Below are 56468 nucleotides of genomic sequence, written 5' to 3'. Positions count from 1 at the left end.
TTTTCCTTTTCTTCACCTTTCCAACCTCCCTCTAGAAGCACACGACGAACGGAAAAGCACAATTCCCATATCGGACCCCACTCCTGGGAACGAGGCCAACCGGAAGTCGCGCGTACCCTAGTAATGAATTACGCTGTTATTTGTAAATTTCTAAGTGAGGTTAGGTTGGTTAAACCAACAGACGGCGAAGCCGTTGGTTAGGTCGGTGCGCCACGGCAGAAGCCTTGCGGCTGGCGAAACAACCGTTGCTGCATCAACTGCACTTCCGTCTAAGCCTCATTCCCAGTGCTAAATCTGAGCGTGTCCAATGTGGGATATATGTGTGTTGCTCACACGACGAAAGGGCTGCAAAAATGAGAGGGAGGGAAAGAAGAGGGACGTGAACCGCCAGGGGTATACAGGTTCCCACGGAGTGCAGGTTTCAGAGCGGAAACGAGAACGTGTTCCAATCCCTTTGTGGAGCTCGTTCTGCGTCGCTGCCGCGCAGAGAATATCGTGGATGCAGCTTCCTCCATGGTAAGTTCCTTTCTTCCATTCAGGACACGCAGAAGTGATAAAATTACCCGAGAAAAGAATAGCTCTCCGGATCGCGTATTCGTCACATTCCGGTTGCCTTTGTTCCGTATTTTCCCGTGTCTTATAATACATCTGCTACGACGTTATCAGCTGCAAAACGGCATGTCATATCCGAGCCGGAACGTCAGGTGAAGAACGCAGCCACGAGCCTATTTTGTTCCTTAATCTCCTGATGTGTATGTGTAGGCTTCGACGAGTGTGCAATGACGTTTTTCGTGCACAATTTGCATATACAGTCAAACCTCGCATTACGAACACCCTTCGTTTCTCAGAAAATCGTTCGTAAATCGAGGTATTCGTAAATCGAGGTCCGAGGTGTGCAGTGCACAAATACCTCACAAAACCACGGGAAATTGATTTGAATAAGTTTTATTTTTGAAAATACTGCGTAATTCTGCTTTGCACCATACTTTCGGCAGGGTCTATCCTGTTTAGAAGAGATGACAGAAGTCTGACACTTGACTCATCCACCCGGTCCTCAAAGTACCGTATCGCGCGCGGATGAGACTGTTTCCAACGGCAGATATCACGCTTGTCACCGGCTGTCAGGACTGAACGCCTTCTCTTGGAATGGCAAGATGTTTCCATAATGTAAAAAACCCCGAGACTAGGGAACACGAAGGGACAGACACAAACACGAACAGACACGAACAGACACAGACTTCGTGTTTGTGTCTGTCCCTTCGTGTTCCTTAGTCTCGGGGTTTTTTACATTATCCATCATCTTCACCAGCTCGCTTGCTTCCTAGCCATTTTTTCAAGATGTTTCCATCTCGGAGACCTGGTCCAAACTCACAACCGTTCGGCTGTAAACGCAGGAATTATTCTTTCAGGAAATGGTGAATCATGTTTGTGGAACGTAGTGGCATTGGGAGATTGTATGTTTGACCTTGGCAGCATGTACTGAGGAACTCATTATCCTCTGGCCCATTGGCCTGTCCTCTGTACGTTCATAACGCCCGTTCGTATATCGAGGTCAGAATGGCTTGGCTACTTTGGGTCCGTTCCCTAATAATCCGTTCATAGTTCGGATATCGAGGGTTCGTAAAACGAGGTCAAAATACACGGAAAAAGTTTGGTTCCCTGTGGAGCCGTTCGTAAGTTGAGGGAATTCGTATATCGAGGGTTCGTAAAACGAGGTCCGACTGTAGCTGATGTATGGGCATCGCTTGTATACGATGTATGTTTAGGCATCTGTAATAAAAATTATTGGTATGATATCTTTGGTGGCAGGGGCGGATCTAGAGGGGCGGTCGGATGTGCTGACCCCTCCTCAATTTCTCGCGTCACATACTGTTTAAGTGACCTTACATCGCTTGTCTAGCATGCTGACCATGCTGTCTTCAGTAAAATCCTGGATCTGCCCCAGATTGGGGGTTTAGCCGTGAACAGCACAAGCGACATCTCCCTGAGATACTCTCCACTTTATTGTACAGCTCCGGTCAACCTTAATAATAACGCTGGAAAAAAATTCAGTCTCATTTCCCAGCGCGATAACGGCCACCCTTTGGGGCACTGAGGGAACGTTAAGGGAACAAAATCCTCGAGTTAAACTAACAGAATAATTTTGTTCAATGAAGATTTCCTGAATGTCGCAAGGGATGCTGTAACCGCGCTCGGGAACGAGGCCACATTTTGTTCCAGTGTTATTATTAAGGTTGATCGGAGCTGCACGTGCTTACATTCCAAGTGCATGTTCTCACGCTGAGTCATTTCGTTTCCCGTGTATCGATGGCGTGCAGTCTCATCTTACTCGAGCTACACGCACTCTGACTACACGGAGACCCGTATCCTATCGATATACCACACTTTGCCGGCATCACCGCGCAGGTTTTCATTCTTTCACAGCAACACCTGTCAGCGTAATTCCGTAATCGTAATTTTATCGATAGGGAGCGAATATTTTGCCTCGTCACATGAACATCTCGTAACGCATAAAATGAACATCAGAGAACTGATGTTCTGAGGCTGGATCAACATAGAAAGGACAAATACATACAAAGGTACGCCGCTTTGTATGCATTTGTCCTTTCTATGTTGTTCCAGCCTCAGAACATCAGTTCTCTCATGCTCAACACTTGCCGCTTGCGTCGATCCCGCCGTATGATTGTGTGTATGAGTGAGAAAAATGTAAGAGTGAAAGGGGGATGAGTGAGAGAGTGGTTGGTTTGTCCCTTCAGCTGACGCACTCTTGGAAGTCGCTGGGGAGGTGTGTTAGCTTAGCTCAATTGGTAGAGCCCTAGACCGGCAATCCAGAAGATGTGGGTTCGAGTCCTACAGCTGGCTAATCTTTTCAGTGACTTCCATCTTTCAGCATAAAATGAGTTTTACGAAGTGACTCAGGCAGCATAGCAACGAAACATCGCAAGCAAATGACTGTCACGCTTCGTTGTGTCGAAAACGACGTCTTGTAGTAGAAGGGCGTTGAACGAATGATAATACAATTTTTTTCTCTCTCTCTCTCTTTCTCTTGATAGTGAAACATACCGCGATAAGGGTATGCCCACGATCTACTAGATTATTAATAGGACCATGTCATATATGGGTCCCGTCACAGCGCCGCATTTGGAGGCTAGCGGCGGCGCTACACATCGCCCCTGTTATTGCTTCCTTAATTTCTACAGCACTGTGTACTTCAGCTTACCTTAGTATTTTTGTACAAGCGGTAGACGTCCCTCGAGAGATTCTTCTCTCTAAAGTTTACCACCATCATCAGCCTACGCATTTTCATAGGAGCTGTTGCTGTCGTCTGCGGCGGTGGCTACGGTAGCTGTACGACAAGCGTTTGCCGGGAGGAATGCACCTCCTCCCGATTAGTACGATTCGTGACGTCATGCTCGAACCCCAATGGGTGCGTTGAGTCGCGACTCCTGCGCTCCCAAAGGGAGTGACTCTGAGTAGTACTGTGTCTGGCCGAGGGAGACCGGGGGCGAGTACGTTCCATGGAACCCTATAGGCACTGCCCTGAGTCCTTCGCGTATTTTTCCCTGCGCGGCCGTGTGCGGAGGGTTGTCAGCGCGCTTATCGGCGGGGGGAGGGCTGCGTGTCCGCTTACCCTCTCAAATTTTTCAGCCTGGGCCGACTTCGTTCGTGTACTTTTTCCCGTGCCCGGCTGGCGACGCTCGGGTGGAGGGCTGCTGTGGTGGGCGGAGCGTGGCCGGAGCGCTGCGTGCGCTTACCCGCTCACATTTTTCAGCATGGGCCAAATTTTCATGTAACAGGTGTGGAACCCACTCTCTATGGGCGACCGGAATGGCGATGTTGCAGTGAAAGGCTGAGAACCAACGTGCGGCGCATGGCCACACTACACTAGACCTGCTCCACTTGATAATTATATTTTCGATATTACATGCATTTTAAACATGTTTAACTGTTCCTAATTTACGATAACTTACATCTTACTTACTGAGTGGGTCGCATCAACATGATGATGTTTAATTTCATTATAGCGACGTGTTGCACGAGCTTTGTAATTGATGTGATTCAAGATCCGGATGACCGCGGACGCTCCCATTTTTCCTGCCCGTAATATTATCTGCAGGTGCACCACACACGTGATGTCAACCAGGCTCGCATATAACGCCCAGAGTGACAGTGAAAAATGTATCTATTAAATTCGTAGCCAATTGTTTGTAATTAAATTTTTTTGTCCAGTGCTGTCGTGTGGTCAGCGTTTCGTAACTTCCTGTTTCACTTCTGCCAAGCGATCGAGGACACCGATTCTTGCATGCACCAAAACTTGCTGATCTCGATGAAGATATAACAGGAGCAGGCCGGCTAGCTTGTGATGACTTGATGTAAACATTGCCTTGAGTTTGAGGGAAAAAACAGGACGAGAAGAACACACGACCGACTTTCCCCATTTAGCAAGGGTTTGTTTGTTGTGGCTATCTAGAAGCTGACTTGTGCGTAACGTGTTACTAGTAATTGCATTACTTGTAATCAATTACTTTTTTGAGTAATTTTTCGAGTAATCAGTTAAATTATTGTCAAAGTAATTTTTGGAGTAATCAATTACTTTTCCGAACAATCGATTACTCAGTAATTGATTACTTTTCTAGCAGAGATTAATTTATCTTTCAGATGTTCTGCCCAAGGTCAAGCCGGTCGTGCGGTCAGCCTTTGTTGGCCGTTCTGCTATAGCAAGCGGAGGTCATTGTAATAGCGTTCCGGACTTTCAGGGTCTCTCTCCCTAATCCCTTTCTACACCAGCGTGGTGGTAGTACCTGAAGCTTTAAAGGCTTAGTGAGTCATGGGGAAGTTCCATGCAATGTTCTTCCACAAACGAGTAAACTAGAGTCACTGAATATTATTTAGTGACTCTAGGGTCAACGTTTTCCCGAGCGATAAGTACAGTAGACGTACAGATCTACTGGTCTTATGCGTTTTTGTTTTTCGTGTTATTTCAGCTGTTCTGCTGTCGAAACTTTTTTTTTCTTCTTCTTTTCTGAGGCGCACGAAGACTGGTATAATTTGCGTGAATGCAGAGAAAGGACCTGAGTATACGCGTTACTTTTCTACTCGTTACTCAGATACATTTGGAGTGTAGTAATTGGTAAGGGTAATCGATTACTTTTTTCCGTAGAAGTAACGGTAATCGATTGCTTTTTTTTAGTAACGGGCACAAGTCTGTTAGAAGTGAGGGCTTGTGGAGTCCGCCAGTCGGTTATAGGTCAATTCCTGAAACCGAAATCGGATGCGAACGACCCGTCCGTTTGTCTTGGTCATCTAAAAAAACTATACGATGTTCCGCTTGGTGAAATTTATTGCCCTTGGCACACACTTAAATGAACGCATCGATTCATGAGCGGGAAGCTACATGGAAAAACTATCGTAAACCGAGGGTTCATGAATCGAGTGCTCACTGTAACTTCCAAATACAACTGTGTACAATCAAACGACATATCTGGACTTGCTGAGCTCAAGATCGCCGGTTCGATCCTGGCCGATGACGGCAGCAATGTTGGGGAGGTAAAACATTGCTTCCAGCACCATGTGTCGGAGATTTCCGGCGCACGTGAAAAAGAATCCCGGGCGGTCGAGATTATCCGCAGTCCTACCCCGCGGCACGTGCAGCTTGTCGCCACACAAATGGGCTGACTCACCTCCATGTACTCCCTTACATGTACCCCCTTATACTCCCTATTTGAAGAATGGCATGGGTAGCGGCGTTAGCAGGAGCGGGAATGCTGACATGAGGCTCTTACTGTGTCCACATTCTATGTTTTCACTCTCTTACAATCTGTTCTTTCAGCTGTCAACACTGCACCTGCTCAGCATCTGGCACACAAGACTATCATGACATCGAACACTGAAGGTGGACACACAAGCGGTCGCGATGGGCTGCAGGCTGCAAATCCTCACAGAGGCTCGACCTACGATTCCTGCTTACCAGATGTCGGTCAGCTGTTAGTCCACGATGTGGCCTCCCATAACGAAGCGGTAAGTTTTCCTCGCTGTTGACGCGGAATACTAGTAAAATGCGGTTACTTCGCTGTTATTGACATTGAACACAATGTACGCATTGCAGCACACAAGCAAGAGAGGCGTTACCTGCACTGGATACAGCACTGAAGCCTCTGTAGACACTGAATTGCGGGGCTTTCCTAGCGAATGCGTCGTGTGTGGACAAACATTCACACACTGGCGGGCACTCCGAAAGCATATGGCGTCACATGATCCCGTACGTGCATGCTTTCTTATAATTACTAGTCTAGTAATAAACTAATGTCTACACACACACATAAAGATACGATGATGAGATGGGGCTGATGCCGGCCAGCAGGCTGGGCGCTGCCCCAGTGCCATTTGTAGGTAAGTGAGAGATGATGATGAAGATGAGGATGTCTACATTATAGCACAGTTTATAGACAAAATGCATGTTCCAACCATGTCAATCAAGTGTACGGCTCGCACCAATGTTAGCTTGAACAGCTTCAAGTCGAAGCGGGAAGAGAGCCACCCTGGCAGCGCGTATATAGCAGAAAACAACGCCTTCACAACAGCGGTCACGTCTGTTTCACACTCCGCCGTTACTTGAGTTAAGCGCCACAAGGGCCTGCAGGCCGGAATGTCGTTCGAGTTAATTCTGATCTGAGCTGTACACTCTCAAGGTCCATGCCAAAGACCTGTAATGTCCATGCAGGGGCCAACCGACCCAGCCTTCTTCAGGAACTGCCGCACTGCTGACGGAAAAATGCAGTGCATGATCTGCGGCGTCGTCAAGAGAGACAAACGTTCCCTTCGCTACCACTTCGCGTCCCACACCACTGTGCACCAGTTCATCTGCCCAAAGTGTCCGGCCAGCTTTAAGGCATCTCACCGCTTCATCACCCACTTCACGCGAGCTCACACGTCGCTGGCCCGGATTTTTCGATGTGAACTGTGCGACTTCACCACCCTGTACAGAGAACGTCTGCACGCGCATAGGCTGAGACACGATGGAATCGTCGAGAAAGAACGTTGCGAGGTGTGCTTCCAGATGTTCGGAAAGGAGGGAATCAGGTACCATTACTTTCGCCACACGGGCGAGAAACCGCACGTTTGTAAGGTGTGCGGCAAAGGATACAGTATGAGAGGGCTCCTGAAAAAGCATATTGCTTCCATACATTTGGGCATAAAACGCGTGCGCGAACACAGAGACTGTCAGGTGTGTGGTGCGAACATAGATCTCCGAAACTTAGAGACGCACATGCGGCGTCACACCGACGAACCTACGAATACCTGTTGCATCTGCGGGAGGCACTTCTTCAGCCTCAGGGGATACGTCCTCCATATGGAGAGAATGCACGTCCGCAAGAAAGATCGGGAATGCCCGGTGTGCGAGAAATCCTTTCATGGTCTCTCACAGCTGCATCAACACATGCACGTGCATGTGGAGGAAAAGCTGTTCAAATGTGAAGTGTGCGGGAAGGCGTTCAGGTGGAAGCATAAGGTCGGCGACCACATGAAGACGCACAGCGAGGAACGGCCCTTTAAGTGCGAGCTCTGCGGAGAAGCGTTTAAGTGGAAGCATAATCTGGCCAACCACGTGCGAGCCAAGCACAAGTGAACGTTCCTTTCACACGAAGAAGTGCGTGATTGTAGGGTTTTGATTTCTCTGTTTTTAACTATTTAGTGTTTTCAAAGAAATGTAATATATGGAAATACATGAAATTGTGACGCGTCACCAAGGGATGAGATTGAGCTGTAGTATTGAGGTATGTTTTGAGATGTTGTAGCGGCTAAGGTAAAGACGTGCGCACCACGACTGCTGGATAAAAAATAATGGTACCGTGATGTTACAGGTAAGGTACGTTTGTCTGCACAGTGTGACGACGTATTGCGTCAGGTGCGTCAGGACTGAAGGTTTATTCTGCCAGGTAAGGCCCGTGCAAAAAGATGGAGCGTGGAAACGTGACACGAGAAGGTGTGGCGTAAACTTCGACGGGTGCGCTTGAAACGGTGTTCCTCACTTTGTACTCCACTTTGAAAAAGTAGTCCACAGTTTGCAAGATACTGTATCCGCATGGCATTTTCTCGGTGCCTACGCGATACGACAAATTTAAGATAAAAAAAAGAATCTCTGGAGGAACAGGAGCTATATACTACTGAAAGCTATACGGCTGTACGGCCGTTGAGACAACTCCTTCCAAATTTCTTCTGGGGTTGTTCTCGAAAATCATTGTGGCACTAGCACCTGCTCCACATTGTATATAGTTGGTTGCCAAGTATTGCAAAGCACTCAGGTCAGGTCGCCTAAGCGAATTGCACTACCTTCTTCTTCTTCAGCCACAAAGGAAATGGCCCTGTTGAGGACCGTTGTCGGTCGTGTTTTCGTTTTCTTTTTCTTTTTTTATACGGAGAAAAAGAGCGAAGTATAACAGAGTCACAGATAAAAGTACGTCTGCGAAAATGCATCGGTTATTTCACTCAAGATACAAGATAATAATCTAGATAATCTGTTAATATCTATTATCTAATCTAATCAGATTAGATAATTAATGTCAGATAATGCACGTACTCAGTTACTTATATTCGGTTGGAATATTCAACTGGTCGCGTAAAACTATAAGGATATAAGGCAAACTATAAGGCAAACTATAGAGGCTGCCAAAGGAAGAAAAACCTAACGATGGACCATAACATTTTCATTTACTTTTTCGCTGGAAGAGGATTTAAGACCGGTGTTTTCCAACTTGATCCACCAAAGTGCTGCGGGATATCTATCTACCTTGCACCTAGGCCAGAAGGCAACCGGACATTAAGGGGTTTCGGGCACCAACAGCCCTATGGTGTTACGCGCAAACCGACCTATACTTAGTACAGGCGTCGGACTTCTGGGCAAGAGGGAGTACGATCATCTACTATAGGTTTCTTAATAATAGTTTTACGTTGTATAGTTGTGAGAAGAAGTGATTGGTCGCTGCAGCGTCACGCGGTTCGTGCATGTGTTCGTGCAGCGTGAAGAAGACGACATCTCGAGACCTTGCTGTTCCAAGTCACTTTGAACCTCCAGGCCGATTTGAACACTTCCTCAGCTCAGCTAACCTGTTCTGTCTTCGTCTTTCGTCAGAAATCCTACAAGGCTTTCAACATCATACATCATCGTAATGTATGGTAAGCATCGTATTCAGCAGTAGAACTAACAACACGTGTATTCGCTGTATACGCTATACGTTTGGTGCAGTGGTTACGACACCCTGTACAATTCAGGAAAGGTTGAAGAGAGACGAAACGAACGAGCAGCGGTTGCTATTAGAGAATTCATTTGGCGCAGTTACGAATTAATTTTAGCTGAACCTGTTTACGGTTCGTTCCCCTGAGTTGACACCGATAGCGTTACTGCTGATTCTGACGACAATGTGCATCCGTTAACATTCGGAGCGGTTTGCGGACAATTTGCAGCGCAATGAGTGCTCGTTCGAATTTAAAAGCAGCACATTACTGGAGCAAGAAACATTGTTAGTGTTAAGGACGTAACGTCCGAGGAGTCCGAGGACGTAATTCATTGGTGTAATTCATTGGTGTAAGGACGTAATTCATTGATGGATAAGGGAGTGAAAGAGCGTCTTTTTGCGCTTCGCCGCGACCAGCCGCGACAAAAATACGTAAACCGAAACCAATTAATTACTGCAACAAATGACCCGCTTCGGTGGCAGATTTTTCTCTGAAAGGTGTCCACTGAAGGTCCCAAAAGGGGTAGTACCCATTTTAATACCGACAGCGCCCTGCTTTAGAAGTTACGCTTTTTTACGAAACTCATTTGCATTTTTATTTAAATAATGAGCGCCTCCCGCTCATTCACGCGGTGCGCATCTTGTAAGCGGTATTGGACAGATACTTGTAAAAAAGAAAGTTATTCGATTGGTGCACCGGTTCGCGAATTATTTAGCCCGGGGATTTAACTGAAACACCCTGTATATGTTGATCTATTTTCTAGTCTCATCCGATGTCTTGTCGTTCCCATCATTCATAGTCCAGGACTCCAGGGGCCCAATGGACGACGACCGCACGTTTACACCGTTTTGTTTGACCGGGATTTCAAATCAAGCTTAAAGGAGAACTACATTAATGGTCGTACGTTGTCTCAAAAACTACGCAGAGTGAAAGCAGGAGTTTCACACAACCTAAATACGTGGAAAAATCGAAAAAAAAAAGAGCGTTTTTACTATTTCAAAAGCAGATTAAAGAGCGAAATCTGCTACATGAAACGAATCACACACACAAAAAAAGGTGCCGACGCCAGGATGTTTGCATAGCTTGTTTGTAGCCTGCATCGGCCAACATCACCTACACTCTGAGAACTTCACCGCATAGGACGCTGTGCTCCAAGCAGTGCCGCGAATGATAGCGTTATAGAAGGGGGGCGAAGAGAGAGGGGGGCGTGCGCCTTTTTGTCGCAATTTTCGCATACCCAATTTGCCACAAAAAAGCGTACGCCTCCCTCTCTCTTCGAATCGGAAGCGATAACCATATCATTCGCGACAATGGTTGACGCACGCTCTAAAAACAGGAGTTCACCGCATAGCACGCTATGCGCCAACCATTGCAAAGAATGATAGGGTTATCGCTACTGATTCGAAGAGAGGTGGGCGTAGGTCTTTTTGTGGCAATTTGGATATGTGATGATTGCCACAAAAAGGCGTACGCCCAATCAGAAGATTTAACTCATTCATTCCTAGATCATTCTTGGCAATGGTTGGCGTACAGCGTGCTATGCGGTGAAGTTCTGTTTTTAGAGTGTAGATACAGGGTCCGTTTTTTATTCTACCCGGGTAACTCGGGGGTAACCCTTACTGGGCGAAAAATCGAGGGTGACGGAAGTGACGTCATAACCTGCCTGGGAAAATTCAACTCTCGTCGCTCGAGGGTGACTCCGGGTACCTACTCTCACTGACCCAAGTCAGCAGGTGGGTGGCAGAGGGTTATGACGTCACACGACGTCGAGTGAGAGTCCCGCGTCTTTTAACTTTCGGATTCCGAGCATATTTCGGTGGCTTTAGCACGACTGTTGTTTCGTTGGATGCATGCCTTTTTCTTCCTTCGTCATTGTCACGGGTTCGGGTGACGATACCGAGTAATGTCTGGAACTCCGTGACTAATTATGATTCGGACTCAGCGGGTCAAGCGGCTGCAGTCAGTGGCTGAACGATTGCACACGTACACAGAACTACAATCAACAACATATTTACTCATGCTACAATAATGTTGCAAAAACTGAGATTACACAGAGCCAGTACCACTTCAAACCAAACAGTCACACTTAGCTCAGTTCTGCGATGTCTTGGAGGGGGTCAATCGCTGCCTACTTCCGACGGTGGTTCTCGGTGGGTCCCTTGAGTCGTCGCTTCACTCACACGCGTCACAACACTTGCCGAACTCAGTCAGCTTTCACACACATTTCTAACTTGTATCATCGTCCACCTGCAGTACATTGCCGCCACTCCTCTAACTTCCCCACCACTCTCTCGCTGGGACTCTTAACTGACCACCTTGCGACGACTGCCCCACTTTCCCTCAGTTACCCCTTATATTACCTCAGGAAACGGGGTTCCCAAATGTCACTGCACGGAGCATCCCCCCTTTTTCTGAGAAAAGGTCACCACGCCTCTGTCACGAAACACAGCTGCCATTTTACGCAAAAACAATAATTTTCTTCTGTCAATGCATCAGTGTGAAGACGACTCCCAAGTCCCTGGCTTCAGCAAAACAACCAAACAAAATTAAAGACTACAACACGTGGCATCTGGTTAATGTACTCGGTCCGAACAACGCGAAAGCAGCAGCACTGATCGCACCGCGGGGTACCAAGAACAACCCGGAGGGCGCAAACACACTCGCGTCGAAGTGTCGGGTTTCTCAACGGGGTCTGTTCCTCTACGTGTCTGACCAAGCATCTGGACGCCATAAACCTGAGCATCCCGAAGATGTCATGGCCCACCGAACCAGAGTGTGTTCTTCTAAATTAACTTACCCAAAACTGTTAAACAACAAAAATCCACAAAACAAGCTTGTCGCCCTGTGACACGACCCCATCGCTAAGAATATTATAAAATAACATTGCAAAACCCACAAACAGGGCAAGACAAAAGTTTTCTGCATAATATCCGACACACTTTCACACACTACAAATATCCACACTCAGAGTACAACTAGCACGGGTACGTTCAAAACAAAATTACGTAACCTCTAATGCACGATATCTGTCAAGGTGACACGACGACCCTACACTATTGACACGACATTATTAAGAACATTATACAATACTATGCAAACGTCTCACAGCTACAAACCAATATTCAAAACATCTCTGAATGGTATACCGCATAGCACAACGAAACTTGTACAATTGATTGTTCAGGGCACGACGCACCATATTGTACAATCAAATCATAGCCTCAATGGTACATCATTAGATCTTATCACGTAGAACACTATGGCGAACACATACACATATGTCTATATAACACACAGACGTGTATAATACCAGCGTGACAGATCACTGCAAACTCACGCAAACAATACAGTAAAAGCACATTTCACATTCGGCTCAGATAATCGGCTCCGACATTATCACTTCCCCTTACGTATTCCACCCGGAAGTTGTATTCCTGGAGTTGGAGACTCCACCGCATCACTCGTGCGTTCGCGTGTCGCTTTCGGTTGATATGGAGAAGCGGCTCGTGATCGGTCTGTAGGACGAAGGACTTTCCATACAGATAGGTGTGGAACCGGCAAATGCCCCAGATGAGGGCAAGGCCTTCTCGTTCAATTGTGGCGTACGCCGCTTCCCTGGGTAAGAGCTTCCTACTAGCGTATGCCACCGGGTGTAACAAGCCATCGTGCTCCTGCAGAAGAATAGCCCCGATGCTCTGCTCAGATGCGTCGGTTCTTAACACGAAGTCTTTATTCAGATCGGGAAGTCTCAAAATTGGAGCTTCTGTCAGCAGTCGTTTCAGATTGTGGAACGCTTTCTCGTGAGCCTCTTCCCACACCACCTGGTTGCTCGTTCCCTTCTTCGTCAAGTTTGTGAGTGGCGCCGATACTTCCGCATACCCGGGAATAAAATCTCTATAATAGCCGGTTAGCCCAAGGAAAGATCTCACTTGCTTCTTCGTCCTTGGTCGCGTGGCGTTCTGAATCTTCTCGATCAACGTCGTCAGGGGGGCAACTCTTCCCTTTCCAACACAGTGTCCCAGGAAATTCACTTCCTCCTGTCCTATCTCACACTTGGCAGGGCGCACAGTCAGCCCGGCATCGCGGATTCGCCGAAACACTTCTCGAAGCGTCGCGATATGTTCGCTCCATGTGTCGTTCGCGACCAGGACATCATCATAGTAATAGCGAACATCTGGTAGATCATCGAAAAGTTTCCGCATAAGTCTCGTGAACACGGCAGAAGCAGTCTTCAGACCGAACGGCATGTACCGGAATTGGTACAAGCCCGATTCCGTCGCGAAAGCTGTTTTCACCTTTGATTCATCATCAAGCGGGACCTGCCAATATCCCTTTGTGAAATCGAGCTTCGTGAAGTACTTCTTTCTCCCGATGTCTGCGAACATGTGATCGGGCCGCGGGATCGGCTCTGCATCTGCTTTCAACATGGCGTTCAGCCTCCGAAAATCAATGCATAATCGGTGGCTGTTGTCTGCCTTCCGCACTACAAGCACCGGCGAATTGTATGGGGAGCTAGATTTCTCAACGATGCCCATGTTGAGCATTTTCTGCACTTCCTCCTCCACCGTCTTCCGCACCGCAAACGGCAGTGGGTACTGTTTCGTGTGCACCGGTCTGTGCGCGGTCATTTCCAGGCTGCATGTCGCCAACTCTGTGCGGCCGGGAACATCTGACAGGATCATTTCATACTCGAGCATCAGCTCACTCGCGTCATTCCGCTGCTCCTCAGTCAGCCCGTCCGATAGTACCACGTCTTTGTAGTCCTCCTTCTGTTCAAGACTCAGCATGGGGACAGTGTCCTCCCTTTCACTTTCCTCTATGGATACGACGCTGCACACAGTCGTCTTCCCTGGTTCCGTTACGTCAGCGTCTCTTTCTTCGTATCTTTTCAAAATGTTCGCATGGAATACCTTCGTCCCGTGTCCGAGATCTACTGCGTAGTCTGCTTCGCCTTTCCTTCCGACGATGGGGTAGGGACCTTTCCAGTGCATGAGCAACTTATTGTGGTCCGTCGGCAGGAGAATTAGGACCCTTTGTCCCACTTCCATTGGTCGCTGGCGAGCCCTTTTGTTGTATTGCTGGCGGTACCTTGCGCCCGCTCGTTCCAGCTCTTCATGCGCTATCTTGCATGTCTCTTCCAGTTTATTGCGCAGCTCGAACACGTGTTCGTACGTCGTCTTTACATCGTGTTCGATTTCCTCATTAGTCCACCACTCGCGCAAGACAGATAATGGGCCTCGTACATGCCGCCCGTACAACAGTTCGAAGGGGGAGAAGCCCAAACTTGCCTGGGGTACCTCCCTATACGCAAATAGCAAGGGCGATAAGTACCGATCCCAGTCCTTCGGCCTCTCCTCACACATGCGTTTGAGCATTGTCTTAATCGTTCCGTTAAATCTTTCTACCAACCCATTTCCCATTGGGTGGTATGGTGAACTGTGTAATTGCTTCAGTGACAGCAGGCGACTCACTTCCTGCATGGCTTCCGAAATGAAAGCGGGTCCCCGGTCGCTGAGAATCTCCCTCGGCACTCCTGTCCTCGTAAACATCTCGATGAGACCCTCCGCAACCCGTTCCGTCGTGATGCCCGGCAAGGCTACTGCGTCGGGGTAGCGCGTCGCGTAATCCACCATGGTGAGGATATACTGATTCCCCTTTGTGGTGGCGGGCGAGATCGGGCCGATGAGATCAACTGCGACACGGTGAAATGGTGTTTCAATGGTCGGCATCCTTCCTAAGGGTACCTTGGTCACTTTCCCTCGGGGCGTCGTCCGCTGGCACTGGTCGCACGACTTCACGAATCTCTTTACGTCTGCTTGAATTCCAGGCCAAAAAAAAAATCTGTCCGGACTCTGTCCGTCGTCTTCTGACCTCCTTGGTGTCCAGACATGATTCCTTCATGCGCAAGCTTCATCACGGCTTCCCGAAACTTCCTTGGTACAACCATTTGTTGAAACTCTTTCCCGGCGCCCATCCTGTAAATCCTGTACAGGATCCCCTTCCTGACTGTGAACTCGTAAGTGTGGTTTGCGTTGCGGCATTTTAGATCCTGTCCTATCCTTTCAAAACAGCATCGCAGCATGTCATCTTCTCGTTGTTCCTTTCCGATTTCTCCCGGTTGGGATGGCCATCCTTCTATCTCAGGTACTCGCAGCGGGGGTCTTTCTCTCTTCCCTTGCGGGTTCTCCTTGCTTTGTCGCCTCGTCTGTACTGCCGCACTAAGTTCTCCGCTTTCTTCGCTACTTCCGGGGTTCGCCTTCCCGTCTTCGTAGTCGGTGCCGACCTCTTCCCAGTTGGGGTCTGGATCACTTGGCTCCCGTACGTTCGGAATGTTCCCTAAGGTGACGTCATAGAGGGGGTTATCCATGCATTTTGCTGTCAGAACTCCGCTGTAAAATGGCGTCTGGACGGATATCCTCGCCTCCGGTAGGCACTTCACAGTGCCGTCAACAAGATAAACAGGATTCACTTCCCCTGTCAAACACTCTTCTTCTACCAGCGCTTTCCGTATGATGACGGTATTGCTCCCAGTATCGCGCAGGACCGAGACCCGGCGATTACCCATCTTCCCCGTGACCACTGGCATCCCATCTACTCGGCAGGGCGCCTTCGGTGACACAAACGCATTGACAACTGGCACCTTTACTCCGTTTTTCAGTTCTACGTATCCCTCCTCGATACAATCCTCTACGAAGCTGTCTCCCTTGCGTGTCGGCACTACGACACATGATGCTTGCGGCTTAGCCGCGGCCTTTCCTGAGCAGTTCCTTGATGTGTGCCCGGTCCTCCCACATGTGAAACATGTTATACTATGAGGCCTTCCTGGGCGTGACCGACACTCTGCCGCGACATGTCCTAACTTACTGCAAAGGTAGCACCCCCTTCCGTTTCGTACTTCTTCTCGCTCACGAGCGGGTTTCGTGGCTGTACCTCGTCGAATTTCCCCTCCTGCTTCCGTGCTCTCGCTTCTATCCCTTCCTAGATGGTTCTGCCCCTGAGCCTCTAAGTATCGGTCCGCAAGTGCAGTCAGGTCTGCCAGTGACTCTGTTTTTCGTTCCCGCAGGAACATTGCCAACTTGGGCTGGCATCCTTTGACGAACTGCTCTGACAGTAACAGATCGCGGAGGGTCACATAGTCGCGCTTCGTTTCCGACAAATCTATCCAGCGATCAAAGAGATTGCTGAGCCTCGCTGCGAATTGGGTGCCCGTCTCTCCGTCCATCGGCTTCCCGCTGCGAAATTTCTCCCTGAATCCCTCTGCGGTCAGTCGGAACCTTTGGAGCAGCGCTTTCTTCACTTTATCGTACTCGGCTGAGTCTTCCGGAGAAAGTCGGGCGAAGACTCCCAGTGCGTCGCCGCTAAGGCAGACACTGAGCGCCGTCGCCCACTGCTCTTTAGGCCACCGTTGTCCCGTCGCTAGGCGTTCAAAACGTAGCAGATACGCGTCGAGATCATCACGTCTTTCGTCGAACGGCGCAAGCCAACGGTGCGGTGTAACCGGTAGTGTGTTACCGACCTCGCGTGCAGCGTTCGTCGCTGTCGCGCCTGAACCCTGATTCTGCAGTTCCTGTAGCCTGATCTTCATCTCTATAGTTCGCCGTTCTTCTTCTGCTAACTGTTTTGCCTCCTCAGCCCTAGCCTTTGCTTCTTCGGCTCTAGCTTTCGCCGCTTCGTTTTCGCGTACCTGTTCCTGCTCTCGTGCAAGCGCCTGCTCTTTCAACAGCTCCCGTTCCTGAGCCCTTCTTTCCCTCTGTTCTTTCTCTACCCATTCCTTCAGCGCGGCTCCCTGAAGACCTAGCTCTTTTCCGACGGCTATCAGCTCGTGCAAATCCATGCCGTACACCTTACGTTTTCGACCTGTACGCTCGCTCACCCACGTAACCGCTTCTAAATACGACTGTCGCTGAGTCCTGTCGCGGACGCCAGTTAATTGTCACGGGTTCGGGTGACGATACCGAGTAATGTCTGGAACTCCGTGACTAATTATGATTCGGACTCAGCGGGTCAAGCGGCTGCAGTCAGTGGCTGAACGATTGCACACGTACACAGAACTACAATCAACAACATATTTACTCATGCTACAATAATGTTGCAAAAACTGAGATTACACAGAGCCAGTACCACTTCAAACCAAACAGTCACACTTAGCTCAGTTCTGCGATGTCTTGGAGGGGGTCAATCGCTGCCTACTTCCGACGGTGGTTCTCGGTGGGTCCCTTGAGTCGTCGCTTCACTCACACGCGTCACAACACTTGCCGAACTCAGTCAGCTTTCACACACATTTCTAACTTGTATCATCGTCCACCTGCAGTACATTGCCGCCACTCCTCTAACTTCCCCACCACTCTCTCGCTGGGACTCTTAACCAGGTCCCCCAAACTCACCTCGGAAAAGCGTGCAACGAAGAAGGCCGCCACTAGATACCCCACTGTTGCCGTTCCGGATCACTTCAGCGCGCTAAGTTTAGCGGCAAAATGTTTTTGTTGTTTCTGCGAATGAATCTAGTCTTTATATGTCCAAATACAACGCGTATAACAACTTTCTGTGTCGTGTTTCACTTTTTGGTCCCGTTTTTGAACGTATTGAGCGATCGGAAGGATCTAGTGCACGGCTGCATGCATCACATAGTGTACCTGTCGTACACCAGGCGCCGCAGGCGCAGTCGTCCATTTCTCCTTCGGTGACTTGACCTGGCTTGGATTGTGCTTCAACTGGATCTTTAGCGCGCTACAATCAAACGCAAGCCAACGTCTGGTAACAATGGGGTATCTAAGGGCGGCCTCCGGCATTGCACGCATCGGGATAGGAACAAATACATGGGAAAATGGCGACCTTGGGGGACCTGCTCTTAACTGACCACCTTGCGACGACTGCCCCACTTTCCCTCAGTTACCCCTTATATTACCTCAGGAAACGGGGTTCCCAAATGTCACTGCACGGAGCATCCCCCCTTTTTCTGAGAAAAGGTCACCACGCCTCTGTCACGAAACACAGCTGCCATTTTACGCAAAAACAATAATTTTCTTCTGTCAATGCATCAGTGTGAAGACGACTCCCAAGTCCCTGGCTTCAGCAAAACAACCAAACAAAATTAAAGACTACAACACGTGGCATCTGGTTAATGTACTCGGTCCGAACAACGCGAAAGCAGCAGCACTGATCGCACCGCGGGGTACCAAGAACAACCCGGAGGGCGCAAACACACTCGCGTCGAAGTGTCGGGTTTCTCAACGGGGTCTGTTCCTCTACGTGTCTGACCAAGCATCTGGACGCCATAAACCTGAGCATCCCGAAGATGTCATGGCCCACCGAACCAGAGTGTGTTCTTCTAAATTAACTTACCCAAAACTGTTAAACAACAAAAATCCACAAAACAAGCTTGTCGCCCTGTGACAGTCATCATCTTCTCCTTCGTCAAATGCGTCAAGCAGCACAAGTGCCGCAACTCCTACAATCATGTCCTCATCAAAAACGTCGTCTGCCTCTGCCGCCATTTTCGCTGAGACTAGCGTAACTCGTAATGGGCGAAAATTTCTAAACGGGGGTACCTACCCACAGGTCACGTGACATCTCACTAGGGTCACGTGGTGCGTAACCCGGGGGTTACCCGGGTAGAATAAAAAAACGCACCCACAGAGAGCTTGCGTACCCGACATAAGAGGCAGCCAATGAGGATCGTGCTGTAGCTAATCTCGAACGTGCTTTTTGCGGTCGTAGCCATGGAGACCAGCCACCGTCAGCCGCATGGGCAGCCACTGTCGTCTGCGAGTACTGAACGTCCCCGCGTACTAAACTGGAAACAAAATGAAGCACAAACCGGTCTCAAGTGCTTTCCCAAGCCTGGTGTTCTGGAAAGCATGTTTCACATTTAGTTTATAGGTACAACTTTGCGAAGTTAGCGAAGTTGTGATTATTTGCGACTTCTTGAATTCGCAAAACGGCGAATAGTTGTGGAAGAATAATTCTGACTACGTGTCCACGTAGCCAAGGAGGGAGAGGGACAGTAAGCCGGCACTCTCGTCCCCCGACAACATTTTGCGTCTGCAACCAATCCCGGAACCTGGCGAATTTGTGTACTATCGCATTATTGCGACTCCGTGGCCGCGAAGTGCGACGTATAGATAGGGGATTGTGGTTTTATACATTTGTGGAGAAATGCCAAAGAGCATCCCCGAATGGTTTTTAATTCCGAATATTCCGAAAAAAATCCGGATATGCAGTACTGTGCCAGCTGCCATGCTTTGAAAACGAAAGGGAAATCCCCGTTGGAACTGTGCACCGTAGGTCGAGCTTCGCATTAAAGATACAACTTTGCGTACATAAGGGATAGTGTTGGTGGCTCTGCGCACGCGCAAACCATATAGAAAGCTTAGCATAGTGCGCAGGACCACCACGCTATTCTTTCTGTACGCTCAGGCGATAGCGCACGATGCACTAAAATTTCAGTATTTTGTTCGGACGGTGCCCATGTTCCCTTGTGCTCCAGTGTTTGTAGAGGGATGACCTGGTTGAGAGATCGGTTATCGCCAAGAAATGTTCCGAATAGATCTCTCCCTGTTTGTAAACAAGTGACGTCATAGTGTTCGACAGCGCTACCAATTTGGCAGAGTTCAACTATGCTCGTAGCTAGGGGCGAACAAGGTCACGCCCGAAAGACACGGTCACGATGGTCCCTGAGAGGGATGCGACCTTCGGTCCTACTTGTCTTTCAATATGAGGCAGCGAACAAGTGCCCATTCGTGGAACCCAGCCGTTCCCTTCCCATTCGTTTCGGTTTCAGGCTGTCTACCAACGTCATGATGACGTTTCTCGGGTAGAGGTCTATTCCCAAACAGTGACTCCCTAGCCTTCTATTTCGACTTTGTACTCTTCAATCTCTTCTAGCCACACCCATCCAATCCCTCGCCCGTGTTACCGTATCACAGGCCCGTCAAGAAAACACGGTCCAGCCAGCAAGACCTTCGTGTAGAAGTGGATGCCCGCATTCTGCATTTATTTTCGGTGCGGAATATAGCCGGTGAAAGAATCCGGTTTTTTGATAAACCCATATAAATGCCGATAAACACCCCTCGAATCAGTTTCAAAGGAAATGGCGTAAACAACAAACAGATTTATAAAGAAACCACTCATTTCTTAGTCAAGGCAACCGGAGAAGATGTACAAAACGTTGCGGAGGGACATACTCTTGGGTAGTGGCCAAAATGCAGCCAAATGCAATGCAAATGCAATGTGGCCAAATTCAAAATGCAGCAAACACAAGTGGTGGCCCTTATAGTGTTGAGGACGGAGCAAGTTCAACAAATAGTGCACAACGCGTTCTGTAATAGATCTGTACCTGCTTGTAAACAAATGCCGTCATAGTGTTCGACAGCGCCACCAATTTCGTAGAGTTGAACTACACTTGAAGCTACGGGAGAACAAGGTCGCGCTCCAAAGCCACGGTCTTGAGGGGATTACGATGGCCACTGAAAGCGACGCGACCTTCGGTCCTATTCTTTTAATAGGAGGCGGCGAACAAGTGCCCATTCGTGGAGTCCGGCCCTCCCCTTCAGATTTGCCATTGGCGTCATACGGTTAAACGTCTCTCTGAGCACCTTCTACACCCTGCTAACGAACTGTGTGAGTCGTCACTCTTCCACTAGCGCGTGCAGCAACATTTCGAGAGTGTGGACACGTGCGCTGAAACGCTGCAACTACGCTTCAGCGACAGTAATATGTTTGGTTCGCGACAGGTTCGTAGTCTGCTTACGAGGTGCGTGACTGCCAGAACTGTTGTGCTGCAACGGAAAGCTCGCTCTCAAGGAAGCTTGAACATACTCTAAAAACAGAACTTCACCGCATAGCACGCTGTTCGCCATCCACTGCCAGGGATGACAGTGTTATATCGCTTCTCATTCGAAGACAGAGGAGGGGAAGGCGTACACCTTTTTGTGGCAATTACCATGTATCCAAATTGCCACAAAAAGGCGTACGCCCTCCTGTCTCTTCGAATCAGAAGCGATAACACTATCATTCCTGGCAATGATTGGCAGACAGCGTGCCACGCGGTGAAACTCTGCTTTCAGAGTGTAAGCTCGGCAATCAGAGGACGCGGGCGGGTCGATGTCGCTGCGTACTCATTCTGGAGGTGCCAGCGTGGTCAACACTGATGCCACAACAGTTTAGAAGCATCCTTCCCAATGGCGTCATCACGCCAAAGCAGCCCATGCAATGGGATGAGGTCTCAGCGCGACCACGATCCTTCTCGACTTGCTACTTCAGCGGCCGCGCGCAGAAAGAGTGCTCAGACTGCCCATCGGAAATCTGTCTGGTTCCTGCAGGAGAAGGGACATTTGGCTGAAGTTTGCGGTTCCAAGAATTTCGAGAATTATCCAACTCCATGCTCCACTGACACATGCTAAGCGACAGTTGACGACAACTACACAACCCAGGTTGAACTGGATTCAGGAGCTGAGGTTTCTGGAACTGGAGGCTAACCTTTGCGTGTATAGGGCTCGTAGTTGGTACATCTGCAGAGGCAAAGGAAACAGAGCTCTTAACGGTTGCATGTCATCGAGTCCCCGTCAGTGCCTATCCCGGGTCTTCATGCTATCCAAGCCCTGGGAGCTGTCAAGTTCCTCGGTAGTTTGAACAGTAGTCCTAAGGCAACAATTCACCCTGCGTTGTTTCGTTGTCCGGGTACCACTATACGCGATGACTATAATACTGTTCGCCTAAAGCAAGATGCCGTGCCGATTCTCACTCAGTGCACCTCGTCGGATTCCTATCTTGCTCCGAGAGGTCGTTGATAATTTGGAGAACGAGTGTCGTTCGTCGTATCGATAAACCAACTCCCTGGTGTGCGGGACTGGTGATCGTCAGATGAGGGACAGTAGATCATCTTGCGCTGTCTCTACCTCGTGTTTCGGATATTCCTGCATCGACTCGAGCCCTTCAAAATGTGAAAACTAGTTGGACTTGGCAGTATGAACAGGAGGCAGCGTTCACACTCCTAACGTCGGACCATTGCTTGGCCAAGTACCACACGCCCTATATGCCACGAGCGTTTATTCTGATGCCATCTCCTTTTGGCCTCTGTGCGGTTCTCCTCCAGACACAACAGTCAGGCGAACGCTGGCAGGTAGCCGTTTCATCAATGTAGATGGCTACAACGAAACAAAGATACAGACAGACGGAGAGAGATGCCTTTGCTAAAACACGGGCAATCCAGCGGGTTTCATGATGCACTTTCTTCACGATGCGAAACTGACCATCTTCCTCTTGTGCCGCTGTTTAGCTAGATGAAACTAGATGTTCTACCTCTTAGGGTGCAACGGCTCAAACTAAAGACAATGCGCTATCAGTTCCAGATGCTATGTTCCCAGAAAGTTGTTCGGTACGGCTGATACATTGCCTCTCAACCCTCTCGGGGATAATTAACTGGACGCTGCTGAACGTTTTGCTACTGAAGTGATGACTTGATACTGATGTAATGACGCTCATTACCTGGGAACTATTGCCCGTGAATCTCCGGGACGTAAGGAGAAAACAGTGGTGTTGAAGACGGCTGCACACTTGTCAGCAAGGCTGGTCGAAGCAGGCCGAAGAAGCAAGGCTGGCCAAAGCAGAGTGTACCGCTTCACGTGGCGAAGTACCTGTCCGTGAAAGATATGCCTGTCTCTGTCTGTAATGGAAAGCAGTGGTCTACACCTAAAAGACATCGTTTCGTAAACCCCTCCTCTCGTTCGCCAGCACTTTTTATGCTTGCAGTGCACTAATCGTACTAAGGCTCTTGCCCGTGAATCGGTGTGGTGGCCAGGTTTGATAGCCGAAATTACTTCTCTCGTTGCTAGTTGTGACAAATATGCATGTACTCGAGTTAACTCAGCCCAACCACGTCTCCACCGGCCTCCCGGGACACCGATAGCAAGTTCTAGGCCTGAACATATTCCACCTGATTGGGGGTGGTGGATTATTCTCGAAAACGTTGGAACGGCTCACGGCCTTTTCATCAAGATTGGGGAGGCCGAGACGATGATCCGTACGGTAAAACACTTCCTCCGCAAGGAGAAGGATCCATATCTGTCTCCCTAAGCTATGGGAGCACAGCACGTGTAAGCACGAACTCCTTATGGGGATTCAATTACGAACTCTGGTACTAGAGACAGAGAAGCAGCTTCACCCACACTGGCAGGCGGTGGCAAGGAAAGATTTGTCTTACAAAGACAACAGGCTCGGGTGTCATGGGGCTAGAGATCTGCTGTCGCTTCAAGCAGCAGAACAGGTCTGGGTTTCGCCGGGACAAGTATACGATCGAAATTCCCTTGTTTCAATCTCCCAGCCATATAATAGCGACAACGGTGCATTGCATACACCGTGACAGAACTTCTAACTCAGGAAGGAGGGGGGGGGGGGGCAGATGTAGTGGCCGAGACATTTCAGTAGTCCAATGGCGTCACCGGTATTCACCGCCAGGGGAGTGGCGGGTCTTTGTCGGGTCGTCGGAGCAGGGCACTTTTTGACCACGCCACCCGATATTTTGGACGACCGGTGTTCTGTTTTTTTTTTTTTTTTTTTACCACACCGCATACAGTACATTGCAGCTCGCCAGGGCAGTTGCGTGCGGGATCCGTAAATGCCGTCGAGTCACCTCAGTGTTGGAGGGTCAGGATGTCCACACCAAGCTTTATTGCTAAGGAGAATGTTGCTCATTGTAGAGTAGAGCTATTACGTAACCGGGGCACCAATGTTACAAACTTTCAGAAGAACGCGAGTAGTTCCTACAGGTTTAAATAATAACGTTACCAGATGACGTCTGTTCGTACTCCGCTTGAGTAGAGGCTGTTGGAGACGCTCCGCTAAAAATTCTGTCCTCGGAAGCGCGCAGCTTGGCGCTGAACTGCAAAGGTGCGTTCCGACGTCGGACGCGACGGTGGAGACGTGACTTGGAGGATGGCGGATGCCCGTTCTCCGGTGCAGTTCAGGCAGGCTCTCCTTGCGCGACTGACGGCGGCGGACTGCAGCGACCACCCATTCAAAACGGATAATAAGACGATTGCCTCGTAGCGCGCGTCCAGGTCTCGCGTCCCTCGCACTCGTCGCTAATGACGAGAATACGGAGAGCCTCGGTGTAGACCTCAGGCTGTTCGCCGCACACAGCTACGAGGGCGCGAATCCATTAGTGGGAACGTAGCTTAAGCGGGGATGGACGTAAAGGTCACTCATTGTCTTCCCTCACTGCAGCACCAGAGGAGGACTACAACCAATACTACTATGGCGCGTCAGAGGGGTTGACAGACCAGTCGGGATACGACCGTAAGAATATAGCTGGCACGAAGATCATTGTTCTATCTCTTTTATTTTCTGTTTCAGAGATCGGTGGATTTCCTCAAGACTACTCTGAAGGTACATGATCGCTGAAGAATATAAAGCGCGAAAAGTCGAGACGATGGGAGGAGAGCAGGAGACACACTCGCTCGTCCGCACAGACACTCGTTTAGTATGTTTCCTTCTATGGTCTCGTCTTTTCGCGCTAAATTATTCGGTGATCATTTAGTTAACACTGATGTTTACTGTTGCACAGTCCAGTACACTCTTTAACTCTCAAAAAGGGTGTGTCTCCTCACTCCCTCAAGGCAGTAGCATGACACCGTTCTCCTTATTGGAGAGTAATCCTTCTTTGCGGGAGGGAGTAACGGAATAATGTTACTGAGGAGACACCCTTTTTGAGAGTAACTGTACTCTCCAAAAGGGCGTTATATATGTGGCAAGGAAAGGAGTAGAGAGGGAATATGCATCAGCTGAAATGCCGCGAGCAATAACCCTAGGAGGGGTCAGTTAGGATAGGGATTCGTCGATCATGTTATCGTTCAGCCAATTTGCTCTACATCTACTTGCACTGGAAATAGTACCTCCAGAGACATTTTGTATTTTACATCGCATGAAACTCTTGAAAGAGTTTCGAGTTTTCCTTCCTGCCTCACAGTACGTGTTTCTGTATTTTTTTTTTTTTGCAACTCACCCTTTTCTTTTTCTTTGTTGTTTGCGTAGAGACGTACTGTCCCCGCACAAAGAATCCCATATAGTGAGACAGGGCAGCCGTGTAACATATATACTTTCTGGTCTTTTTTAAATGTCGACTCTTCATATGGAATTTTAGTCAGCAGTTAAGGCAGCGACTTGAAGTAAGCCAGCGTGAGGGTTCAGGAAAGACTCATAACGTCCTGAGCGACGACAGGTCTTGGCCGCGGACTTGCACAAGTCAAGATGCGGCTTCAAGTGAAGTCAGATCTATGAGCTCGGGGGTTTAGTCTCGTCAGAGTTAAAGGCATGAGAATGATTAAGCTTTTTGCAACAGTTTTGCTTCGTGCCGCCCCGAAACGTTGCAAAGATGTAGACTTAACCGCCTTAGAAAGATGTAGACTTGGCCGCAGAAGCCCGACGATGCAATGTGCAATACTTTCTTTTTGATGACTATTACTTTCTGTTTTCAGTTGAATCGGGTTTTTTTCCCCAGGATCAACGTGAGTACCTAAATTGCGTAGAGACGCTCTATCCCCATATAGTATGATAGGGCAGCCTTAAAGGGACTATGAAATTTCCCGAACCCCCATACTTTTTTTCGATGGAAACTGTTCTTCCCGCAGAGAAACTAATATGCCACAAATTTTTCCGGACGAAATCGCTCCACTTTGCGAGGAGCGCGCGCTGGAAATGTCTCTTCCGCGTTCCTCCTCTCCCGCGCATATTTCCCTGCCGATGGTGTAACTGTACGGACCGCTCTTCGGTTCCCCGTTACGTCACCGGTGTTGCACAATGGCAAGTAATGCCGCCAATGCCGCCACTGCCGAAATCTGCCGATCGCGCGAAAGCTGCTGTCATGGAGATTTCCACTCCCGATGAACGCATACGCGGGATCCTACGGCGCATGCTCCTGGCGGGATTCCTCGGCTCGGCAACACGTCACGATGACGTGTTGCTGAGCCGGCCGTGGTCGCGTCAAGTTACCCGTTGTGTCTCCGCTCGGCAGCTCGTCACGGCGCGGCGCCAGCTGTCCTCCCTTCGCCGCTCCGTTTAAATTCGCTCCCGAGAAATCCGCTCGCGCGACGAAAGTAAAATTTCGGTTCTAGACTCAGAAAAATGTCTTCTTTCGAACGAAACGAAGAAAAAAATCGTTTCATAGTCCCTTTAATCTCGTCCGAATAAGCTTCTTGCGACTGCTCTGCTTCGTGCTGCCTTCTGCTTCATTTTTTCCGTAAGGTTGCAACGGCTTGACGCAATGTAGACGTGGCCGCAGCGTAGCAGGACTATGCAAAGCGCAATACTTCCTTTTTTAATATGGAATACTTTGTTTGCAGTGCAGCCGGAGCTTTACCAGCAACCTAGTGAGTACATAAATGAGTGTTCCATCTCCAAACATAAAAAAAAAATATTTATAGTGGGACGAGCAGCCTTAATCTTGTCCGAGGAATGAGAACACTCTAAGAAAAAGGGTGTGTAGATTCACCACCTGGGTCAACGTAGCGTCAGATAAAGGGTGTAAAAGGGTGGTAAAAGAAAGTATCTTATATCCAAATTGCTACAAAAAGGCGTACGCCCCATCACTCACCCAATCGGAAGCGGCAGCTCAATGATTTGTGGTAGAGTGAGGTAGCAGGTGCAACTTTGAGGCACAAAATATGCGACAACAATGACCTCCTAAAGGGGTAACTGCTCGACCTAGTGAAGAATAAGCTATTTCTAATTGCTCTGCTTTGTGCTGCCCTCCGTTTCATTTTCCGCAAGGGTGCAAATGCTTGATGCAACGTAGACGTGGTTGCAGAAAGTAGCCCGGCCATGCAATGTGTGATACTTCGTTTTTTGACATGGAATGCTTTCTGCTTCCAGTGCAATCGGGGCTTTCCCAGCTGGATCAAAGTAAGTACGGAGATTTCATTTCATTTATTAAACCTTAAGGGCCCTTACAAATGGCATTACATAACGGGGGAATTGCAAAGAGCAAACAGGAAATATACAATCGGACAAGATAATATGTCCCAGATAGGCGCCTCCTCTCATTTTCAACAAATCAATGCACAGAATGATATCATTCTGAATGATGGTTGGCTGGGAGCGTGCTATGTGGTGAAGTGCTGTTTTAACAGTGTACATTCTTAAAAATGAACTTCACCACATAGCATGCTCCTAGCCAACCATTATCTCGAATCATATCGTTATCTGCCCTGATTTGTTGAAAACGGGAGGCGTACGCCTTTTTTGTGACAATTATGAACAGCATAAGTGTCACAAAAAAGGCGTACGCCTCCCGTTTTCAATGTGGTGAAACTCATTTTTAAGAGTGTACTCTGTAAGAAAAGAGGGTGTGAAAAAGTAGTACCTGCACTGTTAAAACACTTCACCACATAGCACGCTCCTAAGCCAACCATCATTCCGAATGGTATCATTCTGTGCATTGATTTGTTGAAAATGGAACGAGGCGCCTCCCCCCCTGTTTTGAACAAATCATGACACAAAATGATATCATTCGGTATGATGGTTGTCTAGGTCACGGTGACTGTGTAGGTCAACATAGCTGTTGACAAGGGATGTAAAAGGTTGGCAAAATCAATTACCCTATGTATCCAAACTGCTACGAAAAAGGCGTGCCCTATCATTCGTGGCAGTGAGGTAGCAGGTCGAACTTTGCGACCATTTAGGTACACTCTTAAAAATGAACTTCACCGCATTGCACGCCCTTACCCAACCACCATCTCGAATGATATCGTTATCTGACCTGATTTGATGGAAACGGGAGGCGTACGCCCTTTCAGTGACGCTTCTGCTGGTCATAGTTGTCACAAAAAAAAAGGCGTATGCCTCCCGTTTTCAACAAATCAGGTAATATAACGATATCATTCGAGATGGTGGTTGGATAGGGGCGTGCTATGAGGTGAAGTTCATTTTTAGGAGTGTTGGCTAGGAGAGTGCTATGAGGTGAAGTTCTGATGTTCTGTGTACTCTGGTCGAACGTATGTGCTTCCCATAAAGTTGCGTTCTATCTGCGTCGTTTACCCGAAACTCGCTAGAACGTCTTGAACAACGAAGGACTGGCCTACGGCGTAATTTTGAGTCGTATTTGTGTCGCGCCTGACCTGGGTTGCCATGGTGGTTCCCGCAGGTCTTCTGCATGTATTATCTCTGATACGTATAGGCCGGGCCCATGGTGGCCGATTGTCTGCTTGAGCGTCCCTCTCTTCCTTCCTATAGGTGGGGCAGCTAGTACCGAGTAAGTACCTGTATAGGTTTGTTTCTACATGCATCAATGGCGTTAACGCGAGAAGCAATCCTACAATGAAAAAAAAAAAAAGAAAAGAATGCTAGGAAACAAGTGCAAAGTGCAATAGAAAAACTCTGTCTAAAGCCGTGGGCTTGCGAGACCTGGCGCCCCTCTAAGCCAAGCGTCATTCCCCGTCTGAACAGCTCTGGTTTAATGTTTCTCAAAATGCAGGAAAAAGGACGACAGCCTCGTCGGCTTCATTGTCGGTAGCGTGTGTCTCCTCGTACTAATATCGGCTCTTGCGGTCTACCTGGTACTGGCGTCCACCGGTGAGTTCAGACACCGTCCAAACACCAGACAGCTGATTGCCTCGGGCGAGCTCATCACTATCGTAATCTTGACCATTGTAACGATCATCGTCTAGACATCCCAGTTTGACTGGAGGAGCCAGTGGAGTAGCCTTCTCACTTCTCAGTCTAAGCGGGGAGTCGAAATACTACCCGTGAAGGAAAGGAGTATTAGCCAGGGCCGTAAGCCTTCATCATGGCCTATATCAATGAAATCGTACATCCATGATTCGAATCTATATCCTTCCGATTTCCGGCCAGGAATGATGCCGGTACCCTACGACAGTATAGTGCTTATGCAGAGTTATGGCGAATTCGGTGGTCATGGCGATACGACCTAGAGCTCGGAAACTGGTAGCTTGGCGCCCGCCCTAAAGCACGTGACCGTAGTCACTGGAACAGGAGTACCGGGAATCTAGCGGTTTTGGTCCCTTGGATCACGCTAGGGGCATCACGGGGCTAGGGGCTAGGGGCATCACGGTCTTTCGACTTCGGGTTCAGTTGTCAGCTAACCTATGATGTGAACTTGGATGTGCGGGACAATTAGGGCCCTCGCCACCCGGCCGCTTCGAGGACGACCGGAAAAAGTGCTAGCTGTCCTGACCCTCAAAAAGTGCCACGAGGACACAAGATTGGTACGTTTTGACGAGGGGCCTCAGTAGCGGTGGGCAGTGGATAAAAGACAGTACTTGCACTAAGTGCGCAAATAGGATATGGATGTATATAACCGAGATACAGTAACAAGTACAACATGGAACAAAATGGTAACCCATAATAGTAATGGAATACAAATACATGAAACTATGAGAAACGCTGGTTACCGCAGTTTGTTCTGGAGAACGGGACCGGGATTCCTTTTGTGGCGTTACGATATAACGTCTGCTGTCTCTAGAGGTTATAACGCCATACTGGGTAAAAAGCAGAGTGAGACAGATTGGCAACACCACGGACGCCTTTCTCCTGCAATAAATATATAGCATGTAAGTTTCCGCAGGTCGTGGTGGTCCAGTCCAAGCTGCTCAGGTAAGATACAACAAGCGCATGATAAATAATGTTAGTATGGTAGGGGGCAAATGTTCTAAGAACGGCTCCCGGCCACAGCTTTACAAAGTGACCCCGCGAATTCGCCTCAAGAGTGCCAACAAGGGTGACGGAGAGGCTCTTCTGATTCTCACTTGTCCAGCCCTGAGCATCCACGACCGGAAATCGGGAGAGTCTAGGTTCGAGTCCAGCCGTGAGCACCTTTTTCTTGGGTTGTTTGACTTCAAGGCTCCTCCACTCGGGAGTCATTTCGAGCCACAGTTAGTCGTTGAGTACAAAAGAGGTCTTGTCAGACATCGAATGCCTTTTATACTCGACCCGTAACCTCCTGCAAGGATGTTCATATACAGTGTGTCCCAGCTAAGTGTATACAGGTTTTTAAAAAATATATTAACACTTTCTCCAACATGAAATCAATTGCAATATAGCTAGACCCTGAAGTTTTCGGGTTTTATATTTTTCCAAATTCGGGGGGTAGAAATCGGGTCAATAAATTGATGTCGAAACTTCATGCAAATTCGGGCAGAAAAATTACCATCAGACTGACTTCGGGGAAAAATCGGGCATTGTTGTAGAATAAACGTTCACTGTACCGTTTATCCAGAGTGCCAGAAGTAAGGGGCCAGTCGCATATTTTGTGAGTAACTAGTATGTCGATGCCTTGAGGTGCCTAGCCTAGGTGCAGTTTTGCAGGTAGAAATCGGGTTTAACCCTAGATAGGTGAACCTCAATTCGGGGTGCAAATTCGAGGAAAAATCGGGTTTAACCCTAAAACTTCAGGCTCTAAATATAGCATATGCTGAAGGGCACTCCCTAGGAGGGCATTAGCAAAGTCCAAAGGCAATGTTCTAAGCTACAAAGTTGTCCCAATGAGAACATCTGTTCCTTTCGGTCACCTGATATCGTAGCAGTTTCCAGAACAAAAATCCGTTTGATAGATCGCCGGCAAAAAAATTCGTGATGGAACGTAATTTTTATTTATTTTGTTGCGCTTTCCGCGTCTTTCCTTCATCCCTAATGTGAGAGGGAGAAAGAGCACACTATCGCCTCTCGCGTCCTTAAAAAAGATTAAAAGGAAACAGAACATGCAACCCAAGATAAAGCCAGTTCCGATAGTCACCCGATACATTTGTTTTTGTTTTGTTTCCGCAAGTTAAAGCTCATCTTCGACGCATGAGGCGGCAGTGTGCTCCTTCCCCCTCTCACGTTGGGGATGAAGGAAATACACATCTGCGAACATGCGCAATGATAAAATAAAGAAAAAAAAAGGCGTTCCTTCACACTACAAACTTACTCGAGTGGCGTTCTTAGCATAATAGGCCCCTTTATAGGGATTTACTCCTGCGGAGGTACTCCAGGTGGTATTCCGAGAGCTTCTTTATTTTAGTGGCTGACCGCGCTGCGTGACGGACTATGAAAGAATTACAAAAAGGTGTGCCAATGTACAAAAGCGATTGCTTCCGATTGACTCAATAACCACGTGAGCGCCCTATAATGCTAGAGTTCGTTCCCACATAGGGACGTCAATATACGCATGCAACTGACTGCTCAGGTTGTCAGTGATATTTCGATCAAATAGCAATATGTTGGAATGTGAAATGCGCGACATTACCAAATTGCCAGGACCATTGTCCGTTATACGAAACACTGTGCAGACGCCATAGCGCACAATGACCGATGTTTTTAAAAAGGGACCAACGGCGACGGCAGCGATACTGACATACGTAGAGGAGGTGGAGGAGGTGGCGGAGGTGCAGGAGGTAGTTCACAAGTGACGGAAGAGGATGCAGTGGTAACAGACTATGGGTACATAAACCCACCGCCAACGACCACCACAACAACTACTCCTACGACAACGACTAGCACGACCACTACTACGACTACTACAACTACGACTACTACGACTACGACAACTACGACTACTACGACTACGACTACAACTACGACAACGACCACAACGACTACAACTACGACAACGACCACAACGACTACAACTACAACGACCACAACGACTACAACTACAACGACCACAACGACTACGACTACAACGACGACTACGACTACAACTACTACGACAACGCCGCCGTTGGTGTCGACATCACGTAAGGTTTACTTTGCCCTGTTCCACCGTTCCACCGTAAGGTAATAGCATACCATTATCCTAGCCACCCATTATCTCCCAACCGGTATCGGTAATGCCTCAATGCAATGCGAATTGCCAGGCACTGTTGACGGTTTCAGCTATAGGCTACGTATGCTGGCGGTATAACCACGCGACTGCATTGGTATAGCCGGACAATCTGGGCAATATCAAATTTTAGGAGGGGTTGCAAAAAAGTGGGGTGGAATCCAAGCCTGAGCGATGGGCAAGACACGTACTGGGTGGAATCCCAGCATTGCTGCCGCGTGGGAGAGATGAATTTCATTGAACCACGTATGCTGCGCGTATGTGGCATGTAACGCTCCGGGGCATGTAATTCCGTGAACACTTTAATCAAAATCGCATCGTGATTAAAATATAGTTGAAGCTCATTCGCACATTTGAGCTGACACGAACATCTTGCCAATAGTAATCCGAACTGGCGTACGAAACTTTGACAGTGTTGTGGTCACAGTGATGTGGTACATACGTCACTATGCGTCTAGCATCGTGTACACTCCGAGGACTTATTTCGCCAATAATCAATTTCCCCATTCTGCGATTAGTGCTGCTGTAGTAGATTGAAAAATGCGCCACAGCTGGCAACAAGGATCTGCGAATTTATGCATGTAGAGGGATTAAGTGATCGAATGTGTTTCGTTTCATCTGTTCTTTTTTTTTTAGCACCTAGATATGACTTCATCTTCCAACCGCTTGTTTGCGTCGTCGGTCGCCGTGCCTTACAGGAGGACATGTACCCACCGTCCGGCATCTGTGACGTCATCATCTTCACCCATGTCTATATCGAAAATGATACATTATTCACCGATACTCCCGGCCCCTTCCAGACCTTCACAAAAGTCTCGGTCAGCCGCCCCAGCGACATGTTCGGCGTTTCGTTGGACACGGGGTTGGTTACTTAGAGTATATATGTTACTCATATTCCTCCGACAGCAATAGCGACGCATTAGAATGAAAAAAAAAAAAAGACTAACACAGAAACAAACGTTTGCTGGCCCTACAGAGACCGGCGGTTCGTATAATAGCCGATGTACCTATACGATGCACACACAGCCTTTGTTTACCACTTTCATAATGAAGATAATCAGCTAGTTGCTCCACGACAAAAATAATAATGTTACGTTATCCTTGTTTGCGTTACACTGTTAAAACAGAACTTCACCACATAGCACGCTCCTAACCAACCATCATACCGAATGATATCATTCTGTGCCATGATTTGTTCGAAACAGAAGGGAGGCGCCTATCTGGGACAAGATAATCTGTCTCTCATTTTCAACAAATCATTGCACATGCGTGCTATGTGGTGAACTTCTGTTTTAACAGTGTACGAGGGTTTAGGACTAACCACATATACGGCCATCAGTCCCCATCTTATACCCTTCCATACGGTTTGAATAGTTTTCATACTCTGAAGGTGTATATCAATGACCTCTCCTATTTAATTTCATATTCTGGATAGCAGCTAAATTTGTTATGTTGTACACAATGCCATTGTAGTATTCTGTCATGGTTGTGTTAAAAGATGTGGGTTAAACTCTTACAGCTGGCTAACCTTTCAACATTATGCTTGTCCCAAATAGGCGCCTCCCCCATGAACGAAGGGACCATCTCTTCGACTACTCTTAAAAATGAACTTAGCTCGCACATAGCTCGCTCCTAGCCAACCATCGTCTAAAATGATATCATTATCCGCACAGATCTCTCGTTGAAAACGGAAGGCGTACTCCTTTTCAGTGACAATTATCATCAGCATAAGTGTAACAAAAAAGCAGACAACGGTATCGTTCGAGTCGATGGTTGGCTAGGAGCGTGCTATAGCGTTGGGCGTGCGTGTGACCACCAATTAATGTAAAATTTAACTCTTGTATGTCTTGAAGCCAACAATGACCTTAGCCGTACGTGGGTCTCCGCTTCATAACCAAACGTTCTTTCAGGCGCCAGGACGCAGACGAGGTTTATTCACTTAAGCAGCCACGATACATAAAGTGGGCGTGGGATAGAAATATCAAGCATTACGCAGCTCTGTCAACTCCACTCGACTACAAGTCCACGAAACCTACCGCCTTTACTTATATCGCCAGAGTTGCTCTTGCGGTGAGTGAATTTGTCCAGCCTGCACGTGCTTTGCTTCAAAAGCTGAGCTCCACAGCACGACGTGCTCTGTGCCAACCATTGCCACGATAGGGCTCTCTTCTGATTCGTGGAGAGAGGACGGCGTACGCCTTTTTGAGTCAATTATGTATCGAAACTGACACAAAAAGGCGTACCCTCCCTTTCTTTTCGATAACCTTATCGTTCGAGGCTATGGTGGGCGCACAGCGTGCTATGCGGTGAACTTCAGCTTCTTTCTTTTTCTTTTTAGTGTACGTTACGTGACAGCTTCACTATATATAGCACGCTCCTATACGGATGCGTACGCATTTTCGTGGCAATTACCGTATATCCAAATTGCCACAAAAAGGCGTATGCCCCCTTCTCTCCTCGAATTAGAAGCGATAACCCTATCATTCATAGCAATGATTGGCGCACTACGTACTATGCGGTGAAGTTCTGTTTTTAGAGTGTAGCCAACCATCAGCCCGAGTGACATCTCTCTCCCTCCTGATTTCTTGACAACGGGAGGCGTACGACTTTGGTGACGAAAAGTGGCTTGCGTCACAACTACTTCGCAACAACGCGTTGAGATGGGTGCCGGTTTTGCCAGTGCACTGACAGCTTCGTGTTTAACTGGGCAGATTGGTATCAGCCGCACTGGCGCGGCTTTCCTATACTGGCCCTACACCGGAGCACTACACTGGTCCACCTGATCACCTGAATTCACTATAGGACCTAGGGTAGTCACTGCCAGAATTGGTGACAAGTCCAAACAGTATCCATAGTCTTCGTGAGAGGCAGGGATGGGCATAAATACATTTAAATATAAATACAAAATACTTTGTTGACAGGGGTATTTAAATACTCTTCATAAATACTTTTCAACATGAGTATTTAAATACAAAATATAAATACTGTATTTAAATACCGTAACTACTACCATAAATATTGTGAGGAAGATGCCATCTGGAATTACAGAAATAATTATGCTCATAAGGGCAAATCAGCAAGAAAGAATAGCATTTATTTGTTAGATTATCATGGCAATTTTAATATTAGAAATTTCTCGAAGACTCCTTCTTTTAGGCATCTTCTGTTCGGCCGTACAATCAGAATCGCAAAGGAGAACAGCATCTCCACAGGTGCCGATAAACAAATGCTTGTATTAAATTTGACGAAGATGCTTCGTAGAACAATGTAATCGGGTAGTCACGACCGTTGTCCGCAACAACAGTGAAAAACTCGCCATCTAAAATGGTTTGTCGCATGCGCATGCTAGCGCAAACCCGGCCTAATTGCGCCCCAAACTCGCCTTTCTTCCCGAGAGGTCAAATGCAGGGCAACTTTAAGATATGAGTCAGTATATTCTGTATTTAAGAGTATTTATAAAGTATTTACGAGAATAAATACCCAAAAATTGGTATTTAAATATAATTATAAATACATTTTTCGAGTCTGTATTTAAATACAAAATATAAATACATGTATTTATATTTTAAATACTATTTTAATTACAATGTATTTAAATACTGCCCATCCCTGGTGCGAGGCCACGTTCCTGGCCTGGATTGTCACAAAAAGGCGTATGTCCCGCGCGTTCCACAAGTCAAGTGGCCCTTAGCGTGGTATGCGGTGAAGCATCCCGACGTTGAGGCTCCCACTGAGACGTATCACGTGACGCAAATGTTGGCTACCTACACTCCTCAAACATCATGTCCTCGATGAAAGACGAAAGTCACTGAAAAGGTTAGCCAGCTGTAGGACTCGAACCCACATCTTCTGGATTATCGGTCCAGGGCTCTACCAATTGGGCTAAGCTAACAGGCCTTCTCAGCGACTTCCAGGGTGCGTCATCTGAAGGGACAAACCAGTCACTCTCTCTCACTCACTCCTCAGGGATCGACGCAAGCGGTAAATGTTGAACATGAGAGGACTGATGCTCTGAGGCTGGATCTGAGGCTCAGTGACTTTAATCTTAATCGTTAATTTCTTAGGCAACTTGAGGCTTTGTCCCTTCTATGTTGTTCCAGCCTCAGAACATCAGTCCTCCCCTTTTTGAATGGGTGTTCAGGAACACCCCTAAAGGTGTTCGCCATGGGCAAACGTGAAAACAACCCAAAGGTGTAAAAAGTTTGGAATGATATCGCTATCTACATAAACAGGAGGCGTATGCATGAAAGCTGTAAGTGACACAAAAAGGCGTATGCCTCCAAGGTAGATAACGATATAATTTCAGATGATGGTTGGCTAGAAGCATGCTATGCTATGGTGAAGTGCATACACTGTGAATAGGGCACAAATAAAAACCTGTGTCGACGTCGGCCTGTGCTGCCCATGTGCTGCCCATGTGCTCCGATTGACATCTTGCAAAGCCACGGTTGTTACAATCCCATCTCTGCTGTTTCAGTCTGTCAAACGGTGGCAGGATACCTTATCGTTCACTGAAGATGTGGGCCAGGAACAAACCTACCGCATAATAGGATTGAAGATGTTCAACTACGATACCGCTGGGTTCCAACAAGCGAAGCAAGATTTCGCAAATCACATTGATGAGCTAATCAGGTAAGGACATTTCCTCATTCTAGCGGTCACGTTTAGTATGGTATACGGAAAGCAAGGCACGTCTGGCGCGTGAGTACACACTCCGCACCGCATAGCACGTAGTGCGCCAACCACTGCCGCGGATGATAGGGTTATCGTTTTTGATTCGATGAGAGAGGGAGGCTTACTCCTTTTTGTGGCAATTACCATATACCCAAATTGCCACAAAAAGGCGTACTGCCGACTTCTCTCCTAGAATCCGAAGCGATAACGTACCCTATCGTTCGCGGCAATGGCGTGCTATGCGGTGAAGTGTACCGCTTATAGTACATGTATGCACTGCGGATGACTACAGTAGGGAATCCTGATATAGGGTTTTGTATTTGTCAGGGATTTTTGATAAGGTAGCGTGGATTCTTCTGCTTTGCGAATATACGGCCAGGTGTACCCTTCAAGATCAATTTCAACACATAGCACGCTCCAGGCCAACCATCACCCCGAATGACAACGTTCTCGCCCCCGACTCGTTGAAAACGCGAGGCGGTGCCGATTTCGTAGCTGTCATGCCGTACATATTGGTACGAGATATAGACCCCGCCTGCCGTTTTCAACGAATCAGGGGCGAGAACGTTGCTACTCGGGATGGTGAAGTTTTTTAAGAGACGGCCGTATTCCTTTTTTTTTTTCAACATGTAATGGGTTTTAACGAGGTGTCTGGAAGCCCCTAATTAAAGGGATATTCGAAGGATTGTATCAGGTTTGGCATTCTGACGTTGAATAAAGCGAGCTCCTTGCTGGCTGGCCCGGCTGGGCCGGAACCTTGTGCAAGCGACTATACAAGCATGCGATAAAAAAGTGTGTCGACTCACAACAAATGCTCTGACAGTGCCACGTCAACCAATCCAATGTACGGGGAGCGGTCCTATATCAGTCGGCGCGCTGCGAAGAAACGATTAACTATACCGTAGTGTGGAAGGCTTCCTCGAGTAGTCTACTTGTGCACGTTTATTCCAAGTTCAGTGCAGTAGTCGGAGCATTGAAGGACCGAACAGTATCTTACCATCGCGGCACAAGTGGTCTTCCAGTGAATATACACAAGAATTACAGAAAAGAACCATTAACACCCAACATCGCCCGGCGTGTTATACCCACACTAGAAAGCTGATGGTGGCGCCCCTAACATAGGTCAATCTCGCGACGTATACAGGGTGTTTCACTAAAAGTGACCCCTAATTATTAAAAAAATGTACTTGAGATAAAAATGAGAAACCTTCTGCGTCATACTTGTGAGGGTTTCTCCCGCCCAAATATGTGGTTTCCATCAGTGTACTTATCAATGTACTTATCCGCTAACTTGAATCCCATGGCCACAATACCCCATTTCAGTCACAATAGCAGGATCTTTCACGGTATTTCCAATCCCCCAACCACGTTTATCCGCCATTTGCTTTGCTAGCTCGCGTCAGGTAAATTTAGTGACGGAGCAACACATGTCGCTATAGATTCGAAAGTATGCGCCGATGGATTTCATGGCGCTCGGTGAACATCCTCACGTTGAATCAACACGCAAGTCACGTATACTTCTTGCTGGCTTATTGTCGGAACATGATGCATTCGAATGCCGCGCGTCCTATTGGTTTTTCATTTGCGAAGTCTCATCCACCACACGGCATCACTGTAGGCCACCTCACTGAGGCACAAGCGCGTGTGGGTAATTATACAGGCCGCCACTTTCCTGTGCTGATGGTGACGCCCGAACAGGTGTCGAAATGTTCACGCATTTCTGCACTTGCTATGCAAGCCAGTGTTTACTTCTTACTACACTCTTAAAAATGAACTTCACCGCATAGCACGCAGCTAGCCAAGCATCACCTCGAATGATGCCGTTATCTGCCCTGATTTGTTGGAAACGGGAGGCGTACGCCTTTTCTGCGACACTTATGCTGTTCATAATTGTCACAGAAAAGGCGTACGCCTTCCGTTTTCAACAAATCAGGGCAGATAACGATATCATTCGAGGTGATGGTTGGCTAGGAGCGTACTATGCGGTGAAGTTCATTTTTAAGAGTGTATTAAAGAAACAGGCCGCCACGTAAGAGATGCCGATTGCGACGTACTCCCTTCCCGCGCACTCTTAAAAATGAACTTCACCACATAGCACGCTCCTAGCCAACCATCATCCCGAATGACAACGTTCTCGCCTCTGGTTTGTTGAAAACGGGACAAAATGGCACAGAATATAAGCTCCGCCTCCCGTTTTCAACAAGTCAGGGGCGAGAACGTTGTCATTCGTTGTGTGTGTGTATCACTGTAAACTTTTTCACACCTTTAAAGGTGTGCGCTATGAACATTCAACCTGGTTGCGTAACATTGCATCTCCAGGATGATATTTTACAAAATTTGGAAAGCATTACTAAAGATCAAGCGCCAGTGCAAATCTTGCTTTCATTGTGTCTTGGATATCGTAGGTACGAGCTAATGCATATATGCATCGCTATCTATAATCGAGCACGCGCAAGTGTCTACAATACTGTTGAACAATGTTTAGATGTTGCAAGACTGAATTTTTGGAGGACAGACAACACTCGAGTAAAGAATTTGTGCGAAACCGTGCTCCATTATTGTGTTACGAAAATTACACATAAAAAGGCGTGCGCCATGCGCGTTATTACACCTTTAAAGGTGTGAAAAGATTTAGAGTGTATAGAGGGTGTTTCAAAAAACGTGTCATTCGGACTTCGGGGTAAACGGCATTTGTGTGGCAACTGAATTTACCACCTTGAAAAAATATTTTCATTTGATTTTAATTGAAATAAATTGAATTTCTTTAACTGAACTCCAAAATTTCCCAAGTCAACCTAACGTTTTTTTTTACTGAATTAGAGAGCCCGTAACGAACTAAGAAATCCGCTCGATATTGCAAATGGAACTGCCAAAAAAAAGTCCCGAAATTGAGTCTTCCAAGTTTCGGGTATTCAACGGCGCACCAAATCAGACGCAAAGATTCGTGGAGAGGAGGACTGCTCCTGCCCTCATGAAAGATAGAAGGTCGAAAAAACACAATGCGGGAAAAAAGAGGCGGAATCATTTTTGTTCGCCGCTTATCAACGTATGGTGGAATGTCACCGGCCTTGTTATCTGCGCGTCTTGTGCTGCACGCCGGTCCCGCGATAAACTGTTTTAGCTTCATGGGGGCAGGAGCATGTCCTGCCCTCCGCATTTTTCCGACTGATTTGGTGCGCTGTTGAATACCCGAAACTCTGAAGCCTCAACTTCGGTACTTTTTTTGGGCAGTACCCTTTGCAATATCGAGCGGATTTCTTGGTGGATCTAAGTTCGCTACAGGCTCTCTAATTCTGTAAAAGAAAAAAACGTTAGGTTGAATTGGGAAATTTTGGAGTTCAATTAAAGAAATTGAATTGATGTTAATTAAAATCAAATTAAAATATTTTTGCAAGATGGCAAATTCAGTTGTCACACAAGTGCCCTTTTTACCCCGTATTTTTCCGTCGCCCCGTTTTTTTATAAAGTCCGGATGACACGTTTTTTGAAACACCCTGTATGTATATATATATACAGGGTGTTTCAGTTAAATCCCCGGGCTAAATAATTCGCGAACCGGTGCACCAATCGAATAACTTTCTTTTTTACAAGTCCAATACCGCCTACAAGATGCGCACCGCGTGAATGAGCGGGAGGCGCTCATTATTTAAATAAAAATGCAAATGAGTTTCGTAAAAAAGCGTAACTTCTAAAGCAGGGCGCTGTCGGTATTAAAATGGGTACTACCCCTTTTGGGACCTTCAGTGGACACCTTTCAGTGAAAAATCTGCCACCGAAGCTGGTCATTTGTTGCAGTAATTAATTGGTTTCGGTTTACGTATTTTTGTCGCGGGTGGTCGCGGCGAAGCGCCAAAAAGACGCTCTTTCACTCCCTTATCCATCAATGAATTACGTCCTTACACCAATGAATTACACCAATGAATTACGTCCCTTTGCGCTTCGCCGCGACCTGTAATCTGTAGTCCAAGTCTTATTATTTCACTTTTCAAGATGGATCGGACGACTACGTAATTATAGTTGAAATAAATGGGAGACAGAAGACGAAAGTAGGGGAAGTAACAAAAAAGGGGTTTATTAAAACTTAGGGAGGATGTCTAGGTTACGGCAGAAGCTCCGCCTTCTTCGGGACAAAAGAGCTAAATGTGGCCACGAGGCTGATAAGGGGCTTGAGAATGACGTGGTCGGTTGGGGGAAATTCCCGCCACCTGGCGGTTGTCAATTGGGGAAATTCCAGAGATAATTCTTCGTTTTGACTGGAATGCGAGCAGGGCTACCAATTTGCAGACGCTCGCAAGACAGGCAATGTATATAGTGTCTGTTTTCTCTTAGAAAGGCCTTTCTAAGTGAGCCTTTGGTTCGTCACCCCATTTATGTGTCTAAATTTATGCACGTATTTCTTTATCCGTATATCGAACCGTATATTGGCACGATACACAATGTTTTACATACACAAGTTTGAAGGTGGTTGTGAAATACACCCCTGAGAGGTAGGTGTATTTCATTACACCTACAAACTCAAAGGGGAATGAGTTATGGTACTCCCACCTTACACAGAAAAAAAAAAGTTTAGTGTGGACACCATACCTGGGTAGTAATGTCATTACTGTATTGAAACTACAGTAATAAATTACTTTTCCTGGTAATGTGTAATGTAATGCATTACTTTTGATATTATGTAATTTGTAATGTAATTTAATTACATTTTGGCAGTAATTTTAATGATATTACTCGGTGACGCACTCAATCGGCACAGAATAAAATGTGTTCTTTTTATAACGTAGTGTTGTCTGACAATGAATGTCCACATCCTCAATATCATTGCGATAACTCGCAGTAATGGCTTTGTAATTTCATTACATTTCAATTGCAGTAATGAGTAATTAAAGTAATGAGTAATTTAATTAAATTCTAACTGGGGTAATGAGTAATGTAATTTAATTACATTTTAGAAGTAATTTACCCAGGTATGGTGGACACACAAGGGTGTGGTCTACAGCTGGAACACTCCAGCTTCTCGTTGCTGCAGCGATTTTGTAAGTTTCGTCGTGTGAAAAACAAAGAGAACTTTGGGCAGAAATACGTGATCTATGGAAATGCTTTTCATACACTGCTTGTGCCCCTTTAATGCCCTTTAAAAGCAGAAAACAGGCTGTGATAAAAAACAGAGGGTCGGAAAGGCTGTTAACAGTGCGGTGTTTTTGCTACATATGTGATTGTCTTCCAAATATCCACATTGTACAGTATATCGGACGCTGTGGAAACAAAGATGGTTGGTGACACAGCCGTCCCGAGGGTAAGTTTGCGGTCAGAAGTTCTGCAAACGAAGAAGAAAACTGCCGGAATTGTAAATTCAAATACTCTGCATTCCCGCTGCCCAACTAACGTGCCAGGGCCTGCCGTTCGGCGCCCTCTCTGACGAGGGCGCCCGTCGAATATCCTATCGCCTCCCTCGACTCTGGTTGGTTGCAAATAGTCCTTGAAAAAGTATTGTGCGACTTAGCGCCATCGGCATGATAAGGGACTATGTCCGCGTAGCACGAGCAATAAAGGCCTCCATAACGGCAATCCTGAGTGGAGGCAAAGCAGGGACGGGCATAACCACAAAATACTCTGCATAAATACTTGTACTTAAATACAAAATATAAATCCAATATTTAAATACCATAAATACTACCATGAATACTGTGAGGTAGATGTCACCTGGAATTACAGAAAGATTATGACAACAAATCAGCAAATAGCATTTATTTGCTAGATTATATGGCGAAGTTTCTCGAAGCCTGCATCATGGGTCTTCGGTTCGGCCGGCCGCAGAATTCAGATTCGCAAAGGAGAACACCTCTCCACAGGTGTCCACAGGCTCGTATTAAATTTGACGAGGATGCTTGGTATAACAAGGTAGCCGGGTAGTCCCAACCATTGCCCGCAACAACAGTGAGCCACTCTCCATTTAAATGGTTTGTCGCATGTGTGTGCTTGCGAAGACACGCCATTACTGCGCCGCTCTCCAAACTCTCCTTTGCCCTTCTAAGGTCAAATGCACGGTAACTATGCACTGTAAGATATGTAGTCAGTATCTTACGTATTTATTTGCAAAAATAAATACCCAAAAATTGGTATTTAAGTATAATTATAAATCCATTTTTCAGTGAAAAAATGGCTAGGAAGCAAGCGAGCTGGTGAAGATGATACACAGACACAACACGAAGTCTCAAACACAGCTGAAAATTTTACTTCACCTACAAGAATTATATACAACCAGAGGGAAGGAAACAACCAGTTGAGGACAAAAAGGGTCAGTTCGGGGGAACAAAGAAGTCTGCTCAAGGCCAGACCGAGGATGACGGATGGGCTGCTGACACAGTTCCCACAAGAGGTTCAGTATGCATAGGGTCTCTCTCAAAAGTCTTCCGTGGGTGTCCAATTCAGAAGCCTTTACAATTGTTTCGTCCCATACAGGGAAGCAATCTGAGCATTCTTCCAAATGCTTGGCAGTTTCGGAGTTTGAGGCTTCATTTTTACTATTAATGAATGCTCTCTCTCAAACGATCATTTAAGCAACGCTTTGTCTGGCCAATATAACAGAAACAACAAGCTAGGGAGATCTGATAAACAACATTTGAACAACAGGGAACGAATTTGTTCCGTTGATTCTTACAGGTAACTTCAGGTTTCGCGAAAGGCGTGAGGCGATCAAGACGGAAGTTCTTGGAAACAAGGCTGTCTTGAAATTTGCGACGGCCAACAAGTTGTGAGACACTTAAGGTAATACAACACGTTTGAAAACAGAAGGCTTAGCTTCAGGCGAACGAGGAAGCAAGGTGTTTAACAAAACATTTAAAGAACAAAGTAACATGTGTTGGGGGTAACCAGCATCATTCAAACGGAGAAGCTGACTCTCTGCAGAGAGAAGGATCTCTTTACCACATTGGATAGAATACCTGTGATCAAACCCCGTGTTACAGTTTTGGAGTCGCAACTTGAAGCGGGCAAAATTGGTTTAGCTTGAGATTTGCCGTAAGCCCAGCAAAGAACGGGTTGTAACAAAGGTCTGATATCAAGAAACTGAAGCACACCAACACTGGGGAACTCAATAGTGAACACAAGCTCCGCGGGGCCGCGGACACAATTACTACATTCTTACATTGAGCAATAACACTTTCATTGGTAGAAACGAAAACCATGTCATCTACGAACCTTCTTACAACGACGTCATTTGAAGACAGAGGATATAAAGGATAATACAGCATTTGTGTCAGCAACCCATCCGTAATCCTCGGTCCGGCATTGCCCTTGAGCAGACGACTTGTTCCCCCGAACTGGCCCTTTTTGTCCTCAACTGGTTGTTCCCTTCCCTCTGGTTGTATATAATTCTTGTATGTGAAGTAAAATTTTTAGCTGTGTTTGAGACTTCGTGTTGTCTGTCCTTTCGTGTTCCCTAGTCTCGGGGTTTTACATTATGCACCATTTTTCAGGTTTGTATTTCAATACAAAATATAAATACGTGTATTTATATTTTAAATACTATTTTTAATGCAATGTATTTAAATACCGCCCATCCCTGGGGCAAAGACACAGACACAGCGGGTGGTTGGGTGAACTGTCTTCTGTTCTGTATGGATGCGTGCTGGTGTGGGCGCAACTGATGCGCACGAAATATGCGCACTCATGCCGGGGTAAAGGCTTGCATCTAGTAACACGATGGACGAGCCGCAGCTTTTTTGGGGGCAAAACTGACCCTGCTCTACAAAACTATCGTGTTGTTGGATAGACAACCATGAACCGTTTTTTTTTCCACTACGGAAAGCAAATTAACCAGAATGTTAACCAAGTTCATAAGCATTCCTGTACATGCCTGCAAGGCGGGCTCCCAATATATTGACTGTTTCAGGCTGGGAGACATTAACATGTTAGTCATGGAGACAGCGATTAATGACGAGCCCGTCATGAAGAGGAGCTGCATGAATTTCCCAACCTCAACGTGGTATGACCCAGACGGCCAGTACCAGCCCTCCTTTGTAAGTACACAAACGTTTTCCTGTCCTTGTTCATACTCTTTTATCGTTCGCTTGCCAGGAGAGGCGGTCAGTGCTAAGTTGTGCTGGACTATACTATTCGACCACACCTTATCTTGACCGACCTATCTCCTAAAAACATCTACTGAGTGTCTAAATTTTGCAGGCAAAAGCGATCCTCGTGGTGAACGGTACAATTGCTCCCACTCGCAAAAAATTCACCGTACTCTTTTCATTCACAATGGGAGTTTCCAAGTTCGAATTTAACCAACCCCAACAGGAAATCTCCTCGCATGCCTGTTTGAGTAGTGGCATGGTACCATACGACCAAGTAAGACATCTTTCCTTTTCTTTCTTTGCCTGCGTAGAATGCGAGTTCTAAGCGCGACCTATACCGTCAAAGGATTGCGCTGGCTCAAAATAAAACATTAAAAAATCCACGCTTAAAATTCCACACTTCAAAATCCATTTTCTGAAATAAATCCTTTAAAAATACACGCCCTCAAAATAAACGTTGTTAAAATAAATCATGGTTAGGGTTAGGAAGGTAATGTTCCGTATGATACTTTATGGGCTACACGATGTTCTTTTCGGTGGAACATGCTATTAAGTTTCTAACTCATGTTTGTACATTTGTTCAAATAACAACTTTGGGTTTCAAATATCCAGTTTAAAAGTGATGAGGACGGTGCGCGTATGAATACAGGACACGCACTCTTGACCCTTGAACCAGCCGAGCTGTGAAAGCGCGATGAGCGCACTAATTTCCGCACGCTTTTTTACGAAACTCATTTGCATTTTTATTTAAATAATGAGCGCCTCCCGCTCATTCACGCGGTGCGCATCTTGTAGGCGGTATTGGACAGATACTTGTAAAAAAGAAAGTTATTCGATTGGTGCACCGGTTCGCGAATTATTTAGCCCGGGGATTTAACTGAAACACCCTGTATATAATATATATAAATACATGGTCCTGACGAAGACAGTGCCACTGTCGAAACGTCGACCATTCTTTTTTAATCTATGTGTTAAATTGCCCATTAAATAAATTAGTTTTTGTTAACGTTCCTGTAATCTGTAGTCCAAGTCTTATTATTTCACTTATATATATATATATATAAATAATTCGATTGAATTCCCCTCACCCTTCGTTTTGACTGGAATGCGAGCAGGGCTACCAATTTGCAGACGCTCGCAAGACAGGCAATGTATACCGGGTGTTTCAGTTAAACCCCCGGGCTAAATAATTCGCGAACGGGTGCACCAATCCACGAACTTTCTCTTTTACAAGTATCTGTCCGATACCACCTACAAGCTGCACACCGTGTGAATGAGTGGGAGGCGCTCATTATTAAAATAAAAATGCAAATGAGTTTCGAGCGTATCTTCTAAAGCAAGGCGCTGTCGGCATTAAAATGGGTACTACCCCTTTTGGGATTTTCAGTGGACACCTTTTAGAGAAAAATCTGCCACCGAAGCGGGTCATTTGTTGCAGTAATTAATTGGTTTCGGTTTACGTATTTTTGTCGCGGCTGGTCGCGGCGAACGTAGAGCCGTCGGTTGTCCATCAATCAGGGACGGTGATTTATTTCGAAGCGTTTATTCTTCGAAGTTTACTTTTCGGAGTTTATTTCGATCGCGTGGATTTTCTCATGATTTATATTGAGTTTATTTTGAAAGATTTGCCTTTACCATATTTATTTTTGAACGGTTTATTTTTACATGATTTATTTCGGCGTCATCCCCATTGCCACAGCGATGTGCACCAGACCCAGCAGACCGTTGACACTTTACTATCGTATAATGCGCAAGACCCACTCATGTGCGATGCTAAAGGGAAGCTTAGTGAACAAATTATTTACCTGCAAGTGTTTCTAGACCTCAACGAACACCTCTGCACACGAAACATGGATCACGTGACGGCGCCCCGCCTCCTTTCAGCGGCTTGGTTCTTCATCATCCAAACACACATGTCGCTATAGTCGCCCAAGTATAACAACAAGTTCGCCCTGTTTAATCAAATTTGTAACGTATACTCTCCCCCTGCCTTCACCGAAAAAGAGGCACAACACAGCTTAAAATGTGTCCACAGAGCACAACAACTGTACCGGTAACCTCGTCTTCGGTCCTCGTCCGTTCGGCCTTGTTATATTATATATATATGTCACTGCGATTCTGTGTGTGAAACAAAATTTACCAAGAGCTAAGGCCAATGTTGTAACAGTTTTTATCGTAAGTATAAAACTATGTCACAGTTATTTATAGTAGAATGGTTTCTGTGCTAGCTGTTCGAAGTTACTTCATAATGCTGAGCTAGGATATTCTGCACAAGTTGTGTCGAATGTATTAATATATGGGATGCACGAATATATATATTTATGACACGGGTGCTTTTAAATGTGTGAATTTCAAGCTTTCATCTGACCGTATGACAGACTTTTTATTTTTCACATACGTAATCATTGGAACGCACGCATTCAAGGTAAAATGCTATCACTACCCCTGAGCGTAATATGTAAAACACTGGGCGTTTTTTTTTTTGGGGGGGGGGGGAGGGGGGGTATCAAGCACGTGTGCAACAGCGTGTTTCAGAATAAACGCCTGCCGCTGGAACCAAAAACTAGGTTTATATGCAGTTATTACCTTACCGGTAGCACCTCCCACAGAGTCCACCACACAGGTGTGGCCATCTCGTACCACCACCACCACCACCATTTAATGAATGCCCGCCTTGGAGACGAATCAAACCCCGAGCCTCTCCGGTACTCACGACGCAAAACTGCAAAAATTGTAGCGAAGGGCTTCGACACTATTCTGCCCTTATGTTACATTCTTACAGAGTTGTATATTTAAATTCACTGTTATAGTTGATTAGTACATTGTACATTTAGATCAGTGGAGACAGGAATTTTGAGTGAGTATTCTTTTTTTAAATCCTTGTTGTCTCAACGTAAGATAAAAAGGTGCAGGGAAAGACAGCAATGCACAAGCGACGAATAAATATTCGAGCCAGAGCAGCAAAATAAGACTAAAACAAAATCACGCTTGAAACAAAGGAGGAGGAGGTGTTTCCTCTCAAAAGCACACAGATTATTTTCTCTTCACAACTTCGCGACTTGAGCGTTTCGCAGTGCAGCAATATTTGTCAACTTTCACACTTTCAAGTATCGCATTTCAACGCATCCGCAATATGCGAGGCACTGACAGCGGCATTTCGTCCGGAAACAGTGAGATATCTGCGTTAGGAAAGCGAGAGCCTGCTGCGTCCGATAAAGCCGTATCCCCGCTAGGGCATCAAGTCCCTCGATAGCTCACTCAAAAGAGCGATCGAGGGACTTTACTAGAGCATCCGTCGCAGCGCCAACTATAGTTCGATGTCGAGGCGAATATACATATAGGCATATGCCTCGCTTGGCGCAAAAGCGGGAGAATGATATATAGTAGCAGGAGCAATTAGGAGCGCGTTGTGCGACTTTCGCTGCCCTGTCCTGCCTGATAACGTGCCAAGCGTAAGCCAAGGTGTGAGGTCGAATTTGCAAAAAAAAAAAAAAAAAAAAAGAAAAAAGGGAAAGAAAGAAAGAAAAAGAAAGCTAGGAAAACACTCGGAGAAAGCAGCCGCAGGCGGCAGACACAATTGTGCCTTTTTTTTCTTTGTGTTTTCTTCGGAGTCACGCTCCGCTTCTTTCTGCGCGTATGAGGGGTACCGCTGTACGTCAGTGGTCACGTGAGCGGTTCGAGGCGAGTTCCATACCACGCCAACCACGCCAACCATAGTCTCGAATGATGACCTGCCCTGATTTGTTGAAAACGGGAGGCGTACTAGAGCCCTGCACGGGCCCGCGGGCTGAGCCATTGTTTTCATGCGGCTGGTCCGGGTCGGGTCGGGCCCGGAAAAGTCAGCCCGGGCTCTAAAGGGGGGTCGGGCCAGGGCTCTACACTCTAAAATCTGAACTTCACCGCATAGCACGCTCTGCGCCAACCATTGCCACGAATGATAGGGTTATCGCTTCCGATTCGAAGAGAGAGGGGGGGCGTACGCCTTTTTGTGTCAATTTGGATACGTGATAATTGACACAAAAACGCGTACGCCTCCCTCTCTCTTCAAATCAGAAGCGATAACCCTATCAATCGTGGCAATAGTCTTTTTCTTCTCGCACCGTCCGTGACATTATCTGCCTTCTAGCATGACTAACATTTCGACATCACATGCTTTCTCGTCAGCTCTCGAGAAGGCTTTTACTAAATGGTAGTGACTTATCTCTCCACGCGATTGTGCATTGTTATTTACTATGCTACCTCCGTTGGCCCTCAAAGATCTGCAGGGCACTATCCCATGACTTACTTCTTTCGAGAATGTGCCCGCCTGGCCATATAACTCAACAGCAAAAACTCAAGTCTGTTGAAGTCATACCTTTTTTTTTTTGTAATAAAAAGTTCTCTTGTGCAGCTAAAAAAACAAACTGTTGCGTAAAATGTTTCAGGTATGCAGCGGCAGTCCAACTCTTTACTCGCAATCCACACAGAGCTCCACATACACGCAACAAACCTTGGCAAAGGTTGTCTCCTCCGGAAACTCCATATACAGCTTTGAAACGGCAGACACCCTACTGGACAAGGTGGGTCATCTATGAAAATGCTCTGAGTGCTTGTGCTGCTGGGTGAGCTGGAGAGTATAACCTCTTGCCGTGGTTTCATAGCCTCCATTTTAGCAGCAGCAGCAGAAACTCCCGTGCCCGAATTTTTGTTTGCTGTGCTGGCTCGTTTTCATTTGCAGCCGGTTTTGCGAGCCAATCAGGAGGTTGGTTGGTTGGTATTCTTTTCATTCGACGGTCACTCTTAAAAATGAACTTCACCACGTAGCACGCTCCTATTGCCAACCATCATCCCAAGTGACGTAGTTCTCTCCCCTGACTTGTTGAGAGCGGGAGGCACACGCCTTTCTTTGTGACAAATTGTCACAAAAAGACGTACGCCTCCCGTTTTCGACTATGAGAGAACGATGTGGTGAAGCTCAATTTTAGAGTGTACTTGATGGGGTCGATTTCAAGTTTTCAAGTTGATCGCGACTATGCACCGTTAAAGCAGAACTTCACCACACAGCACGCTCCTAACCAAACCCGAAACCGTCATTCCGAATATCTTTCCGCGTCTTTATTTGCTGAAAATGGGAGGAGGAGCCTATCTGGGACACATTATGCTTGTCCGAGACAGGCTCCACCCTCCCCTTCGTTTTGAACGAAGCATGACACAGAATGATAACATTTGGTATGGTGGTTGAATAGGAGCATGCTACGTGGTGAAGTTCTATGTTTACAGTGTAGGCTGTCGTGCGACCTAAAAGCGACCGTTGAAAAGGTTCGACAGAGTTACTCATACAGGGTGTTTCAAAAAACGTGTCATTCGGACTTTATAAAAAAACGGGGCGACGGAAAAAATACGGGGTAAAGGGCACTTGTGTGGCAACTGAATTTGCCATCTTGCAAAAATATTTTAATTTGATTTTAATTAACATAAATTGAATTTCTTTAATTGAACTCCAAAATTTCCCAAGTCAACCTAACGTTTTTTTTACAGAATTAGAGAGCCTGTAGCGAACTTAGTCAGATCCACCAAGAAATCCGCTCGATATTGCAAAGGGTACTGCCCAAAAAAAGTCCCGAAGTTGAGGCTTCAGAGTTTCGGGTATTCAACAGCGCACCAAATCAATCGGAAAAATGCGCGGAGGGCAGGACATGCTCCTGCCCCCATGAAGCTAGAACAGTTTATCGCCGGACCGGCGTGCAGCACAAGACGCGCAGATAACAAGGCAGGTGACATTCCACCATACGTTGATAAGCGGCAAACAAAAATGATTCCGCCTCTTTTTTCCCGCCCTGTGTTTTTTCGACCTTCTATCTTTCATGGGGGCATGAGCAGTCCTCCTCTCCACGAATCTTTGCGTCTGATTTGGTGCGCCGTTGAATACCCGAAACTTGGAAGCCTCAATTCCGGGACTTTTTTTGGGCAGTTCCATTTGCAATATCGAGCGGATTTCTTAGTGGATCTGACTAAGTTCGCTACGGGCTCTCTAATTCTGTAAAAAAAACGTTATGTTGACTTGGGAAATTTTGGAGTTCAATTAAAGAAATTCAATTTATTTCAATTAAAATCAAATTAAAATATTTTTTCAAGGTGGCACATTCAGTTGCTATACAAATTCCGTTTACCCCGTATTTTTCTGTCGCCCCGTTTTTTTTAAAAGTCCGAATGACACGTTTTTTGAAACACCCTGTATAATGAACAACTGAACTAATGTAATGACGAAAGGGCTTTTGGTTTTCATTGGGGCATTATTGCAGTGATAGCAGCGCACGCATGTGGCAGTATCGGTAAAGGAAAATATTGAATGTGCGTAGTCCCGCGCAAGATCCCGTAGAAGAGCCTCCACACAACCGCAGTAAGGAACGCAGTACGAAAGAACGAACCCACATGAAGCGTCGCGGAACTCACTACCCATCAGACAAAGGGTCGGTACGGTAATATGAGACTTTGAGCGCCACAGTAAGAATGCTCAATATATCTCGCACACAAACCCACCACCATTCCCATGGTCTAGGGTTTCATTCCTACGTATGAGCGCTAAAGGGTTTAGCTACTGCATACGCCCTCGAAATGTTCAGAATGTAAACAGTGGCGCGGTTGCCGACTCACTTTGGGCCTCTTACGCCGCTGCTGCCGGTAATTCAAAAACTAAGCGATGGGACGCCTCCGGCAGAAAGGTTCTCTACTGCCACATATTACGGCCTTGGTGTTGCCGCTTGCATAAAGCTATGGGACCCCGGCGTTGCAGTTCGGATCTGCGGGAATAGAGCCACCCTAGCGTTTAATGCGGCTGTGATGAAGCAAACTGCATGATATTAACCGGAAAGCGGTCTAGCCACCCCGTTTGCGCCTGTCTAGAAGACATCTTGTCCGAGTTGATCACCTGTCACGGGCAAGTCATGTCTGTCCGATAGCTTGGAAAATTAGGGAAACGCCCAATTTGGCTGAGCATTGGCGACACAGGTCCAATATGGGACCTGTTTTGCCAGGATTTCTGCCATATTAGCTCGGACTTAGCCAAGTTTGCGTGGCAATACGACGTGGCAGTCCCACTGTAACATCCACTACAACTGAACTTCACTTTCTATTTTCTGCAAACAGACGCCATCTTGCTTCGCGATGGCAATGCCAATCCTTCGAACTGACGCTCTCAGTCCTAGCGCACGCGCTCAGTTTAGTTGTATACAACTAAAGCGCATGCGCGACACTCGGATCGGACGTCTCATATAAGGGCTAAAATGTCGCTGTTTCCTCTAATGACAACAGAATTGCCGCAGGTCAAGTAAAAAAAAAAACAATATTTGATTGATTTATTGGCCTTCTGCAAGGCTATAGATGCTTTCACGTTACTGCAGGCAGTGTCAGTGTGAGTTGCTGAGGCGTATGTCCATCACTATCAAAGTGTTTCGCTCGTTTAGGAGCTGTAGGAGCGAATTGGAAATATTTGGTTCATACACTATTGCGATCCCAATGGAAGCTTCTGAGGGATGTTTCGCAGTTCGGTTTGCAGTTCAGTGGGACTTCCTGGGTTCTTCTGCGAGACAGGCGTATCTCCAGTTCTTCGTTTTTAGTAGAAATTGAGAAAGCAATAAATGGGCCGATGAGTCTCGCCATCGCTAGCTTCCAAATGCGGCGCTGGGAAACACATGGTCGCTATAGTCTATGACATGACATATGACATGGTCGCTATTGTCTAGTAGGTCGTTCTTTGACCAATGACGCCTCCACTCCACCACAGCGCTCACGGATAGTCATGAACAGTGATATGGCATTTGGAGAGAGGATGGCTATACGTATACGTATACGTATAAACTTCATGATGGGCAAGCCTGAGCACATTTTCAACCATCGTGTTGTGTTCCGTTTTGTTTACCTGTCTTTGCCCATGGCTCGGGGTTGCCTCTCATGAAGTTTGTACACCAGCCTGCATGCATCTCGCCATTCTCTCTCCGTATGCCATATCAGCGTTGCCCGTTCATTGCTATCTGTGAGGCGTCTAGTGGAGTGGAGGCGAGAACACGTGTGCTGTGTTGCTGCTGGCATCAAGCAATCCCAAGCACCACGCCAATATTGGTCCAATATTGGACCCATATGGGGAGTGCAACTAGGATCCATATTGGACCAATATGGGCTGCCCATATTGGCCAGCCCATTTTGCGCCAATATTGCCAATATTTCTGTGATAACGCCAACGGGGAGGGTTTAATATCCACCACTGATATTACTTCTCTCTTCTTTTTGCTTTTCTAATTTCTGCACATCTCATTGCTCCATGTTGCATACAACAACTTACAAGAAAAGAAAAAACGTAAAAAAAAAACACACGCCCCAAAAACGAACAACGGGTGGTACGCCAGTCTTGCTGAAGGACACAAGCAGTCCCACGGAACTGCCAATCCCTCACAAGCCTTCATTGGGATCGCAATAGCCTATAAACCAAAAATTTCCAACCCAGAATACAGAGCAGCGAAACACTTTCGTAACGGTGACTGAGTGCGACAACTTGAAAGCATGCACCTGACCTCCGCCAGAGAGGAGTGATCCCTTCCTATCGAACATTGTGTTATCGTTATCCGCAATTCCGTTATCGTTACAGGAATCAGCGACATTTTGGCTTTTAGTCCGTATGAAACGTCCGATCCAACTGACGCGCACGCACATTAGTTGTGTCCACGCTCGCTCTCAATCGGCTCGACCGATTGGTATTAGCATCGCGAAGCAAGATGGCGGCTGTTTCAAGAACATTGGAAGTTGAGTTGTCGAGTCCTAGTGAACGTTACAATGGGATTGCCACTTATGGTGACTGTTATGAACAGTGTGTATCATCTGCTGGTTGGATGTAACCAGAGCTGTAAGCGGTACTCGAAAAAAGTAATTGATTACAAGTACTGTTACTACAGTGAGAAAAGTAATTCTTTACCGTTACAAATTCCTTCATCGAAAATGTAATACGTTACACCACACATACTTGATAAGTGAAATTCACAAATACATTTGAAAGCAACATACAAAACGCATACACAGGTTTATTACAGATTTATGTACACATTTAAAACAACATCGAAACATCCGCTTCGTTTTGTTACTATTGTTATGTTCAGCCCGCACAATTTATCAATACAGTCACCTATTTTACTGTTGCTCCAGTAGGTCGCGGTTTTATCGTGTCATATTACTGTGGTGCGCATGGAACACGTGTGGACTAGAGACTGCCGTCACAGTGACGTCACTTCAGTGACCAGACTTGTGCGTAACGCGTTACTAGTAATTGCGTTGCGTGTAATCAATTACCTTTTTGAGTAATTTTCCGAGTAATCAGTTACTTTAATGCCAAAGTAATTTTTCCAGTAATCAATTACTTTTCTGAGTAATCGATTACTCAGTAATTGATTACTTTTCCGGCAGAGATTAGCTTAGCTTTAGTATAGCTTATCTATAGTTTATATATCTATATATATGTATAGTTTATAGAGCTGTTGCGATTGAAGGAACCAAATGGGTATTTACTTTCTTGTCCTCCAGATTGTGTGCACAGAAATGGCGTACGGCCACCGAAATGTGGGTTTCGTCTTCTACGACAGCGAGTTCGCAGCTGGCGACGTCAGTTGCGATGGACATCCGGGGACGTTTGCCCGTATGCGGTTTGTCAAGAAACACTTTGAAGATCTCATGCAAGGCGTTGCACCTCCCGCGTTCGATTACACAAAATGCATATTGTGAGCTGGAAAATAAAGTGTTTACGACGAACGCAGCATGGTAGTCCGATGCCTGGGTAGGCAGCAGCTCCGTAGAGCCCCATTAAATGAGCAGTACTATATAGAACAGCGAAAAGCAAGTCAACCACCGTTTACAAGAACTTTGTAATTGTGCTATTCGATTGGCTATATATATCACCACACCAGGTTTCGCTCAATACTTATGCGTTTTCATATTACTGCATCGTCTCTCAAAGGACACAAATTACGTATTGCCGTCCACCGCCGCCTACACAACAAATTGATGTTAGTGCGCAATCGCACGTCCACCATGTGCGATGCTAAGTAGACAACACTCCGTTGAAACGTCTCCTGCGGGAAGCCTACACTGAACTTCACCGCATAGCACGCTCCTATCCAACCATCATCTCGAATGATATCGTTATCAGCCCTGATTTGTTGACAACCGGAGGCGTACGCCTTTTTTGTGACACTTATGCTGTTCATAATTGTCACAGAAAAGGCGTACGCCTTCCGTTTTCAACAAATCAGGGCAGATAACGGTATCATTCGAGATGGTTTGCTAGGAGCGTGCTGTGCGGTGAAGTTGATTTTTAAGAGTGTACGTGGATCATGAAGTGTTTTCCAACAGCGAGCAGTGACACTGTTGGGAATGTTGTATAAAACATGGTGTCGTCTTGATTACGTTGAGTGGATAGCTACACTGTGCGCTCCGCGTGCATACCAATGGGTACACGCTAAACCACTCTTCAGAACAGAACTTCACCGCATAGCATGCTGTGCGCAAACCATCACGAAGAATGATAGGGTTATCGCCTCTGATTCGATGGTAGGGGGGCGTACGCCTTTTTCTGTCAATTTTCATATATTCAAATTGACAAAAAGGCGTACGCCCACCCCTCTCGTCGAATCAGAAACGATAACCATATCATTTGGCGCACGGCGGGCTATGCGGTGAAGTTCTGTTCTGTGAGTGCAGGTAACGCATATTTAAGTACCGCTTAGCCAAGAGGTACATTTTTTAAGAGTTACACTCTTCTTCACATGCGGTACACGCAAAGCATAATGGACCGTTTCCATATTCGCGTCGCCCGTGGCGACGGAATGTCTAACGTCGTGTCTTTCCCCCAACAATGGTGACGCGCTTTTCGGACTGGCACATTACGTGGGAAAGTAGCAAGAGAAGATGCGGAAAGAGTGAAAGCGCATTGTACTCGTTACCAGACCTCAAACGTCCGTGTAACCTTGAAACCGATTGTCTCCCCACAATGAACATGACCGCCTCCCCCAGCGCTTCCGGTCAAGAGATCCAACGAGTCAAGAGTTCCGACCCGGTCAAGAGATCCAACGAGTCAAGAGATCCATCGAGTCAGGAGATCCAACCGGTCACGTGACAGGCGAGTCAAGAGATCCAACCAGTCAAAGCGTGATACTGGTCAGGATTCCCGACAAAAAAGGAAGTCTATCCCTTACCATGTTCATTGCAGAACGGTTGCGCTGTACGTACAATTAAGTTGGGAAGTAGTATGCCCGGTAACAGTGAAGTCTTTTCGGTGTTTTCTCTCTTCTTACCACACACGCACACGCAAAAAAAAAGGTAAGCGAGAAAATCCTGAGGTTGTGCTGTAGGTTACGGCGGCGAGTCCACCTTTTTCGCCTCTAGCCTCTAGCGCCGATGCCAGAACGGATGCTTGTTACCAAGAATATTGAGCTCAACTTACAAATAATCGTAGGCGTAATCGTTCTTTTCAATGGCCCCCAACCCTTATCACGTTATTCTGTTCTTTTACTGACCGTGCTTTCCAATCAACATTGACCTGTCACGTTCATTGACCTCCCAAAATGCAGGGTATACTGCTGGACTCAGAGTTGTCTTTGTACTTTTGTGTCCATTGGCGCAGCCGTCCCCACGTTATGCCAGAACTGAAGTTTGTTACC

General features: G+C 46.8%; 2 protein-coding genes across 4 annotated transcripts; both read left to right on the top strand.

The window, feature by feature from the left end:
- The first annotated feature begins 200 nt into the window (after nucleotides 1-200).
- LOC135389891 (zinc finger protein 555-like) lies at nucleotides 201-7744 on the top strand. 2 transcript variants are annotated; one of them, XM_064619945.1, is made up of 5 exons: nucleotides 201-516; nucleotides 4660-4758; nucleotides 5831-6018; nucleotides 6107-6259; nucleotides 6722-7744. In XM_064619945.1, the coding sequence occupies exons 3-5, from the start codon at nucleotides 5875-5877 to the stop codon at nucleotides 7625-7627; spliced, it is 1203 nt and encodes a 400-aa protein (XP_064476015.1). In that variant the 5' UTR covers nucleotides 201-516; nucleotides 4660-4758; nucleotides 5831-5874; the 3' UTR covers nucleotides 7628-7744. The 2 variants fall into 2 exon arrangements, with proteins under 2 accessions (XP_064476015.1, XP_064476014.1); XM_064619944.1 differs by lacking the exon at nucleotides 4660-4758 and having other exon boundaries at nucleotides 204-516.
- Nucleotides 7745-9037: 1293 nt separating this feature from the next.
- LOC135388041 (uncharacterized) lies at nucleotides 9038-54562 on the top strand. Of its 2 annotated transcripts, XM_064617325.1 has the most exons (16): nucleotides 9038-9174; nucleotides 24457-24528; nucleotides 24586-24618; nucleotides 25707-25736; nucleotides 26571-26597; nucleotides 27100-27129; nucleotides 28459-28477; nucleotides 28700-28797; nucleotides 31548-31958; nucleotides 32681-32906; nucleotides 33955-34114; nucleotides 36522-36676; nucleotides 44610-44736; nucleotides 44900-45064; nucleotides 49215-49349; nucleotides 54337-54562. In XM_064617325.1, the coding sequence occupies exons 1-16, from the start codon at nucleotides 9168-9170 to the stop codon at nucleotides 54532-54534; spliced, it is 1893 nt and encodes a 630-aa protein (XP_064473395.1). In that variant the 5' UTR covers nucleotides 9038-9167; the 3' UTR covers nucleotides 54535-54562. The 2 variants fall into 2 exon arrangements, with proteins under 2 accessions (XP_064473395.1, XP_064473396.1); XM_064617326.1 differs by lacking the exon at nucleotides 44900-45064.
- The last annotated feature ends 1906 nt before the right edge of the window (nucleotides 54563-56468 follow it).

Source organism: Ornithodoros turicata, chromosome 3, assembly GCF_037126465.1.
Source record: "Ornithodoros turicata isolate Travis chromosome 3, ASM3712646v1, whole genome shotgun sequence".
NCBI classification, from domain to species: domain Eukaryota; kingdom Metazoa; phylum Arthropoda; class Arachnida; order Ixodida; family Argasidae; genus Ornithodoros; species Ornithodoros turicata.
This window is presented reverse-complemented; position numbering and strand designations above follow the sequence as displayed.

Coding starts and splice junctions, on each gene's coding strand:
- LOC135389891 (XM_064619945.1), top strand. CDS start 5,875: ATGACATCGAACACTGAAGGTGGACACACAAGCGGTCGCGATGGGCTG. Junction 6,019..6,106: donor TGGCCTCCCATAACGAAGCG/GTAAGTTTTCCT, acceptor TACGCATTGCAG/CACACAAGCAAGAGAGGCGT. Junction 6,260..6,721: donor ATATGGCGTCACATGATCCC/GTACGTGCATGC, acceptor ATGTCCATGCAG/GGGCCAACCGACCCAGCCTT.
- LOC135388041 (XM_064617325.1), top strand. Junction 24,529..24,585: donor AGACCAGTCGGGATACGACC/GTAAGAATATAG, acceptor TTTCTGTTTCAG/AGATCGGTGGATTTCCTCAA. Junction 36,677..44,609: donor CACATTGATGAGCTAATCAG/GTAAGGACATTT, acceptor TGACTGTTTCAG/GCTGGGAGACATTAACATGT.